At 40.9% G+C, this 72089-nt stretch overlaps 5 protein-coding genes and 1 pseudogene across 5 annotated transcripts; 3 read left to right on the forward strand and 3 right to left on the reverse strand.

Moving 5' to 3' along the window:
- Window positions 1–19781: 19781 nt before the first annotated feature.
- Window positions 19782–21360, reverse strand: LOC122641442 (ammonium transporter 1 member 1-like). Its single transcript, XM_043834677.1, has one exon. The coding sequence runs from the start codon at window positions 21323–21325 to the stop codon at window positions 19820–19822; it is 1506 nt and encodes a 501-aa protein (XP_043690612.1). The 5' UTR covers window positions 21326–21360; the 3' UTR covers window positions 19782–19819.
- A 1289-nt stretch (window positions 21361–22649) lies between these two features.
- LOC122643379 lies at window positions 22650–23261 on the reverse strand (annotated as a pseudogene).
- Window positions 23262–25604: 2343 nt separating this feature from the next.
- Window positions 25605–25823, forward strand: LOC122643380. Its single transcript, XM_043837004.1, is given in 1 exon segment — window positions 25605–25823. A coding segment is annotated over 1 exon segment (219 nt).
- A 13488-nt stretch (window positions 25824–39311) lies between these two features.
- LOC122644165 lies at window positions 39312–43218 on the reverse strand. Its single transcript, XM_043837779.1, has 3 exons — window positions 42781–43218; window positions 40730–40816; window positions 39312–40596 (listed from the first exon to the last, which is right to left on the reverse strand). Exons 1-3 carry the CDS (start codon window positions 43093–43095, stop codon window positions 39424–39426), a joined length of 1575 nt encoding a protein of 524 aa, XP_043693714.1. The 5' UTR covers window positions 43096–43218; the 3' UTR covers window positions 39312–39423.
- Window positions 43219–53644: 10426 nt separating this feature from the next.
- LOC122643381 lies at window positions 53645–54034 on the forward strand. The gene has a single exon (XM_043837005.1). It carries the CDS (start codon window positions 53645–53647, stop codon window positions 54032–54034), a length of 390 nt encoding a protein of 129 aa, XP_043692940.1.
- A 5941-nt stretch (window positions 54035–59975) lies between these two features.
- Window positions 59976–60550, forward strand: LOC122643382 (probable calcium-binding protein CML45). Its single transcript, XM_043837006.1, has one exon. It carries the CDS (start codon window positions 59976–59978, stop codon window positions 60528–60530), a length of 555 nt encoding a protein of 184 aa, XP_043692941.1. The 3' UTR covers window positions 60531–60550.
- Window positions 60551–72089: the final 11539 nt, after the last annotated feature.

A 72089-nucleotide genomic window follows, 5' to 3' on the forward strand; every position in this document is an offset into this window, starting at 1 on the left:
CTAAGATGATAGAAAAATGATGAAAATTATCACCTCTGAATGCATTATCGACTAGCATGCATACCAAACACAGCCCTAGTTTGTCACTTCCCCCACTCATTCTTTCATTCACGATTTCTCTTCGCTGCATTGGTAGAGTTCAAAGACAAACCCCACTCGCCGATTGAGGATTTTCAACTGAATTTAGCAGAGGTTCTTGGAGGAACCATGCAATCGCTTTTGATTAGATTATTTTGTGACAATTAGTGCTCCTACTTACCCTTGTATCTCCCCCCCCCCCCCCCCCCACACATCAAGGCCACTGTCTTCATGACCCGTGGTTATGGCTTCGACATTGAATGTCTCTTCTTGAAGACCTGTATCAACTATTCAACTTGGGACTGTCATCTTCACCACTGATCTCTGCCCATGGCTGCTCTGAGGACCTCTACCGTAGCAACATGGAGAAGATCAATGCCACCTCCCTCTACTGCTTCCTCTCTGTCCACTGCAGCGACAACTACCTCTAAGGGAAGGGAGTAATATTGAGAGAGGAGAGAAAACATGCTAGAGGGCATACATCAGGTGTCGTGTATACATCATTTTCCGTGATTGCTTCTCACATCTAGGTCGAGCATAGTTAGTAAGTTTGAGAATAGTAATAAAATGGGTACGGATATGTACGAAAATAATACTCTTCAAAAAATCCAGCATAATAAAATACGCATGGCAATGATACGATACATGTTTAATATGGCTGTTCTGCAAGCAAAAATACAAGTCTATGGATTATACTATGATTTTATCAAAAGTAAGTCTCACAACTAAAATAAACACAATATAATATCCCCTCTTACATCTCATAGGATTATCATTGAACACACTTTTCCTTCCTTATACTAACATGTAGTGAGTTTTCATATACTATACAATATAAGATAAAAATGTAGAAGGTTTCTGGTTTCAAATGGCATCTTGAAAATTAAATATTATTTCTGCCTTTTGTTTATAAGTACATGACGAGAATTACTGGCAAATCTAGTTTTTAAGATGGTATCCAGAAATTTTTTTTTTTTTTTTTTAAATATGGTAAGTCTCAAAATTAGTGGCAAATCTGTTCAGATTAGTATTAGAAATCATCTCAATTATTTTTAGAATTATATGATTTAAAACATGGAATTTGAGTCCGATGAATCTTCATATAAGTGAAGTGAGAGGGCCCATTCACTTACACCCTTTAGACCAACACGTGGATTCCACTCATTCTCTCTCCAATCGCGTTAACCGAGTACCTTTAGATGAGCATCTAAAACCTTTGGAATCCAATGTTCTCAGTGAAATCAACTTCTTCTTAATGTCTGGCATATGCCTCATCCCAGTCAAAATTCACACAATCCCATCAAACATGCGAATCCATACAGACCCAATCCCGACAATTTTGCTTTCCACATTATTTGTCATTTTGACAGTACCATTACCATATGTCTGATATGTAGTAAACTGATCCCTGACTGAACACATATGAACTGAACAATTAGAATCTAAAATCCAATTTGAAATATTCTTACTTAATGAAGTATTGAAATAAGCATCTCCATCATCATACAAAAACCCTTCCACGATGCCAGCAGTGGATGATTTACCTTCCTTCTCATCTTTCTCTTTTCTATCTTCTTTACGCCTTGCATCGGGGGATTAGTCGAATTCTCTGATCCACAACCAACTTATTGAGCAGAGCAGTAATACCTTCCATCGCTAAGATAAAAAGATACGGAGACATTGGATCCCCTTGTCTGACGCCCTTTCCACCAGCAAAGCAACAATAACCTCTTCAAGTTTGAGAGTATCTTTACCAAACAGTAGTGTAGTCACAATGTAATCAATTGAATTAGGTAGTGACGCCAACAGGAGAAATATCTTGTGTGAGGACAATGACATGGCAGGGGATCGCCACATGCTATCCACCTCAACCTTCTTCGGGATAAGGGAGGTGAATTAAATTTTGGAATCGCCACACAGATTTTTAGGGTCTAGGACCTACAAAAGAAAAGTTAATTCCTTGACAGCCCATTGGGGACTAATCAGTCCATCGGTCTGGGTACGGGTCATATTACATTCTACGGAAGGTATTAGGCACCCTAGTCTATCTAGTTAAATCGATCTTCCTGTTACTTGGCTAAATTAATGACGTAACATGCATAGGAATAAAACTAAAGCACAACAAAGAATGAAGTACAAGGAAAATGGGTTTAGAACGCACATACCCGGAGGTTTGTCTGTAAGACAACGGTTAGTATACATAAAAGTAAAATAAAAGACTTTACCAAGAAAAAGTAAAATAAAAAGGAAGTTGAAAAAAACATACCTGAAATGTTTGGCTATATAGTTAGTATACATAATGTAAACAAGCAATATACAAAATAGAAATAAGAGTAAACATCTTGTTCACCCCCTGAGGTTTGTTGACCTGTCATGTAGCCCCTAAGATTTTTAAAATCTTACTTAAAGACCCATAAACCTCACGGTATTAGAAAGGTGTTAGTGTAACAATGTAAAAGACCAAAATAACCTTTGTACATCTTTTATAAAGTAGCCAAAATTAAAATTACATTTACACCCTTATTGCATCTCCAACCTTGAAATAAGTACTTGAAGATGCCCATCTCCGACACCACATCCAATCACCATATCCACCGCCCCTATGAGCACCAAAACCATCAAATTGAAGGTTCCAGATGGAACTAATGCGATTCTTTTGAAGAATCTCTGCTTATCTTGTGATCCATACATGAGAATTTGTATGACGAAGCTGGATATGCCAATTTCCTTCACACTTGGCTCTGTAAGACATTAGATTCCACCTTCTTTAATGTTCCTTTTATCTTTTTGTGGATTTAATTGTTTAAAGGGAAAATTTCCTAGATCTACTAGACCAAAAAAAGATTTACAAAACCAGTAGTTGTAAATTATGTTTTACATTTATAAGTTACTTGATTTAAAAAAATTTACCAAACCCCCCATGTGAGTTAAAGAAGTTAAATGAATAACCCAAAATGCCCCCAAATCCTTCTCTCTCCTTCTTCTTCTCCAGTTGAACCAACCACTCTCTCTGCAACCACTCCCTTGATCCCCCTCCCCTGCAATCCCGGCCCACCCTTCGTGCAAACCCGCCCTGTACCACCACCTCCACTGCCAGACTTCAATGGATGCTGGAAAGATTTTGTACCATTAAGTTGTAGAGGGTGAAATCTTGGCTTAGGAACTGAGTTTAATGTAGGCGTGAATGGCGAGGACAAGTTCTGCGAGGGCTTATCTTGCCCAGATATCTGTTTCATAGTCCGTGTTAATTTTATAGAATGTGAAACTCAAAACAGAATACAGAGGCCTTATGTATATATATATCACCGAAAATGAGAATCCTAACACAACCAGGAAACAAAAACCATTTCTTCACTAACCCTTTAGTTTGAAATCACTCTTTTGCCAAGTTGCAGGAAAAAAAAAATAATAATAATTTATAAATTTGAAGCAACAAGAACGCACCGCAAATTTCAGTGTCCTGTTGTAGAGAGTGGCAAGGCCAGAGAAAAGCCGGACAGCATAATCTGCTACCTCCTCAGTTTCATAATCTGCAAATGCATAGCCTTTGGGTCGATTGGTTTCATTGTCTCGAGGTATGTACAAATCGACTACCCACCGCACTTTAATAAGGATCTCATACAAGACCTTGTCAGAAACCTTCTCATCCAGGTTACCTATTAAAGATTCCACGTCAATGAAGCCAAATAGATGTCTATAGTGAATGAATGTCAATAAGCCAAACCTATGTATCGCAACTACAGTTGGAACAAAATGTGTATTAAAACAAAAGGGGCGAGAGAGAGGCAATTAGAGAATTCAAAGTAAAACACGAAGATGAAATCTTAGGGGTGGCTGGCGGTGGAGGTGGTGGTACAGGGCGGGTTTGCAAGGAGAAGGGTGGGGCGGGATTGCAGGAGAGGTGGATCAAGGGAGTGGTTGCAGGAGAGAGTAGTTGGTTCCATCCGAGAAGAAGAAGAAGGAGAGAGAGAAGGATGTTGGAGGCATTTTGGGTTATTCATTTAACTTCTTTTACTCACATGGGAGTTTGGTAAATCTTTTTAAATCAAGTAACTTATAAATGTAAAATATAATTTACAGTACAGATTTTGTAAATCTTTTTTTAATCTAGTAGATCTAGGAAATTCCCCCAAAATTCCCTTTGTTTAAATATTTCACCCTCCTTCCTTCTCTCTCCTCCTCTATTCCAACACCGTCATATAAAAAAAACAATAAAACCTAAGTCCTTCTATCTTTAATTTTTAGGGTTTTGATCAATTCCGATACGATTTAAATCTTTATTGTTCCATTTTTTCCTTTTCACTTCAGATTTGAAAGAGAATGCACGATTACAATAGTCATGGCAGGACTTAGGAGGGATGAGGCCCATTTTAAGCAGTGTTATTATTTTCTTGCTAATGGCTCTCTCTCTCTCTCTCTCTCTCTCTCTGTGTGTGTGTGTGTGAGTAAGCAATGGTTGACATAGAGAAGCTGATATGACGATGCAAATACCAATTAACACAACAGAGTTAGTTGTGAATGCTCAAGATCCAGTTGTTAATAAACAGGGCCAGTTGGAACCAAGCCAGCAGAAGAGGGAGAGAAGTGTAAGAACCAAACGACCTCCAGCCTGGACCAAGGACCACGTGTTGCTGTAAGAGATTGAAGGACCACGTGTTGCTGTAAGAAATTGGTTAAAGACCACGTGTGTTGTAAGAGATTTGGTTAGAAATTCTGTTAGATTAGTTGTGTGGTTAAGAACTCTGTTACTTAGTTGCAAGAGGGACTGTATTCTTGAACTACGGTCTTGTTTGGCTTTAAATATACCTGATTACAGAGGAATAAAACAAGAAAAGATTCAACTTCTGTTCTTCCACTTTCTTCTTCGTTCTTCTTCCTTTCTCTCTTCATAACAAAATTGGTGCTTTCATTTCTTGCCTTCATGGCTACTTGACAGAAAACTGCCGGTCTTAATGACGCTTTCTTGCAATTTCAGAGGGATTCTGAGACATTCTGCCATGAAATTGATGCTCGAATGGATGGAGTTACTCAGACCATACTGGATCTCCAGGCTGCAATTGGGGCATTAACAACTACTGTTAAAGGTTTACCTGGATCTTCTGCGAGCACCATCTCTCCTTCACGCTTTGATGGACCAGTTCTTCCCACGCCAAGGTTTTTGAAGCTCGATGTGCCTCAGTTTGATGGCAGTGATGTGCAGAGCTGGATCTTTAAGATTCAACAATATTTTGATTTTCACCAAACCTCGGAGGAACAGAGATTACCAATTGCTTCTTTCCATCTCGATGGCACTGCCTCAACTTGGTTCCAATGGATGAAGAACAGTGGCTTGATCTAGGGTTGGCAAGGGTTTTTGCAGGTGATCGCAATGCGATTTGGTCCTTCTTTGTATGAGGATCATAAGGGGGCTCTGGTTCGTCTTCAACAGACCTCTACAGTGACTGCGTATCAGGATCAATTCGAAGCTCTCTCCAACAAAGTTACTGGCATTGCAGAACCCCTGCTCATCAGCATATTTACTTCGGGTTTGAAACCTGAATTAAAGAGGGATATACTCATTGCTCAACCTGTGTCATTGTTGCAGGCAATGAGTTTGGCAAAATTATATGAACAAAAATATCTGGAGGTCAGGTCTTGGTCTGCACCTGCCTCTTCCTTTACTGCTGGTATTCTTGGACCCTCTCCTACATCTACAGCCGCTAAGCCTCATCAGGTAACCCCTAATACCACTAACCCTTTTAGAATCGTGAGCTCTCGTCTACTGAAATGAATGCACGGAGGGTAAAAGGTCTCTGTTATAACTGTGATGAAAAGTATGTTAGGGGGCATAAATGCAAGACCAGGTTCTTGCCTTTAATTAGTGACCCACAGGACATGGAGGAAGTAGACTTTACAGATCCCATTGAAGATACCCAGTTGGAGTCTACTGTGTTACATGAGATTAGTATGCATGCCTTAGCTAGTCACCTCAATCCTCGCACTATTCGCTTGAAAGGTACTTTGGTTGAGCATCACCTTCAACTTCTAATCGACAGTGGCAGCACTCATAATTTCATCAAGGAGAGTGTGGCTAATGAACTGAGATTGACCATTACCCCTTGTAAACAGTTCAAGGTGTTTGTAGGGAATGGGAAATTTTTGGTCTGTAAACAACAATGTAAGGTTGTTTCACTACAGCTACAGGGGCATAACTTCCAGTTTGACCTTTTTGTCTTACCCATTGATGGCACAGATATTGTTCTAGGTATTCAATGGTTAGAACTCCTGGGCCCTGTCCTCACTGATTACAAACTACTGACTATGGATTTCGAGTATGAAGGAGTAAAAGTGCATTTGGTAGGGGAACCCTTCCTGAATGCAGAACCCCTACAGTTGAAGGCATTAAGGAGATTAGCTTCTTATGATGGCATTGCTATTGTTTTTCAATTAACTGTAATCATTGATGATAAAGATATGCAACCTGCTGTCCACCCTTCTATACAATCAGTTTTACTTGAGTATGATCAAGTTTTTCAAAATCCCGAAGGTCTTCCCCCTTGTCGGCCTACTGACCACCACATTCCCATTCGAAATGGCGCTCAACCAGTGAATGTCAGACCCTACAAATATCCCCACTTTCAGAAAAGTGAAATTGAAAAATTGGTTACCGAGATGTTAGACCAAGGCATTATCAAAACCAGCACAAGTCCTTATTCTTCTCCGGTTCTTCTTGTAGAAAAAAAAGATGGGAGCTGGAGGTTTTGCATTGACTACAGAGCCTTAAATACAATCACCATTCGGGATAGGTTCCCTATTCCAACAGTAGAAGAACTAATGGATGAGTTATATGGGGCATCTATAGTTTCCAAGCTAGATCTACGGTCCGGTTACCACCAAATTAGGGTGCATGAGCCGGATATTCACAAGACAGCTTTCCAAACTCACGAGGGGCACTATGAGTTTGTCGTCATGCCTTTTGGGTTGACCAACGCTTCCTCTACTTTTCAAGCAGTCATGAATCAAATTTTCAGACCCTTTCTAAGGCGATTTGTGATAGTGTTTTTTGATGACATCTTAGTTTATAGCCGCAGTATATCGGAGCATGTGCATCACTTACAATTGGTATTACAATGCCTTCAGTCCAATCACTTAAATGCTAAGCTCAACAAATGCGTATTCAGTCAGTCCTCTGTTGATTACCTCGGACACATTGTGTCACGACAAGGAGTACAGGTTGATGACAGAAAAATCCAAGCCATGATTGTGTGGCCTCGTCCCCACAATCTGAAACAGTTGCGAGGATTTTTAGGCCTCACGGGTTACTACCGAAAATTTGTTAAGCAATATGCTTCAATTGCTGCCCCTTTGACAAACCTGCTCAAGAAAGATACCTTTACTTGGTCTGAGCAAGCCCAATAAGCCTTTGAAGCACTGAAACAAGCCATGACTTCAGCTCCGGTGCTAGCCTTACCCAACTTTTCGAAGGATTTTGTGGTTGAAACTAATGCATCCGGCGTGGGAGTGGGGGCTGTACTTAGTCAAGAAGGTCACCCTCTTGCATATTATAGCAAGAAAATGTCCTCACAAATGCAAGGTTCTTCCACATATTTTAGAGAGTTGTTTGCTATTACTGCAGTAGTAGGCAAGTGGAGACATTACCTATTGGGCAAAAGGTTCATTATCTTGACCGATCATAGAAGCCTCAAAGACTTAATGACTCAAGTGGTACAAACACCAGAACAGCATCACTATCTCAGTAAGCTCATGGGATATTGCTACCAAATTGTGTACAGGCCAGGGAAAGAGAACGATGCAGCTGATGCCCTGTCCAAAGTACCTATAGCACAATCCAACACTCAAACTAGTGATGCAAAACGGGTGGAGTTTTTCCTTACTCTATCGACTACACAGTTTGATATTACACGAGAATTAGTAGCTGAGAACTCACAGAGTCCTGAGTTACAACACTTACACTCCCTATGGAACCAGGGTTTCCTTCGACCTGAAGGATATCATGTCAGGGGCGGCTTACTCTACTATAAGGACAGAATAGTCATCAGCTCCAATTCTGTCCTTAAGGGGTTGATATTGACTGAATTCCACTCTAGTCCTTTGGGGGGGCATGCAGGCATCTTGAGGACCTTTAAGAGAGTTGTTGGAAGCTTCTATTGGAAGGCTATGAGAAAGGATATCACCATTTTTGTGCAGCAGTGTACTGTTTGTCAAGTGACTAAGGCATTGACAACAAAACCAGCTGGTCTACTTCAACCTTTACCTATTCCCCAACAGGTTTGGGAAGACATCTCCCTTGATTTCATAACTAGGTTGCCCGAATCACATGGTTACTCTGTGATTCTGGTCGTAGTGGATCGCCTCACTAAATCTGCTCATTTTGGATCCTTATCTGCTTCATATACAGCTACTAAGGTGGCTAATCTCTTTGTCAGCATGGTAGTTAAATTACATGGGTTTCCTAAATCAATGGTGTCTGACAGGGATGCAATTTTTCTAAGTCAGTTTTGGCAACAGTTGTTTAAGTTGAGTGGTACTACTCTCCACAGAAGCACTGCATATCACCCACAATCAGATGGGCAGACTGAAGCTCTTAGCAAATGCTTGGAGCAATACCTTAGATGTTTTGTGCATGAGAAACCTGTGCAATGGTTCAAGTATTTGAGTTGGGCAGAACTTTGGTATAACACTTCCTTTCATACAGCAATTGGTATGACCCCATTCCAAGCCCTATATGGCCGACTTCCTCCTGCACTACATGATTATATTTCCGGCTCTAGTAGGCTTGAGGCTTTGGACCATGACTTGACTGATAGGACTGCCATTCTTCAAGAGCTGAAGCAGAACTTACTAAAAGCGCAAGCAACCATGAAGAAAGCTGCTGATACACATTGTAGGGACCTGACATTTAAAGAGGGGGATTTGGTGTTACTCAAATTACAACCCTATAGACAGTTATCGCTGGCTTTGAGGAGCAACCATAAGCTTGGTAGACGATTCTATGGGCCATTTCAAGTACTTAAGAGAATTGGAACCGTGGCTTATCAATTAGAACTGCCTACCTATAGTAAAATACATCCTGTATTTCACATTTCCATGCTCAAACCCTTTCTGGGAACTATGCCTAAAGAGGGTACCAGCTCCCTACCTAAGCTGAGTTTCAATCAACAACCAATTCACCTACCAATTGTTGTGTTGGCTACCTGACAAGTCATCCGCAGTGGCAGATTGATTCCCCAGGTTCTGGTCCAGTGGGAGGATTTGCCTTTGGAAGATGCATCCTGGGAGGACTATGAGCATTTTCTTTCCAGGTTTCCTACTATCAACCTTGAGGGCAAGGTTGCTTTTGATGGGTTAGGGAATGATATGACGATGCAAATACCAATTAACACAACAGAGTTAGTTGTGAATGCTCAAGATCCAGTTGTTAATAAACAGGGCCAGTTGGAACCAAGCCAGTAGAAGAGGGAGAGAAGTGTAAGAACCAAACGAACTCCAGCCTGGACCAAGGACCACGTGTTGCTATAAGAGATTGAAGGACCACCTGTTGCTGTAAGAAATTGGTTAAAGACCACGTGTGTTGTAAGGGATTTGGTTAGAAATTCTGTTAGATTAGTTGTGTGGTTAGGAACTCTGTTACTTAGTTGCAAGAGGGACTGTATTCTTGAACTATGGTCTTGTTTGGCTTTAAATATACCTGATTACAGAGGAATAAAACAAGAAAAGATTCAACTTCTGTTCTTTCACTTTCTTCTTCGTTCTTCTTCCTTTCTCTCTTCATAACAGAAGTGCATGTAACAGTGGTGGAAGTGGTAGTGGCTAATAGTCTGTGTGGATGCCATGGACGCAAGAAGTGTTCGGTCACACTGAATTTCTGTCCAGTGGTGATTGCAGATTTGGGGCATGGAAGCATGATATCTGCAACTTTCATGGGTATACAAATACTGGAGATGGGTCCTTGTAATGCTACTAATACAAGCGAAATGAACCCTAAAAGCATCAGCTCTGCAACCACCCATCACAAACCATATCAGTATGAAAGAACCTTTTGTAATTTATGCAAAATCAAGAAATCATACCTGATTTAAGTTTCTCCACTGTTAATTTGAGTTGGCAGTTGGCGATGGGCAGGGTGTGTGATGTGCAGGGGCAAAGACGGTGCTGCCCAAGGCGATGAGGTGTCGGGGCTAGCGGGTTGGGGATAAAGGACAGAGGGGGTGGAGATTAAAATCCTCTGCAATAACCGCAAGATAAAGGCACTGTTTAGGAGTTTTTCCCAAGTGATGGTGGGTAGTCGAAGGATTAAGGAGTGATTCAGGGCAAAGGTTACCTTCGATTAAAGAAGGGTTAAACACATACCCTTAAAATGTACCCAATATTTCTCATGTACCCCTAAGGTTTGGATAAATTCACACGCATCCCTTGAAAATTTTACATACACCCCTTATTTTTCAACCTAAAACTATTTAAATCCACGCCGTTAAATTCAGGCGTTAAATACTAACGGATCTGAAATTGAAAAATATAATGTACAATTATACCCTTGCTGTGACATAATTACCACAATGCCCTTATGAGAAGATATATCCATTCTCGTCCATTTTTGCGCATAGGAAGAACGAGGAAGGACCAAATGCCGTCATCTTCTCCAAATAGAATTTGACAGTGAAGTTGGGTCTCCCAGAGCCGGAGAAGAACAATTGCTGCACCCATTTCATTCTTTTCTTCTTCTTCTTCACCGATCGAAACCGCCATCACCAGCTCCACCTTCCTTCCACTATAGCCCTAACCGCTACCCAAACCAGGAAAATAGCTTAGATTCAACAAAATCCATCTGCAATCCGACCAAAACCCATTTTCCCCATTTCTAATCTCCATCGCCCGGATTCCATACCTCTTCCTCTCTCTTTCTTCGTCCCATCTCCATCGCCATTAACCAAAAATTCCATCATCACTTTGATCTTACCACTTTCCAAAACCCACTTACCGAACCCTCTCTTCTTCTCCATTTCTATTCATCTATCATGTCTAGTTTCAGGTAGTTCTCTCACAATCCACGCAAGCAATGGACACCAGATTTCACATGTTGGGTCACCCTTGGGGTGGGTAATAGCACACCAAATCTGGAGATGAAAGAGATAGGGATGAGGGAGATGGATCAAATCTCTCTCAGTTCTGTTGGTTTGTTAGTAGAAGGGTAGGGATAGAAAACAGAAAAGAAAAAAAATAACAGGAAGGAAGAACAGAATAGCTAAAAGGAACAGGGAAGAAGAATAAGAGAATAGAGAAGGGAAGATTGCACCTGAGATGGGGACGAAACCAGAGGAGGATGGGTAGCAACCGTCAACCAACTCCGGCAAGCAGAACACGAAAGTAACCCAAACCGTGAGCAATCTCAATCCCCAGAAACGAAAAATGATTTTAGTTCATATTAATTTCAACTAAAACCCTAGATTTAGCATCAAATTTTAGAATGGAGAAGGGATTTCAGAGTTCCTGTTGCACTTTTTTTTTTTTCCTTGTTGATGATGATGATGCTCTTTCTAAATAGCATTGTTACTGTGGGTGATTGGATAATTTTAGGGTTTGATTGTAGAAGAAGAAGATGATTTGGAGAAGATGCGGGTTGGGAAAAAATGTCTTTTAAAATTACAACAGGGTGATTAGAAGAAAGGATGGTTTGGCCAATAAAAAAAATTAAAGTTTAACGTCTGATATTAACGTCGTGGATTTAAATGGCATTAGGTCGAAAAGTAAGGGGTGTACGTGGAATTCTCAAGGGGTGCGTGTAGAATTGTCATAACCTTAGTGGTGCATGAGGAATATTGGGTACATTTTAGGGGGTATGTGTATTTAACCCATTAAAGAATGAGATTTCAGCAATGGCGGTAATGGCTACCTTCACAAAGCAATGGCTACTGTAGTAGAGGATGAAGGAGACCAAAGGAGTAAAGAAGAGGATAGAGAAAAGAAGAGGATGGCTACTCAAACACGATTTAGGAGATAAGGGTATTTTGGCCATTTACAAATTTATGGCCTTCTGACATCATCACTTAACCTGTTTACTCTAACGGACTGGGTATTCCGCTAGTCCCAGGGGTTTGTAAGTAAGGTTTTAAAAAACTTGGGGGCTACATGATAGGTCAACAAACATCAGGGGGTGTACAAGATGTTTACTCTAGAAATAAACAACATATAAAGAAACAAATCCTAAATATGCAAGGCTTAAACTAGGATGCATTGATGAATGGTAAATCAAGGGGATACCTAATGCAAAGATGCCAAGACAACATGGCAAACCCTAAATAACATAGTTAAAATGGGGAAAAACATGCATGAGAATCTATACATGCTAGTAAGTCACCTTGCAAACCCTAAATATCAGTGTTAGGCCTTGCTTTGTCTTCTTCGTTCAAGGATAATCTCTAGTGACACACTAGTATGGCTTCGCCCTCTCTCTCTCTCTCTCTTGAGGGACTTTAATACCTTGGGGAATTTCCTTTTGCGACTTTAATTTCTTGGGAAGGTTTCTCTCCCTTATATGGCTTTAATGCCTTGGGAGGTTTCCTCACTGCCTTAGGGTACCGAGGGACTGCTCATGAAAGAAGGGGATTATACGAACGCAAGGAAAACACCAAGAATGGCCAATATCTCCAAAAAATGGGCTCTATTGGCCTAAAAACTCATGCTTGGAATGAGGAAGAGGGTCCCATATTTATAGGAGACCAAATGAGAGGCAAGGAGCAAAAGGAGTGATCCATAGATCCAAAATTGATCTATGGATTTGTTCAGCAGATCACTTTTGGGTCCGTGTACTTCCTCGGAAGTGATCCATGATCCCTGTTGCGTAATACTAAGTGCCTCACACCAAAATCTTCTGTTCGATCTGTTGGAGGTTATGATGGGTGAGTTTTAGTGGTCTTAGTATAGGATAAGTCCTTCTTGAGAGAGGTGCGAATGTCGGTCATCGTTTTGTTGTTGTCATCGTTGGGTATGACAAAATCCAGTGTCTACATCTATATACTACCCAAGTACATCATTCCTATTGGTCATAGTGGGTCATCAACCAAGTTGAGCATGGCGCAATATCATAGAAGGATAGAAAAACCTACAATCCGGGCTTTGTTGGCATATTGGAGTTGGAGAGGAGATTTATATTTGGCATAATAGGTGGGTTCCTACAGTTGTGGGTTTTAGAATCAAAACCCCACACCCTGAAGATGCTTCTATTACCAGAGTTACACAACTCATAAACAAAGGAAACCGAGTCTGGCGGTGTGATATCTTGGAAGATCTCTTTGATCCATATGATATTACGGAAATTCTAAAGATAAATCTATCGTTATTTGCACAAGAGGTTAGACTTGAAAGGAATGCAAAGAATGGAGTCTTCTCGGTCAAAAGTGCTTATCACATTCTCTCCAATCTACTAGTAGATAAGGAGTTATCAAAGGCATATCAAGAATTTCAAAATGCAAACTAAAAAGGGCATACCCAGTGCACGAGGCTCCTATCACTACGTGGTCTGAGGAGGGTCACAATGTATGCAGCCTTGCCCCTGCTTTCACAGAGAGACTGTTTCTGGAGATAAGAAATCTGAAATGTCTCTAGTGATAACCAAGGGATGACCACAACCCCTGGCTGGAGTGTGCCATCATCAGAGTTCGTCAAAATCAATTGTGATGCAAGTTTGATTCTTAGTACAAATAGAGGTGGTCTTTGGTTCATTTGTCGTGATCATTTTGGTCATCCACTTTTTGCAATTTCTAGTCTAGCCACTTTCAACAATCCAACAGTGGGTGAAAATCTGATCGGCATTGCTAGCATTGATCTCTGAGGGCTATGAGAAACTGATAGTTGAATCTGATAACAAGGATATGATTTTTTATCTTTAGTGGGGTTCTACATCTTCTTCTTTGCAGATTAGATCCATCTTGGGGGATATTATTAGGGAGATTAACAGCTTTGCTGACTCCCAAACTAAGAGGGCACTGTTGGTGACATGTAAGGCGATGTGTTCTACTCATTCCATGAATGACTCGCGTTAATAATGAATAAAGACTACTTCTACCCAAAAAAAAAAAAAAGTATCGGATAAAAATCAAATAAAGACTATTCTAAATTTATTCCATGTGAGATGACAGTGAATTGAGATGGGCTTTAACCCAAAAAATAATATTTGAGATGGGCTACATTGAGGATTGATCATTCCATATGAAAATTTTGAATCAATTCTTTTCTATTGGATTGGGACAGGCTCAAAATGTTAAATGGGAAGGAGACTAGCTCAAATTGTTGAATTTCTATGAATTAAAAAAAAAATCTCGCTTTCCTTTTGTGGCACAGCAATGAGCAGTCTATGTGAATGAAAAGATGGACTATATTGGATAGGAACTGAATAAACATTATTTGATTTGAACTGGTTCAAAATGAGACTTCCTTATATCTCAGAAAAATTAGTGCTATGATATATCATACCGCTTCTACAAGATTGAGAAAACAAACAGAACAGTAGAATCCCCTTGGGAACTCACATCTATAAGATAAATCAAATGATATAATAAAGATTAGAAGATAGCATGTAGATAGAGCAACCTGTTTCTTACGATTGCCCCCCCCCATTGCAACTCATGCAAGGTCTTCGGCCATAATGCAAACTATTGCCCTACATCCGTCTCCATCTCTAATCCTGAAGCTCCTATTCCCCCTACGGGAGGTGTTACCAGTGGCGATGGCTGGAAAGCGAATGCACGTCGTCGGAATCGAGCCTCAAGGGAGGTGCCACCATCTCCTACCCGAGAGCAGTTGCACCACCCTCTTGCGATGGTTATGGAAGATTCTCCTACTTTGGAAGGTGGGGAAAATCACGTCCCTATTGGTATAGGATCTACGGGCTTGGCTAGGCCCCACCAACCTGGTTTGGAAGGAGAGAATATGGCTACTACCCCTATTATGGAAGCTTTGGATTCGCCTAAGATTTTGGGTTGTGACATAATGGAGATCCCCCTCCCTATGGATTCTCTTGGTGATGGCTCATACATAAATGCAAATCATGCTAGTCTCCATGCAAAAGGGGTTGGCACTGTTTCTATTTCGACTAGCACTACAAAGAGCACGGATGACGTGGCGCATAATGGTAACTCTCGTGGGTCGAACGCTGGAGCTAAGAGGGGGAAGCAGAAGGCTTTGGCACCTACTGGAGGGGGCAATCGATTCGCCATACTCACTAATCCCACTTTTGCAGAAGGGAATGGTGACACAGAAGTTGTGCATGATGGCAGAATTAGAGAACGTAGCTTGGTTAGGGGGAGACCGCTGCAGAACTCCTTCTCCCTAGCATTCAAATGATATGGCTAGGTGCGTGGAATGCCAGGGGAATAAACGACCCCAAAAAAAGAAGGGTGGTGATGGATTGGGCGGCTTTTCACAAGCTCGATCTTTTTGGTTTAATGGAAATGCGCGTGAAGCCTAAGAATTTTGAGCTTTCCTATCGTATGTTTAGTTCTCGTTGGAAGTGCACGCACAATTACTCTTGCTCTGAGGCCGGTTGCATTTGGATTCTCTGGAATGAAGATGTGGTTGAGATTACCCCCGTGGACATCCTCCCTCAAATCATCCATGTTTGAGTGTTTGTCAAGGTGACTCAGATCTCTTTCTTATCCTCCTTCGTCTATGGTGGAAATTTCGCAGGTGATCATGAGGACCTTTGGTTGTCTATTCGCAATATGAGGTCCTCTACAAACATCCCTTGGATTCTGCTAGGGGATTTTAGCTCTATAAAGGACCCTTCTGAGAAGTAGGGTGGCAGACCCGTCACAGCTCGAATGGTTCAGCCTTTCAAAGAGTGTATAAAGGACTGCGACCTCTCTGATCTCAGGAGTTCTAGTTGTAGACTGACTTGGAGTAACAAGGGCTTCGGTGATGACCTTATTTCCTACAAAATTGACCATGTTCTAATCAACTATGACTGGGTCAGTGTGTTCCCTGATGCTGCAACTCGCTTCCTCCTTCCAGGTGTCTCGGATCACAGTTCCATGATCGTGACAGTGGCCAGTAGGTCTGGGAATCGAGGTAGGCAATTTTATTTCTATAACCAGTGGACTGACCATTCTGATTTCCTTCCTTTGATCCAACAGGTCTGGTCTGAGCCTGTATCAGGTTCCCCCATTTTTGCCCTCATGGCAAAACTAAAGAAAGTCAGACAGGCGTTAAAAGGCTGGAGTAGGTCGTTGTTTCACAAGCTGGATCATTGGATTGGCTCCTTATCTCAAGAGCTGGATAGGGTTCAATCCTTATTTATTGATTCCGCCCCTGATCAGGCTTTGGTTCAGGAAGAGCAGCGTGTTTCCCTTGAGCTTCGTCGCCTCATGGCGATTTGTGAAGCTAAGCTCCGTCAGCGTGCCCGAGTCCTATGGCTTGAGCTTGGGGATGGAAATACGGATTTCTTTCATCATTCCTTGAAGACTAGAAGAGCCAGGAATAGAATTACTTCCATTCAAGATTCGGTTGGTAACACTCTCACTGATGAGAATAATATCCGCATTGAAGCTGCTCGGTTTTTTGAAAAAAATTTCATGGGAACCCCCCCCCCCCCACGGTTTGCTCCCCCTTTGATCTCCCGATTGATCGAGCCTTAGATCATGGTGATTGTAGTCTCCTCATCAAGCCCTTTACCAGAGAAGAGGTTAAAGATGTGGTCTTTGCTGGCGATGATGACAGCGCGCCTAGGGTTGATGGCTTTGGAGCCCTCTTTTTTAAGCACCCCTGGGACATCACAGGGAATGAGGTTCATGATGCCATTTCTGATTTTTTTTATTAACCTTCATCTCCCTGACCAGGTGAGGCTCTCTAGAATCACTTTGGTTCCAAAAGGGGTAGTCCAAAACTCCTTCAGTGACTACCGTCCAATCGCAGTTTGCTCTCTGATCTACAGGTTTTTAGCTAAGTTATTGGGTAATTGCCTGAAGTTAGTCATGCCCAAGCTGGTGGGGTTGAATCAATTGGCTTTCATGGAAGGGCGCCAAATTACCGATAACGTGCTGCTTTGTCAGGAATTGCTTCATGGTTACCATTCCAAGAAAGGGAGGCCCTACTTCACGGCCAAGGTGGATCTTCGCAAAGCTTATGACTCCGTCCAATGGAGTTTCTTGTTCTCTTTGTTGCTTCGCCTGAGATTCCCCCTGTTTTTATTAATTGGGTGTCCCAATGCATTGTGAAGCCAAGATATACCATTTTTGTCAACGGGGCTCAATCCCCTTGCTTCTCGGCTAATAGAGGGCTGCGACAAGGATGCCCCATGTCCCCGTTTCTCATCAATATTGTGTTGCAGTTCTTCTCGAATACCCTAGCAGCGACGGTAGAGTCTGGGGTTTTTTATTACCATCAGTACTGTGATAAAGCCAAGGTCACTACTGTTTGCTTTGCCGACGATCTCTTCATTTTTGGTAAAGTGACTCGGGCCAATGCCACTTTGTTACACAAGGAGTTTGAAGTCTTCTCTGGCTTGTCCGAGCTTTCTATAAATCAAGGCAAGTCAAATATTTTTTTCTCCAACTGCCCATTTGAGATCATGGAGTTCTTCTGTGCTACTACCGGGTTCTCTTGTGGTCTTATACCCATAAAGTACTTGGGGGTTCCTTTCGCTTCCAAGTCCCTGTCTCCTTGTGACTTCGATCCCCTCCTCTCTAAGATCGACAGTCGCCTCTGTGCTTGGAAGGCTAAGTCCCTCTCCTATGCAGGAAGACTCACTCTCATCTCTTCCATCCTGGGCAGCATTATTTCTTACTGGTTAAATTTCTTTCCTTTCCCCGCCTCGGTGATCACCTCCCTTGAGAGAAGGCTAGCCCATTTCCTGTGGTGGGGTAATGCTGATAAGGGTATTTTTAAGGTGGCCTGGGACACTGTCTGCAGTCCCAAGAAAGAGGCCGGGTGGGCTTGGATTGCGCAGGCTGGGTGAGTGGAATACTGCGGCTTTCATGCGCCAGGTGTGGCACATTGCAACAAATCATGATACTGCTTGGGTGCATTTCGTCAAACATCGTTGGCTCAAACGACATAGTTTTTGGTCAACCCCAGCCCCGACACAATGTTCGCGATCCCTAAGTGCAATCTTTCAGCTTCGCAGCGCCACCATGCCAAATATCAGGTACTTGCTCAAGTCTGGCCAGGATATCAATTTGTGGTTCGACCCTTGGCTTACAAGTGGTCCCATTTACAAGCCTGGCATGCTGCTTTCCGAAGCCTTGGGGAGAAGCATTTACTCGACTGTTGATAGCCTCATTGTGGATGGGGCTTATTGGCCTACAAACATCTCTGATCCAGCTATTCATGATAGGTGGCTCGAAATTTCCTCTACTAGGATTTTCACAAAGCTCCCCTCTGACACTGCTGTGTGGTGTGCTACTTCGAGGGGAACTTTCTCGCTTAGAACGGCCTGGGACTCAATCAGGACTCACAAGGAGCCTGTGGCGTGGTCCAACTTGGTGTGATTCCCTTCCTCCCAAACCCGTTTCTCCTTTGTTGTTTGGCTCGCCATCCTTGGACGGCTCACAACCAGGTGCAAGCTCGCCAGCTAGGGCGTGACTACAGACACTACTTGTTCGCTGTGTAATACAGGCATTGAGGATCTTTCGCATCTATTCTTCCGATGCTCGTTCTCCAACTTTATTTGGTAGTGGATTCTCCATCTCATCGGGTTCACCAACCCCTCTCACCAATCTTGGCCTGAAGTGGTCCATTGGTTAGTTGACCATTTCATCGGTGATTCTTTCATTAGCAGAGTCAGATGTTTCAGTTTTGGAGCCACAGTTTATCGCATTTGGTGCGAGAGAAACCGCAGGATCTTCACGCAGCAGAAGTCTTCTTGCGAGAGCGTTTTACGTCGGATCATTGGGGACACTAGAGGCCGTTTCTCTGGCTTCACTCCTACTGTGCCAGACAACAACTCCACTCGGGGTCTTCTTCCATCGGTGGAAACTCAAAGTGTACTTCTCTGTTCAGCAACCTTCCCTCTTTTCCTGGTTGCGCCCTCCTTCCAGCTGCCTCGCCATTAACTGTGATGGCTCAGTGTCGAATGGTAGGGGAGGATATGGTGCTATGGCGCGAGATCGTATGGGAAGAGTCATCTTCACCATCGTAGGTGGTTCTAGTGACAATAACATTTTACGTATGGAACTGGAGGTTGTGCGGTATGGGCTTCGCAGAGCTAGGGACATGGGCTTTCAGAGGGTTCATGTTCGATCTGATTCCATGTGTGCCATCCAGATGATAAATGGATCTTATAGCGCTCTGTGGTACTGCCTAGGGCTGCTGGAGGATATCCTTGACGTGAGGACGGAGTTTGATTATTGCACTTTTACGCATGTCTTTAGAGAAGCCAACGCTTGCGCTGATTTCCTTGCGAGCTTTGTAGACTCAGACCAAGAGATCCCTCTTTACTTGAATAGCCTTCCTCAGGCCCTCACTCACCTAGTTGGGGAGGACGCAAGAGGAAGAAGATACCAAAGACTGTAAATTTTGTATTATTCCTTTCTATTTAATGAAACTCCTTTTTCCCAAAAAAAAGAAAGATACTTTAACTCCATCACTATAAGAACAAATTACCTTACAAAATGATTAAAGACCACCAAATTTTTTCCCTTAAAATTACTCTTAGAAAACCAGAGAAGCCCAAAGGAGTTCTAATGGAGCTGATTTTAAAAAAAAAAAAAAAAAAAAAAAATAGAAAATATTAAATGCTTTAACGATCATATCATACAACAGCTGATGATCCATTGTTAATGGTGGGTTCCACTTTTCTAAACATATTCCCCTGCTTCATCGTCCAATCATCCTCTTCATTATACACATAAGCTAAACCGCCGTGCCGTGTCTGATCCATCCCTGCCATCTCGTCCTCTGCAGATATCCTCAACAGCTTCAACCGATGAAGAACATAAAACAGAGGACCCATGGTGACACTCACCCAACCAACAGTCACCAGAATCTGAATAATGTGAGCAACCAAAAGCTTTCCACCACCACCCATTAACAACCCATAAGGTCTCCCTTCCGCATAAACCTCATTAACATAAGCTTCCCTTGCGAACAGAGCTGTAAATATAATCCCCCATGCCCCACAACCTCCGTGCAGCTGCGCCGCCTCAAGTGGGTCATCGTACTTAAACTTCTCTGCAAGCTTATTACAACCAATCAAGACCCAAGCGGCCACGAACCCACAAATTATTGCCGCCCATGGCTCTACAACAGAGCAACCGGCGGTGATTGCTGCAAATCCACCCAAAAGCCCATTACAGACATCGGTGACGTTCCAGTGACCAGACATCAATCGTTTCCCAAACAAGGTAGTGAGCGCCGCCGTACAACCTGCCAATGTCGTCGTCACTGCCGTCCGTCCCACAGCGCTCCATTGACCGTAAAATGTTCCGGTACTGTAAGGCTTTAGGATTTGCAGAAACGAACCTGGGTTGAATCCATACCAACCGAACCAGAGCATGAAAGTACCCAGAACGACTAAAGAAGCACTGTGTCCCCGCATGGCCACAGATCTGCCGGCATGGTCGAACCTGCCGATACGTGGACCTTCGATTAGTGCTCCCCAGAGACCAGCAACCCCTCCGACCAAGTGAACGACGCCGGAGCCGGCGAAATCGATGACCCCAGAACCGAGTAATAAGTTATCAGCTTTAAAAGCACTGGCCCAACCATTAGTGGACCAGATCCAGTGAGAGACAACAGGATAAACGAAACCCGTGAGGAAACCGGAGTATATAAGATAAGAGACGAATTGGGTTCGCTCTGCTATGGAACCACTGGTAATGCCGGCGGCAGCGATGGCGAATGCCCATTGGTACAAGAAGTGACTAAAGTCATAACCTTTGGTGGGGAAGTTATTCAGGCCGAAGAAGTGACGGCCGATGAAACCATTGGAAGGTTCTCCAAAGGCGAAGGCATAACCGAAGAGGTAGTAGAATAGGCCACCGGCGGCGGCGTCAAGGACATTGGTGAGCATAATGTTCATGGTGTTTTTGGCACGGACTGAACCAGCGCAGAGCATGGCGAAACCGAGTTGCATGGAGAAGACAAGGTAGGCGGAGAAGAGGAGGTATGTGGAGTCGATAGCATAACTTGTGTCAGTAAATTTGTTCTGTACTTCACCAAAGAGACCGCAGATGTAATCGGCCGCGGCGGTTGAATTGGTGGCTCCGACGAGTTGTTGGCCTAGTTCGGCGGCTGAGCAGCTCAGGGCTGTTGCCATTGTAGAAGAGAGAGTAGAGAGTTGGGAAAGGTAATTCTTTCTCTACGTACCTTTGGGAGTCCGATTCCTATTTAACCATCTTTCAAGTTTGCTGACTTCCGTCGTAGGGTATTAATTAGTTGTAAGTAGTAGTTTTGCCGGCCCGGGGGGAGGTGTGGTGAAAGGGTAATTTGGTAAGGTAAAATCTCTAGTTTGTTTGAGTTTCCCTCATTGGGAATTAGTTAGTTGTTTAGGTAGTAGTTTTGGAAATACACGGAAGGGTAATTTGGTAAGGATAGACACAGTTTTCCTTCAGCCACAATCCTTTGACAGAGGTGCTTCGATGGTTGTGAGAGTGTATCTCCCAACAGTGGAGGGGTAACTTCGACCATTTCAATATAGGGAAATGTTTTAAGATCCTAGGTAGGATAGTGGTTGAATCCTTCCAGAATCTTCGCAGAATCCTGCTTAGTGCAAGTTTGAGAACTCTGTGAGTGACGTTTATGGTCCGTATTGTTCTAGCTTTGCTTTTCCAAAGTTTCCGGTCCACCCCGCCCCGTGTGAGGGAGAAGCCCTGAGATAGAGCTCTAACTGAAAGGTCCGCCGGTCGTACGGTTTGGTGAACCAACTGATGGTCGCTTCTCTAGTTGAAGTATCGTGCCGCTTTTTCATTGCCTAGGTTACACCTTCGGAATACTCCACAAAGGGATTTCGTTGTTTAAAGGCTCCTTTGTTTTCGAGTAAAATTTTTCATTGTTTCAACTTTCAAGAAGTAAAATGTGAAATAAAATATTAAAGGTAAACTATACATCACCCTTAGTTTTCAATTGAAACTCAAATCACCCCTATACAGTAACGGTGTTAATCTGCTGTTATTTATTGGTGTGAAAGAACTATTTTCTCTTGTACTAAAACATTAGAATTAAGGGTTTTCTATAATTATCATCTCAAAATCTTTATTATCTACTATTACCCTCCCAAAAACTTTCAAATAACTGTTACCCCTCTCTGTTGCATACTAATAACTAACTGACCCTTACCGTTACATTTTCGTAATGGAGAGGGTTAATCGTGACAATTTGCCTTTGTCACAGATTTTTTAAGACCAAAATACCCTTTTGGGGTGGTAATTGTTAAACAAAAAAAAAAAAAAACCCATCACCGTCCCTTCTCCTCCTCCTTCTCCTTCTTCTTCTTCTTCCTCCTCTTCCTCCTCTGCAACCCCAACCCCAAAATGTGGCTGCCATCAAACCAAAATCAAAAACCTTGGACCGATAGAAAATTCAGGTTTTTTTCAGGCCCATTTGAAAAACCCAATTAAATTCTCACCCACTATAAGTGGCGTCTAGAGTACCCTGATGTGGGTATTCCAATAGTTCTTGATTTCATTGTCCCGTTCTTCCGGGTAATCTACCAGCAATTAGAGACCATCTAAATATTTGAAAAAAGTCCCAAATGAGTTCATACTGGAAGTGCTTTCAGATTCTCAATTAAATGTGTAATCGAAAAGAATTGATGAGAAGGAAAGAGAAGGGGGCTTACTTGTTTCCAAGTAAACTATGGAGTTTGATGATGAGCTCATCTTCTTCTTCAGTAAAATTGCCTCTTTTGAGATCAGGCCTCAGGTAATTTATCCATCTTAATCTGCAACTCTTTCCACAACGCAGCAAACCTGAAACACACACATAAATGGAGAGAAAGAGAGTAAGAGAGGAAGTAACGACATGGGTTTTCTCTAGCTTGGCTGATTTGGGTTAGGTTAATCCTAAATGGGTTACCTGCGGCTCTGGGGAGAGATCTCCAGCAGCCCTCGCCATGGGCTCTGTTGTAGTTGATGAGGCGCTGATCTTCTTCTTTGGTCCATGCACCTTTGTTGGTGTGGGCTTTCTCACAGCAAGGAGAACGACCCATCTGTCTATCTCTCTTCTATGTGTTCTGCTGCTGCTTCTTTTATGTGTTTTGTACCCTTTTAATTAGAGAGAGAGAGGATTTATGGAAAGAAGTACTAGAACAAAGGAACGAGAGGATTTATATGAGGAAGAAACTCTTGAGTACCAATTGAGTCGAACCCTTTCGTGGGCATTTGACCGACTTAGTGAGGAAGACGAGTAGTTACAAGATAGGATCAGAAAAGAGATGCTCAATGCTGAATGGGATTTGGTAGCTAGGTCTACTTTTTCATGAGAGTTAAAAGAAATTAAACGAAATCTCATCATTTAAACGAGAGGGAGAGGGAGAGAGATTTCTCTTTCCATATTTTTGTTATTTGATTTCTGTAAAGGTTGTTCTAGAAAGAATTTGATCCAGTGAAACTGGTTTTATGCAGAGGAGGAAGAAGGAGGAGAAGGGACGGTGATGGGTTTTTTTTTTTTTTTTTTTTTTACAATTACCACCCCCAAAACCCCAAAAGGGTATTTTGGTCCTAAAAAATCCGTGACAACGGCACACTGTCACGACTAACCCTCTCCGTTACAAAAATATAACGGTGGGGTCAGTTAGTTATTAGTATGTAACAGAGGGGGGTAACAGTTGTTTGAAAGTTTTTTGGGAGGTAATAGTAGATAGTAAAGATTTTGGGGGTGATAATTGTAAAAAACCCTAGAATTAAATTTATAATACTACCCTTCCTTCATCTTCAACTTAAAATACTCCACCCCTTTCCTGCAACTCCGCTGGCAGCACCAGCACTGCCACCGCTGCTTCGCCCTAGCCCTAGCCCTATGGTCCATTCGTATCTCCCGTAGAAATCCCGCGGGGAGGGACTAAAAAGAAAATGGTGCAAAGTACTGGCTCTTGTGTCTTAAGCAACATTAAAACTCTTTACGAAATGCTCAGAGGAATCCGCTTCCTCTTAACCATGAGAGGGGCAAAGATCGAAAGCTCTCACGTTTTAATCAGAGAATTAGAATGGAGAACCTCAGAAGTCAGAACCCCATCACTGCATCATCATCCCAATTAATTTCTTGGTTCAACTTATTCCTTCCAGCCTGCGATCATCTTCAGCGGCGGAATCATGTTTTGCATCATCATCTCTCAAAAAGGTTTCCTAATCCATTAATGATGGCAGCAGCTCCCTCACTTTAAACCAACTCTTCTCAACTTCTTAATCTCACCTCCCTCCCTCAACCTTCTCAACTTTCATAGGCGCCAATCTGTGTCACCCACCCACCATAGTCCGTAACCAAGAAAATCGTTGGAATCCACTCCTTCACGAGTTCAAATTCCTTTACTTCCTCAATCCCCTTCAGGCTTTTTCGTCTTTTGAACCCCACAATCTCTTGCATCTTGCTTCACAAAGAACTGTTTGTTTTTTTCTTGCGAAAACTGAAGCATTCTCTACTTAAGGCCCCTCCACACCTACCATCCCAAATCTGCATGATTACCAGTTTTCTATTCAGTTTTTGTTAGTCAATTCACAACCGGTTTACATGCGGTTTGTATTGACGGTTTTAAGAAACAATAACGGTTTGTATGTATTCCCGTGTTTTCCCATTCTCTCCAAACTCCTCCCCACTCATCCTTTTCCCTCACCTATTTAATAAAAAATCATTCAATTTTCACCAATTCTTTTCCTTTCTTATTCCATGTTTCCTTTTTTTGTTCTTCTCTACTCTCATATGATATCAGGTAGGGTTTTTGTTAATCAATTTTAACTCCCCTCAGGAGTTTCAGAGGGGATGGGGCGGGAGTTGTAGAAGGGGGTGGGGAAACGCGCGCTATGGAGTTGCTTGGTTGTCTAAGGCCATTGCTTGTTTGCACTCTACCCTTTTTTCGCTGGTTTGACCATGGATAAAAAAAAAGGAGAGAACGCCTCAGAGTTGGAAGGGCAACGACTGCAGGAGGGGTCAAAAGTGGCCACAAGCAGCTGTGGCCGAACCCTTGTCAAATTCAAAGGTAACAACTTCTCTATATTAACCAAACTTGTATGACCGACTGAAAAGCAAGGAAAGTAATGTACTCTCGGCTCTAACCAAAGCGCTTATCTTTCATCAAAGGGGGAAGAAGCAGCTGCGTCGAATTTAAAAATAAGAGGACCAAATACTCATAACGTCCCAAAAAGCGTGACCATTAACACTGAATTTGACTAAATTAGTGTGTATATCATTAAGAAATGATATATTAGTATGAAAATAGGGAGTGGCATTTCAGTCAATATCCCCCGAAAGGCACTCTAGTCCAGCCGATCTGTATCTGAGAAGAGGAGTTGCATAAAGAAGGCGAGTGGAGTGCCACAACCCCATTCATCATTTTTTATCTACATAAGCCAAAGCCCATAGCACTGGCAACGTCTCCAACATAAATGCGAGGAGGATATATAGCTAATATAGGATCTTGTGGATCAGAATTTGATTCTGCAAACGGTTCGGTACGAATGAAGAAATCTCGAACAAAAGGATCGGAACTCGCTGATAGGAAAGGAGAGAAAAACAAAGCAATGCCAAGAGCTCCATCAATCCGATGCTAATCGATAGACGAAGCTCTCTATTTTTCATCTCGTGCCAGATGCAACAAAAGATGAGTCCTTTTTCCTTCTCACAAACCACGGGAGGGCCTAGCGCCCAGAGGAGCAAAGTTCATTTTCCTTCAAGGGTAAAGCAGCGCATAAAAAGGGGCTGGCCCTTCAAAAGTCCGGTTCCTTTGCGAACGAAGTTCAGAATCAACAAGGGTTCGTAGAACGAAGGGAGTGTACAACTGAGGCGCAGCCCCACTTTTTTGTTCGTAATGAAGGAGAGATAGAGTGGAGTTCTTCACGAAGTTAGAGACAAAGGAACAGAAAAGAGTTTCTCTATGGCCTCCTCGTTTTGAGACATTATGGCTTTGGGGTCGACCCCGTTAACAAAGAAGGAATCCATAAAAACTTCGGATCCGACACCATGATAAAATACTACCCTCATGATTAGACCATGTCCCTGAGATTTGACAAAAGAAAGTGCATTAGCGGTTAATACGTTGTAATTGGATAAGTTATTAGGAATATGACGGAACAAAAGACCAAGGAAAGGAAGAAGAATGCACCAAAATGCAGGTGTTGCACCAAATGCTAGTGGTTGTTTCTTGTTGTAAGTGAATGCAGCGAAAAGACGCGGAAATAACGAATAATGAGACAATTCATTTATTGACATTTCATGCTCATTTAAAAATTTCTGCTTTGTTATTCCCATCATCAGGTAATCATAGGATGATCCACAAGAAAGTCGCAGTCCAGCGTGGCTACCAACGAGTCATCATTGAGAGCGACTCTCTTTTAGTGGTTAATCTTCTCAATGGCTCAATTGAAGCACTTGAACAAGCCCAAAACTTGAGGTATTAGACAAATTTCGTTAGCAAGCGGTACTTTGATGATCCACTTGCTTGCCCTTTGTTGTGTAATCTCCTTAGGCTTGACCAAGTAGTCTTTGCCACTGATACCCCCGAGAGCTGGAGGGGCTTTAAAGCCAGCTGAAAAATGGATGCGTGCGTCACGCGCGCAATGGTTTTCTCTGATAGGCTCACTTCGCTTTTCAAGCAGAGCTCGCTGCCTTCCCACCCTTGCAATGCGTACCACTTGTGATCCTAGATGCTAGAGCAGAGTAGAAAACGGAAGTGCGCGGATGCGCACTCCTGCGAAGAAAACTACAGGGGTGGTCGTAGACCAGCTCGACCGTAGGCTGGTTGTAAATCAAGGGTGGTCTTAGACCAACTCGACCGTATGCTGGTTACAAATCCGGCTGATTGTAAATCATGGCGTAGGAGATGAAATCCGGCCTTACTCGTTTAGGGCGACCCCCTTTACTAAACCAAATAAAGGCGCTAGCTTTAGCTAGTGTGCCCTGTAGTTTTTCATCCGGGCGAGACCCTTCTCTTCTTTATTATGTCAATATGGTATGTTGAATCACTTGTGAAGTCGACTTCACTTGACCGTGTCTACTTCAACTTCACCCGTCACTCGTGCAGTGTAGTGTAGTAAGACTAACAAGTGGTAGAGTGAATTGATGAACGAGCTTTTATTAGAAGCAATACCTGTAGCATATTTGTGGATTCTTCCTCCACTCACCTCCACGGGCGAATGGAGTCTACTACACTCTTTCTTGGCTCGTGTAGTATACTACACTATAGTCATTTGGAAGGGCTTCGTATAGTTCTATTTGGGGTGTAACATTGTGGTTGTTCCCTTGACTGACCGAGAAAAACAAGTTCCAGAGGCATCTTCCATTCATATCGACTTGGGTTTTTCCGCACCATATTTAGATCTACCCCTTCTTCGATCCGGAATTCCCAGCAAATCCTTGACTCCTCGAATACAATGGGATTTCACACCTGGCGAATCTTTCACTCTACCTCCTCTTATTAACACCATAGGATGTTCCTGGGAGACCTTCGAGAACAAATATTAGACTGGGAAGAAAAAAGGGGAAAAAGTCTAAGCACATATGGCACGAAAAGGAAATCCGATTTCGATAAGACTTGATCTGCAAACAGAAAGTAGAAAGCATTTTTCATGCAAAGGGGGTGAAGCCTGAAGCATTTTATCGAATCGACACAAGATTCGGGGATATGTTTTACCCCGACGGCTCCCTTATGAACATAAAAACGTTGAATTGTTATTTAAATCAACTAAAACATTATCCTCTCGTGAGCACTCCAACTAAAAGAATAAAAACTGCCAGCCATGGAAATGAGAGTAAGTGCCCTATCTATAGAAGTCAAAGCTGACCTGGCTTGGGAGTGCTGGGTAAAAGCTTTATCTTGAGACCAACTCCTAGTTCTATAACTATAATAAGAGAGTCTATTCACGCTTGAGAGAGATATTCAAGCTAATCTTCTTGTTCCTTAACTATTCTCAGGTAGCTTTTTGTTAAAGCAGCCTGTTCTCTTTCGCTAGCTAGAAAGATCTCTGTCTTTTATTAAAGCAATTTGGTCATCTCACTCAATCTTATATCTACACAAGCTCGATCAAGAGATAGGGAGGATCCGATAAAAGTACGAAATTCCAATTGTTCAGAGAATCAGATCAGTTCTATTAAGGACGTCGGGGACGATGTTTCAAAGCTGTCAAGCAAAGAGCTGGAAGACATGATGGGAGTTCGGAACCTTCTTCAGTATCAGGCTTGGTGCCTTGGTGAAGGCTAGAGAGAGAGAGATAGAAAGGATTTTTGAGTTTTAAATTAAAACTACAATTTTGCACAAACATGAAGTTTTTAATACGAGCACCCCTATAATGCACCCAATATTCCTCATGCCCCCTAAGGTTCTGACAAGTCCACACGCACCCCTTCAAAATTCCACGTACCACCCCTACTTTTCAGTCCACGCCGTTAATTTCAGGCATTAAATGCTAAAAAAAAATTATGGCTAAAAGTTTCATGCACGGTCGTGTATAAGAGGAATCTTTTACACTGGATTTTAGTAACCGTCAGATCGATTTGTTTTAATCTGAACCGTCCAAGAATAAAGTAATAATATATACTTCTCCTATATGGTTACTTTTCGGTTACTCTTTCAAATACGTCTATATAAGACTTTGTATTTATCAACAAATAAATAAAAATAAGGGAACAAGGACGATTAGAGAAAAAAAAAGGAATACAATTCGATCTCTTTCTCTTCTCTGTCCCCCTGCTCTTTCTCTTCGGCCTTCTGTCTTCCCATTGTTCGATTTCTGCAAATTATCCCCACATCGAAAAATAATAGGAAAGAATCGTTGAAGCTGAAGGAGTTTTGAAGTCTGAAGGAGTTTCATATCAACAATCTTTTCGCATTCGCTATCACTCGATTCAGATGAAGAACTAGAAGATGATTCATTGTCATCTCTGGCTTTCATTAATGTAGCTTTCAGTTTAGCTTTCTCTTCTTTCCTCCTCCTTTTTAGTTCTTTTTATTGAAGCTCTTCAGAGGTTCTTAAAATTCGTCAATTCCTAAGGAAAAAATTTACTAGACTGTCTGAAAAGATACCTTCAAACACAGATGAATATTGACAATTTGACATGCGTTGAGTTGAATCTGCTATTTATCTCAACTTTTCGTAGGGATGCTTGTCTATTAGCCTACTTGTATCTCAATTGCAGAAGGGAAAAAATCTCAAATTAGTTGGGCCATGACTACTGAAGTACATTGTTTTGAAGTCTGAAGGAGTTTCATATCAACAATCTTTTCGCATTCGCTATCACTCGATTCAGATGAAGAACTAGAAGATGATTCATTGTCATCTCTGGCTTTCATTAATGTAGCTTTCAGTTTAGCTTTCTCTTCTTTCCTCCTCCTTTTTAGTTCTTTTTATTGAAGCTCTTCAGAGGTTCTTAAAATTCGTCAATTCCTAAGGAAAAAATTTACTAGACTGTCTGAAAAGATACCTTCAAACACAGATGAATATTGACAATTTGACATGCTTTGAGTTGAATCTGCTATTTATCTCAACTTTTTGTAGGGATGCTTGTCTATTACCCTACTTGTATCTCAATTGCAGAAGGGAAAAAATCTCAAATTAGTTGGGCCATGACTACTGAAGTTCATTGTTGGATGCTTGTCTATTTGAAATCAAATAAGCAATAGAGACTGCTTGGTTTAAGAGATTGGCCCATTCTGTGCTTCTATTTTTTGTTAAAAATTTTATATCTACAAGCTTCCAATCCCAATCCTGTTTGTTCTTTAGGTAGACTGAGAAGAAGATTAAATTTTGTTTGTAAATCACAGAGACAAACCACACAAAGACAGTCAACATGTTGTAAGACATTTCATGATTATCAAAAGAATACATATTCAGCCTGAGACTATTTAAAGAGATTCAATTGTTTTGCTTTGGATGTGCAACATAGAGAGTGCATAACCTGGCCTTTTTTGTTCTCAGATTAACTGTAAAAAAATTGATGTTGATGCTAGGTACCTTTTGATCACACACACAGAGACAGAGGGACACACAACCCCCTCACCCCCCCCCCCCCAACACACACACACACACACACACACACACACAGTGATGTGGATCAAAGGTTCCGGCAGAAGTATTTCCACAAGAATAAGAAGGGCCAGGACTAGGTCCAGATAGTTAGTCCATGCATGGAAGGAGGTTTCTAGAAGATACATCAAGATACAGCAAGAAGATATTTCGGGCTTGGAGATAAAGTTTCTAGTTTGTATTGCAATCCTATAGATTTATTTTCTGTTGTAGTTCTATTTCTATTCACTTAGCTATTATGTTAAAGTTTCTATTTTCTTTACATCTCTGTTTTAGTAACTCTCCATTAGCAATAGAGAGTTACTAATAATGTAATGATGCTACATTCTTATAAATAAAGTGGAGGACTCTATCTTGCCCAACGAATATTACAGCTAAAAAACATTGCTATGTGCATGTGTGTGAGTGTGAGATGCCTCATGTTATGAGGGACAGCAGCTCTTGGTGAGATTCCAAGGAGGAGATCGGTAGGAGGCCATCTTTTAGTTGGTGAGAGACCAACAAATCCTCTTTTCCTACCCAACTCTTCATCTTTAAGTTCAGTCTTCAATCCAGCCTTGGTCCAGTCAATCTATGTTTAGAGAATAAGTAATTTATGCGTGTTCCACTGTCTGGAGCAATACCAACAAAGTTCCAAGCAATTAGTTTTGTTCCAAGCCTTGTATCTCCTATTGTTAATGCTTGTGCTGGCAAGTCAAAGAAAGATGATACTAGCTACTACAGGTCCCAAGGGCTACTACACATGGAAGTGGTGGGCTACTCCTCCATATGGGACTTAATGGATTCTTGCGGGTTGCACCCCACCTTTAGGAGTCCATCATACTCAACACCTTGCAATTGTTATTCTTCCTCGTTGGAATAAATGTTTGGTTCAGAGTCCGCTTGGTGGCTGTGAATGCATATTACTGGTAGTGCTGAGTGAACGTCTCCTCCTTTTCCTATTGTTGTGGCCATTTTCTTTCAAAAATTCAGAGTGCTAAAGATGGTACTTTAGAAGGAAATAAAAGATCTTAGGAAGAAACTCTGAACCTCCCTTCCAATGGAACACTCTTCCACCATGACACTTCACCAGTTCAGTTACTCTTGGATAAATTTCAATGCCAAAGTGACTGATTTTGGGGCTTCAAGGTTAAATTCATTCTAATAAGGTATTGATTATAATAAACCCAAAAAGGTCTAAAAATACAAGGTATGCATCTGACTTCTGACCCCATGATGTGAGCCCCGTTTCATTTATATGGGGATGAAACACTACAGAAAACTTGTCATTGTGAAGTACATATTGAGGCAATGTCATCTACCCAAAAATCCATAGAGAATTCTGAGTTGTAACTAAAACTCACAACAACCAGACATGAACTTGAATGGAATTCCAGATTAAGGGAGAACAATTGAGAAAAAAAACAAAAAACATTACTGGTGCAGGTTGTTTAGACAATTTCCTATTTCAATAAAAAAAAAAATCATATTCCTGAATCCAGTTGCATTATTAGATGGTGGCATTGCAACTGAAAAATCTTTGGCTCAACCATTCCCTTTTTGCAGTGGACCATATTGAATCAGAGCATTCTTTCTTCAATCCTGAGACATCAGAAAGGAGAGAAACCCACAGATAGGAGGCCTGTGCATCTTCAATCAAAGCTACTGAGTATCATCACCATCAGAATGACAGCTCACTTAAGTGTATACCTGAAATACAAGAATTGGGGGAGAGGGGGTTTGATTAAATCAATCAGTAACAGAAAATGAGCATTTAAGGATGAAGAGAACATTAACTAGAGAAGCTTCAATTTGGTCTCCAATGAAAAATAAGCTGGAATTGTTCCCAGAAAGAATCCAGAATTAAGTCTTCTTGAAATGTATTTGCAGAAAATACAGAAGAAGAAAGGGTCAATTGGAAAACAGAGTATTGCAGGACGAAAAATTAAATAATAAATGCTTTTCCTGCAAACCCATTTCATGGACAACTTGATCAGTTGGTTAAGTTTCTGAGAAACCCTTGTATATTGTCTGGGGACTGAGGAGAGTTTTAAGTTAAAGCTATGAAACTTCTGAACACTTCGGATAAGTTTTGAAGGGTCTGGTGGTTTGGATTAGGTTGGATGGACACACCAACTTTTGTCATGTGGAGGGCTGATATGGCAATTTTGACTTTAGATATGTAAGGAATGCTTTGGATTGGCCACGTGCCAAATTTCAGTCCATGTATTGGCTCACTCTCCATGAACCATATTGGTAGTCCATACACTCTCTTTGTAGTCTTAGATTTTTTGAATGCTTTGTTTTGCCAGTGTCAATTCTATTGGACTGAAACTTGAAAGTGAACAGGGGGCTTGAGGTCTACCTATTCACAACTCACCATGTGGCAGAACTAAATGCCCATCCATAGATTCCACATGGGTGTGCTGTCCATAAAACCTGCTCTCCATAAAAATTGGTCTAATACACAAGAAGTTTTCCTTCCCCTGGAGAAGAGAAAATCTCCTCTCTACTAGTAATATGACCTTGTGATTGGACTCATTTGTCATCATTAACTCCCACCCCATACTGTACATAATCAAAAATATCCTTTCCCATGCTAATCAAAGGGTTCAGATCTCCTTGATGAGGAAATTCTCTCTTTACCATGAATGAAGAGAAACTGGGTCAGCATAAATATATGACTCTCCCCTTGGTGCCACAGAGGCTGGCCATTGCCTTGGCTTGCTTTAGTACCAGGCAGTAATGGTTAGATTGCTCTTAACTTATTTGATGAAATGGATTAGAGAGTAGAAGCTGGATGCCATGGGAAGACAGGAGAACTATTGGAGATTTTTTGCCCTTCTATACTTTATATTGGGATATTTTGGAAGGAGAATAGTGAAGTTCCATTTGGGGAAAATGGCACATTTAGCTTTAAGCCTTTAACCAGAGACTGGGTTACCCATCTCTGCTGGATATTGGGCGGCATTCTCAAATAAACTTGTCGATCTCTTTTGTATTAGGCAATGGTTGAACTCCAAGGGCTGATGGGTGAGGTTTGGGAAAGACAATGGTCATAATTGTAAGAGTCATTTTAAGTGCAAATTATATCCCACGTAATCACTTCACAGCCTTTATCTAACGGACTGTTAATTTTGTGTTTTTTTATAAATCGAGGGAGTGTACAAGGTGGATATTGGAAACCTCGGAGTTATTAATGTTTTAGGCAAAGTACAGGGGGTGAAGGTATAATTTTCCCAAAACATTATGACCATCTGGAAATGGTTTCAAGATATTACAGAAAACCAAAATTGATATTCAGCATCACACAAGGCGTATCCAATTATGACCAATATGTTCACCATGCTTTTGACATAGGATAAGCATGAATACCAAGACAAAAAAAAATCAAGATTAAAAAATCTAAATACTAACAATTTGCAAAAAATTAAGATTCAACCCCCACCCCTGGAAATGGTTTCAAGATATTACAGAAAACCAGAATTGATATTCAGCATCACACAAGGCGTATCCAACATATGTTCACCATGCTTTTGACATAGGATAAGCATGAATACCAAGACAAAAAATAATCAAGATTAAAAAATCTAAATACTAACAATTTGCAGAAAATTAAGATTCAACCCCTACCCCTGGAATGCAATTCAAGATTATTAAATGACAACCAAATGCGGCGAAATATTGATCTCCTACAAAGTTGTAAATGAATCTAATGAACTAAGGATTACTCAAATTGGTCAAGATCTGATATCCTTTCTTGGCCAGTTGACCAGAGGATTCTGTGGATGAGAAAAACCATTCAGAATGAAGAACACCTCCAAAAAAAGAAACATGGGAGTGATTGGAGTCCAATAAGCCTCCCAAAGATCTCTTCTTTTTTTTTTTCAAGTTTCCTGCTACTCTTTTCTACGAAGAAGGGAGTGATTTTTTACGATTCAGATAGATCAAAGATCAATATGCAGTGGAAAACGATAGCTTACCTGTACCGTGAGAAAACCCCTAAGCAATGGATCCAAGTAGCTTTCGTGTGGTCGATTGAGAGTTGAGATCGAGATGAAAGAAACCAGTGTTTGAAGAAGAGTTGCAGAGAACGAAAAGGGAGTTGCAGGCCAAAAATAAAGTATTTGAAAAAAAAGAGTTTCGGAGAATGAAACAATTTCCTTGTTTCGTTTTCCTTTTTTTTCCTCTAATGGTTCTAATTCCCTTTTTTTTAATCATTATTGATAAGTACAAAAGTCTTTTTCAAGTATTTGAAAAGGTATTGAAAGGTAATCGTATAGGAGTTATCTACAATTACTTTATTCTTGGACGGTTCAGATTAGAACACTTTAATCTGACGGTTACTAAAATTCAGTGTAAATGATTTCTCTTATACACGACCGTGCATGAAAACCGCCCCCAGAACAATCTACTCTTATTTCTAACAACTTTTAAAATTTGAAAAAACCAAAATGCCCTCATCTTCCCTAAAACAATGTAGATACCCAATACCACCACCACAAACCCCACCTCCAACGCCACCTCCAACTCCTCCACCTTTACCAATTCCACCACCGAGTCCCCCTCCCTTGCCTATTCCTCCACCAACACCGCCACCCTTACCAAATCTACCCCAGCTCCACCACCCTTTCCAAACCCACCTCCAGCGCTGCCAACCTTGCTGATTCCACCATCATCTGCGCGCAACTTAGTTGAGCTGGAAACGGTGCGCAACCAAGTACTAATTTGAGATCTTAACCTGAACGATCCTTTGCTGCTCTCTCGTACGCATCCGACGTTGCCCTGCATCGGAACCGCTTCGATTCCCTACTTCCTGCCCACCACCACCACCAATAAATCATTCTTTTCGATTTAATCCACACTCCCCAACAAATAACATCTCAGAATAAACATTCGATTTGCATAAATACATTATTTTAGTAAAAAATTAGTATTAATTTGATATAACCTCTGTGCATTTTGTCATTGTTAAGGTTTCTTCCTTAATTTTGATTTTGGACGTGAGAGCTCTAAGCAGATAAACGATTAAAGAAGTTTAATCACTTCTCATAACCAGATTCCTCCGGCAGATCTCAACAGTCTCTCGGAAGACCGGTCTGTAACTGTAGTCTTCGAAGTGGACGGCGACGGCGAAGACTAGGCCGATCGGGTTCTGCCAAATCGAGAGGAAGTTCAGGTTCGTTGACCGAGTCGCCAGAACCCGTTGTGAGGAGTGGGGGCGCTGAGGGAATGTTCTACCCTGTTCTCCGATCGCGAAAGGGAATGTGAGTAAGAGAAAGGGAGGAAGGGCAAAGGAGAAGGGAGGGCGATTTGGGTATTTTACTTTTTTACCTTTTTTAACCACTTAAGGGTTTTTTCATAATTACGCCTTAGAAAAGGTATAATTGCACATTACCCTAAAACAACAGTGTGGAATTAAATGACTTTAGATTGAAAAGTAACATTGATACGTGGAATTTTGAAGGGTACGTGTATTTTACCCAAAATTTATCCAAAATAGGCTGAAGCTATTTCAAGATTTCTATTCAAGCTTGTTTTATTTTATCTGACATTGAGTACAAAAATTATACCAAACAGCCTCAGAAATTGAAATAAAAATTATACCAAAGAGGGCTTTATAGTTTCTAGTGTCTTAGTAATCGAATTTTTATCCTCTCCTATTATTGCATGGTGCAATACTGCATCATGCGATGCTGCAGAAGCCATGTGGTACAGCGGACCTCACATGATGCACATGGCCTCTGCAGGCACCATACGATGCATTACTACACCATGCAGCAACGGGAGAGGATAACGATTCCTCAATAATCACAAACTATACTGAGATTTTCCCATGAACTATAAGTCGCAGAAGAAAATAAGTGAACGCTTCAAAAAAATTGGGAAAATTACATCTCTCTCCCCTATACTTTGCCCTAATTATACGTTCCTCCCCTTGATTTTCCCACCTTATATTTTGACCCCCTCCAGTTTACGGTGTTAGTCTGCTGTTAGATATTATTTGAAAAAGACTACTTAACCCTTGAACTAAAACAACAGAAATTAAATTACAATGGTACCCTTTCCTTCATCTTCAACCTAAAACACCCATAACAGAGGAAACGAATCACCGGTCTTCATATCCACTGAGCTCTAAGGTACCTCCGACGAAAACGAAGGTCCAGAGATTTTCTGAAAGTGGTTTTCTTGAATGTAGGGCATGTTGACTGGTTAAGTTCAATCCACACACCACTCCATCACGTCCGGTGGTTGCCTTCAATATCGAATGAAAATGCATCAGATCGCTCATTGAAGAGCTGAGGACTCCGAACCCACCAAGGAATGAAGGGTTGGGGTTGTTGCCGTCGCAATCTTGTTTTGGGTTTTAATAGAAGGGGTTAGGGTCTTTTGGAATCGCGGATGGAGGTTGAAGATGAATTCTAAAATATTCAAGATTCTTTGCTTAAGAAAAAGGGTTTTCTTCCTTGATCTGTGATACGATTCTTGGTCATCCGTAGGCTATCCAAGGCGTTTGATGGCAGCCTTCTGGTCGTCGGTAATTCGTCGTCGTTCGCCGTCAATTTTGGGAGCCGGTGATCACTTGGTCTGGCCACCTCAAGCGATTTCAATTTAAAGCAGAACCCTAAACTGGATTTTCTGTTTTGGTGAATAAAGTCTGGTTGGACACCATTGAAATTTCTCGTGAAGGTCTGTGACCTCCTTGTACTCTTTTGCGCTTAGTTGGGCAAATGTTGCTAAAGAGTTCAACTCTCATGAAAGTTGGAAATTGTCCGCTTAGGAGGGATTCTCTATAATCTTTTTCTAGGAGCCCTATGTTATTTGTTTTGACTTGAACAAAAATGCTAGGCTGTCTAGAATCATTTGGATATATCATCACATGGTGATAGTCGACGCCCAATAACAGAGCACCCATGGCACCAGGGAGACTCGAACTTGCAACCACCTACTTTGATATCAATTGTAGGACCAAACGTTTGCCAATCCCCCAAAAGACGCCTTGTGAGAGAAGGTGCAACTTTAATTCCTTATTGCACACTAGCCAGCGCGCATCACTCCGTCCGAACCAAGATCTGGGTAGGATATTTTGAATACATTCTACCCTCAACAGTTATTGGATTTTTCCTCTGTCTTGGTCCCCTATCCCCTTCATCTGGTCTCTGTGCTCTCATTTGCCCATCTGCGTCTCCTCCTCTTCCTCTGCTGCCAAACCCATGAGGCACTGCCGAAGACACCGCCTTGGCCTATGATCGCAAGGCCTTCAGGCTAAGAGGAGAGAATGTGCGTCTCAACTCCTTCTCAGTCAATGGCAGCTGGTTTCATCTCGGCAATATCCAAGTACAGAGGAGGAAGACAAAGTGGGGAAGAAGAAAAAGAGAAAGAAACCCCCTTCTCTTCGCTTTTAATCAAAAGGGTGTAATTGTATTCTTACAAGGTCTCAAGGTTAGTTTTGGTATTAATCAAAAGGGTATAATGGTATTCTCACAAGGTCTCAAGGTTAATTTTGGTATTAAAACAAATATAAATACACCACGTCACGACTTAATAGATAGAGGCTAACGACAGGGGAGGTCTTAGTAATTTTTCGGAAACTACAGGAGAATCATATGTAAGTTGGGAAAACCAAGGGGAGGAACGTGTAACTAGGGCAAAGTATAGGGAAGGGGATCTAATTTCCCAAAAAAAATTGATGTAATCCAATACCAAAATAAAGTTTTGGGCTCATGTTCTCTGTGCCGCAGCGCAAGCTGTGCCCAGACACATGGGCCTGCCACTTAGGAGGGCATGATGATCATTGTGCCCACCCCCATGTGTCTGGGTGCAGCCTGCGCCCCCGGCACAGAGAACATTCTCCCTAAAGTTTTTTATAGTGTCCTTTCCAGAATGAAAACCTTTGAAAATGATCTGCATAAAGAAGCATATTTCGATCTATCACTTGGAGATATTAATGCAGAAGCTCTAGCAGTGCTTGAGGTTTCCACTTCTATGAACGTAAACCTCCCCAAAGCTCTTATCAGATCTAAGGGAGTGGGGGCCTCTGATAGCATAAAATGGACTGCCCAATGAGGATGCAACACGTGGTTCGCAAGAAGCCTAGGGGAGATCGGTAAGCGGCACTGCCTTGTAATATAACTACTCATCAAATAGAGATCTACTCCAAATCGGGCTCCTACCATCCCGATCCCATTTTTTAATAGGGAACCAACTCTGTTACGCTCTAACAGCCTAAAGAACCTGCCTTATCGGGACAGAACTCCCCAACTAGGCAAGGAAATCGCTAGGGATATAAATAGGCTTGTAAGTTGTAACCAAACAGGCAAGGATCGAACTCTTAGCTATGTGATTTGATCTGCAATCCTTCATTGTTACTTAGATAACTGACCAAAGCATCGGAGCACACCCCACCCCCAACCCCCCTCCAACAAAAAAAAAAGAAAAAAAAGAAAAAAAAAAAGAGTCAGCTCAGGCCACCTTCATTGTTCCATCCTTGAATGTTGCAAATCTGCCGTTGTCTGCAAGTTGAGACGTCGTACGAACAATTTTCTGCCACAACAATATCCAGAACCTGCAATGTTACCTAAACATTCATGGAAAGGAAAGGCTAACAATGTGAAGAGGGTAATTTTTAACCTTTCTCAGGCCAATAACAAGATTGTGAATGTCTAATTTTTAACCTTTCTCAGGCCAATAACAAGAATGTGAATGTCTAGACAAGTTGTTAATAAGCTGGGGTTAAAAAGCACCTCCTCATACAAGAAGCCCATTTTAACTCTAAATCTCCATGCACAAAGGCTTCTTAGTGCAATAGTAGTCACGGTATGAAATGCACACCCTGTTCTATTGCCATACATCAGAACATGTAACAATTCTTATGCCCATACACCAGAACCTTTAACAATCTTCTTACTTTTCTGAAGATAAAGTGGTATTCAGCACTGCTGACAGGTAACATAACATCATCTCAAAATTTTGTGAACATTAAGGCTATAACAATACAATAATACTTATTGGAAGGTCACCAAGTCCGGTACAAACTATATTGAACTGTCGAGGTGATTGGGGTACACTTGCCCCCCCCCCCCCCCTCCCCTCCCCTCCCCTCCCCCCTCTTTTCAGCTGCTACAACTGTACATAAGAACTGACTGTAAAAGCAAGGTTGACACTTCACCGTATTCCCAGTCTAGCAACAAAAGAATAGATTAATTTGCTAGACAGGTGCAAGAGCATTCCAAGAGCTTTCAATATCATAATACGGCAAGGCTGTCTCTAAAGAGTCGTGCTGAGGAGGCACAAAATCTAATTCTGAAAGTACAATCTCTTTTGCAATCTCTGAAGTGGACTCATGTTCTAGAGAACAAATCCAATTCTCCAAATGGAGCCGCGATGAATCTGGATTTGGGCTCCCAGTATACAGGGGATTTGCAGCACTAACAGGTGGACTTTCATTCTGGAACAAACTTTGGACAGGTTGCAGATCAGATGTCAGTTGTACACCTTGAATTTGGGAACCTTCTGCTGGGGAATGTTGAGCAGCCTGGGTTGAACTATCTATCCAACCTGAGTTGAAGTCCAATGCACTAGGATTTGCAGAAGCTGGAGTTGGATTCTCATGTCGGTACAAATTTTGGTTCTCACCTGATTGAGGAATTGGCTGACTATATACTTGGGGTTGAGCATATAAATGAAATTCTGAGAAGCTGCTGCCAGTATCTGGTTGGGAGGAACTCTGACAAGAATCAAAGTTTGGCTCACTTCCCGCTTGAATGTTCTGCCACCTCATATTAATCTCATCATTTTCCATTACCACTGGATGTTGGTTTGTTAGTGGCTGTGATGTGTATCCGTTTCTGCAATTAGATGAACCATATCCATGTCGGTTCATTGGGAAAACTGTTGGCACAAACGCTACCTTTTTAAACAGTTGTGTGCTAAATTGAGGCCCCAAAGTACCACCAATATGGTTTCTCTCTCTTCGAATGAGGTCATTTGTACTAAGCATCGACGGTGATCTGCTTAAATTCTGTGGGCATCTGCTTCTGCTCAGAATGACCCCTGGTCGCTGATTACTTCTAGGCACACCAAAACTGGTCATTGATGGGCAAGCACGGAGTGGGGGTGAGGAGACTGAATGTGTTACACAACCACTATTGGGGAGTTGCATTGGATTGAATGCTAGAGCTTGGTTTGGCAAGGGAGGAATCATTGAAAGAGTAGTAACAGGAAGCTTCTGGGCTGGTGTCGGTGGTAATGTGCCTTGCTTTTTTTTCCTCTCTATCCGCCATATTTCCTCTTTATCATTGGAATGACAATGATCAGTAGTAGAAAGACCTGTGCCCCAGTAGATGCATGGTGCACGCGAGTCACAGACATAACAGTGGCACTGTATTTTTTCAGAGAAGAGCAAATAAAAAAATGGCAAAAATATCACATTTGAAACGCAAAGTGGGACTAACTATGAAACAGCATCGTTAACTAAAGGTCACTGTTTCACCTTAATGAGTGAAAGATCATACCACGTCACAGTACTTATCATGCGGAGTTGAACTGAAAGAAAATTTAGCACACAGGTGTCGTGGGTGAGGGTAGTCTCTGCATGCTAACTGCCAAAATAATAAAGGAAAGAGAAATTTGAGAATCAGTGCAACTTGCTAAGAGAGAGCGACGACACGGTCATTCAAATGGTAATAGCTTCAGAAGTTTCAAAACAGTCATAAACAAGGACAAAATGCTCACTAAAATACTTGAAACAGTAACAGTGATGCCAACTATGTTGCAATTCTCAAGAATCTTCTAGAATCAAACCAGCATCACAAGGAGCAAATATCCAGATAATCACTAATCAGTATGTTCTTGAAAGCCAGAACATGGAATCCTCGTGCACAAGAGATAATCAAGAGTTTTCAAATGTAGCTCACCAACTCTTATTATTTCAATATCTTATGCATCAACAGAAGCGCATAGTTACAAGAAAATGAGTGGATTAAGAGACACCATTGCAGATATACAACACGCTCATCCCTAGCAAGACAAACCGTTGGGCTAACTTAAGCATGTGATCATAAAACACATATTATGGGAAATATCTTTTGTGATATCTGAAACATAAGACGCTCATCCCTAGCAGGTCATACTGTTGGGCTAACTTAAGCATGTGATCATACAAAACACACATTATGCGAAATATCTTTTGTGATATCTGAAACATTAGTAAGACATCAAGAAGCTCTCTTTGCACATTGCATATTGCTCATTGCCCATGAAATAAAAGAAATACTCCACTTCAGTTATAATATGACTGGTGAAAAATGCTGGTTAGAAATTTCGAGCAAGCACTCAGTTATATCGAGTTTCTTGATGCCAATCCAACTATAAAATAGAACTTCTCTAAAAAAAATTAAATGGAAAGGGGGGGGGGGGGGGCACCAGGTTTTTTCCTGTCCCAGATGACATCTTAACTACCATTAGAAATTAAAAACAGAACAGTTGGGCTCACCACCGGGCACTCCAAGCATCCTTGATGCACCCCAGATGTCCCTTTCAACCAGTGCAAAATACCAAGGATCACATACCAATCATGATCTAAGTCAACAAGTCTAATACCATGAAACTCTTTTAACAATGAGACCCAACTGATAACAGATCAGTATAGACTCAAATAAGCTGGGAAACCACACTGGAATTGTATTGCAAAATCCACCTATTGTGCTCAAGAAAGAAAGGAGCACCAAATAACAAGGAAACTTCGTAGAGTTCCAAAGAACAAGCACTGAGGTCAGAATTTCATCGACTTACAAAAAATTTAAAATTTAATTGAGCGTTTGAGAAACTTGGGCCAGAGATCCCTAGCAACAATCCAGTGAACAAAGCAGTATGTAGGATTGTGGCTTCTCAGTGAAATACTTCTTGTGCTCAAGACAGAAAGGAGCAAATAAACAAGACCATTGGGAACCAGAAGTCAGGATGCACCGCAATTTAAAGCAAAGGAAGACTAAAATCAAGATAAACAACCTGAGAGCATGAAGGTTTTTGCTATCAAGATAAGTATAACAAACAATAAAAATATTTTCTGTTCTTTGTTCTTGGTTGTGGTACTTAATCTGGAGAGTTAGGGTTGAAAATAGTTCCATTAGACAGTTGGGTGTAGTAAATAAGGTTGGAGATTTGGAGCTTTAGGAGTTGGGTCAGGCTTTAAATTACCCCAAATCCATGCGCCACACCCCCCCAAAAAAAAAAAAAAAAAAGAAACCAAGAAAAAAAAACGCACTGTATTATTGTTCTTACCTGAGCAGGCGCATCTCTCTCTCTCTCTCTCTCTAGAGTGCGTAGCTTATGATATATCACTATAGTATAATAGGGTGTACAGCATTAATATTGGGTGTGGGGGACGACAAAAGAAGCACTTTGTCTTCTTCATTTCGTTTCCCCACCCCAAAGAAACACTCTTTTCCACTGGTTTGAAACTAAAGTTCATCACCAAATAAAAAAAATTCAGAATCCATTCAAAAACAGAGAAAACAAAAAGAAAAAAAAGAAAGAAGAAACTCAGAAATACAAAATGCGATACCTGTCCCTTCTCACCGACAATGAGCAACTCATCCGATCCATCCGCTGAGTCATTTACAGCTGCAACTGGGTTCTCAGGGTCACCATCCAATATAGTGCAATCATCGTCCGAATCATCCCCAGAGGTCAATTTCGGTCTGTTTGCAGGCTTGGAACTCTGCCTCTCGCTCACAAATACCACATCATCAGAATCTTCAGTTTCACAACCACCGGTATCAAGCAAGTCGGAGATCCAATCAAGATTATCGAAGCTGCGCTCGTCCCAAGCGCCGTCTTCATCAGAACTAATTTCAAGGATATCGGAATTAAGATCCATAATAACACTAAAAAACAGGAAAGGGTCGGCGAAAATTTGGATTTCCTCTCATGGGTTCCCAGAACAACTAAAGGGTTCGGCGTAATAAACCCTCTTGAACAGAATTGATGGGGTTACCCGTTGCAGTTAAATTTCACTATTTGATTTCCCCAAAAAAACACACTAGGTTTGGGGCTACCAATGGATTCCTCTCAGGGTGGGAAACTGGAAGGATCCACTGTTGTTAACATCAATATAAGATTCAGGGGCTTTGGGTTGAAAGGAAACCATAACTTGAAAAGGAAAATTCTTGGGTGGTTGCCTTTCACAGATGATAGATTCGGAGAAATATAAGAGCAGAACAAAAAGAGAAATAGAAAATTAAAGTGACTTAAAAGTATCTGATCAACAGATGGGTTTGATCACTTTGTTTCCTTTACCCTCTTCTTCTTCCTCTAGGAAATCCCCAATAATTAAAAACCAAAATGTATAGCTCTCTGCGTCCCGCAAGACTGATTTCTGAAAACAGAACTGGAAAGGTTGCCAAGTCTGTGACTCGGAATGAGAAAATGAGTTGCCGCTACTTGAGCTGGTCACCTTTTAGGGATTCTCACAATTTGGCCCAGTTTCTACCTTCAATGAACCCCAAAAGTGAAAGTGGCTGTGGCTGTGGCTGTGGCTGTGGCTGGGGCTGTGGCAGGGTTAATTAGGCTTAGAATTTTAGTTTAAAACTTGGAATCGGAAACGAAATTGGTCAAAGAGGATTTCAATCCAAATCGAATCAGAATCAGCCTAAATCGGTTCAGGAATTTAAGCTATTTTATGGTGAAAATCAAATTGGTTTAAGAATTGAAATCGACCCATGAATCGGTTCGATTCAAAATGATTTATAAAGAAAATGATTAAGAATGGGCCGATTCAAATCGGCCTATCCTCCGATCCGATCCCTTTTCTTAAAACCATGCTTATAATCAGTGTGAAAGGTTAACGGAAGTTTTGGTCAGTATCTCCTCGTGTGGACCATGGAGTGAATACTCCATGTCACACGGCATTAGATTTTCTTATCAAAAAAAAAAACACGGCATTAGATTTGGGTGTGAAATGTGAGTCAAAATGAGTTATGAAACTGTTTCTCTGTAACAGAATATCATTAATAAATGACCATGCAACTCAGAGTTCATCATTTATTAGAGATATTTTTTCTGATAAATAATTTATTAGAGATATTAGATGTTATATTTTTGCCATAATAGAAGAGAAGGTGGAGGGTTTTCGGTAATGGGTTTAGCCTCAGCCAATTTAAGGCTGTGAGCCCACTCCAGCATTGCTCCGGACAAACCAGGCCCTACGGCCCCTTCTTGGACGGCTCCTTCTCCACCTTTTATCAAAGCCAACTGTGATGCTTCGATTCATCTTGATCAACCCTCCAAGTGCGGCACTGGAATTATCTTCAGAGACCATAACGGCAAACCTCTTTATGCCTCCTCTGAGCACCACTTCTTCCAGTCTGTCCTTCAAGGCGAGGCTTACCCTCTAAGAAGTACTCTTTTGAAGGCTCTAGAGAAGGGTTTCCTGCTCCTTGAAGTTGAGTCCGACAACCAAGAGCTGATTCGTTGCTTGACTCACAACGCTCACCAGTGCTCTGTCGTAGCGGTCTCCCCCCTAATAGAGGACATTAGGCATATAGCAACTTCTTTTCAACATCTCTTTCTCTCATATTCCAAGGTTTACTAACCGCGTAGCGGACACCCTGGCCAGGAAAGCCATCTCATCCCAGAGCTTGATAGAATGGCGCATTTCCATTCCTTGGCTTCAGATACTGTGTTCCACTGAAGCCTCGGCTTGTAATAGTTCTTTTCAATAAGATTTTCCCTTACCAAAAAAAAAAATAAAAATTTACGGCTGTATATTCTCATAAAAAAATATATAAAAAATTTAGGACTGTGTTTGGAATGTATTGTTGGAATGCATTTTAGGTCGATTTTGCATTTTTAAATTATATTTTTTTGGTAAAACATTCTCAAACCATAAAAACAATTATTTTTAGGGAAAATTTCTTAGATCTACTAGATTGAAAAAAGAATTACAAAATAAGTATACTTTAAATTTGTTTTACATCTATAAAATTAAATTTTAAAAAGATTTACCCAATCCCCAAATCAGTTAGTTACCATCCCGCCCAAACTATAAACTTCCTAATATACCCTTTGACTCAATTTTTTTCCTTAAAAAAAACACTAAAGATAATGCTTTAACCGTTTGCATTACCAAAAGAAAACAAAAAAAAGTGTAACCGTTTGTACTTTAAAAAAAAAAAAGAAAAAAAAAAAACCACCGTTTGCACAACTTATTGAATTTCCTTTTCTATAGAAAAACTTGCAAGATTAATAGAAGTCAGTTAGGTGCTTCCCTTTATCTCTATCTCGTTATCCCTCTTCCACTCGTTAATCATCATCACTTATCTCTATCTCGTTATCCCTCTTTCACTTGTTAATCATCTTCATTAGTCCCGGTGAGTATTGGCTCTCTCTCACTTTCTTTGTTCCTGTTGCAAATTTTTTTTTTTCTGCACCTAGCGAACACCACTTTGCTAGTTTCTGCAAGTTTCCCGCCAAATAGAAACAAGAGAGAACTCAATGAGTTGTGCAAAGTGCAAACGGTTACATTATTTTTTTTTTTTTTTTTGGGGTAATGCAAACGGTTAAAGCATTATCTTTAATGTTTTTTTAAGGAAAAAATTGAGTCAAAGGGTATATTAGGAAGGATATAGTTTGGGCGGGACGATAACTAACTGATTTGGGAATTGGGTAAATCTTTTCAAAATATAACTTTGTGGATGTAAAACAAATTAAAAATATACTTAGTTTGTAATTCTTTTTTTAGTCTAGTAGATCTAGGAAGTTTTCCCTTATTTTTATCAACCGAGAATGCGAAATCGACCTGGAATGCATACCAAGCACAACCTAAAGAACCAAACATGGTTTTAAGAATCGAGAATCAGATTGGATCGGTCGATTCTTAATCATTTTCTTTATAAACCATCTTGAATTGGACCGATTCCCGATTCTTAAACCAATTCGATTTTCACTATAAAATAGCTTAAATTCCCAATTCTTGAACCCATTCAGGCTGATTCTGATTCGATTTGGATCAAAATCCTCTCTAACCAATTTCGTTTCTGATTCCAAGTTTTAAAACCTTGGTAACAGATGACTTTCGTCTCTTATTCTTATCTATGGCAATGGAGAAAAAATGGCTTAGAAAGACTTCTTATAATGATGGGAAGAGGTTCTATCAGCCGTTAGGGGAGGGTATGTTAGCATCCTCTCTCTCTCTCCAATCTCCCTCTTCCTTATATGAAATGATTTCTTGTTTTTTTATTAAAACCATTATGTTGTATCCAAAATTGAAAATGTGAATCAAATTGGTTTTTGCCAATTCCGATCTGAAATGGAATCAACCAAAAATTAGAGTAGAATCAACGGGAATTGTTTGGTATCAGCCACAACCAATTCTTGAATTTTAAAATGTTGTGTATCTCATTGGTGTGCTTCTTTATTCCATTTGCTCTGAAAACCCTCTCCCTATAATGTTTTACAAAAGAGGTTTTAACTTTTTTTAGGGGTGGGGGTGGGGGTGGGGGTGGGGGAGGGAAACAAACATTAGAAATTTACAAAGTAAAATTTGTCACATAAAAATTTTCAGGTAGAATTTGACACCAAAATAAACGGAGCCTTAGTCACAATAGAATAAAACGAAAAAAAATACAGCAATACGACGATACTAAGATGGACTAAACAAACAAGACTTGGGGAAAAAAATGACCTAGACTCAGACACCCACTCCCTGACTTGACACGAATCGTTATCCTCTCTTGTTACAGCATGGTGTTGTACTGCATTGTGCGGTGCTGCAGAGGCCATGTGGCACAGCGGGCCCCACATGATGCACATGACCTCTACACCCGTCGAACGATGCAGTACAACACCGTCATATAACAGGAGAAGATAAAAATTCGACTTTACACATTCCTAGTGGTCCAGCTAGCAATACGATGTGCTTCTCAGATTGGTTCTTGGGACACATAAAAACTTTCCATCTATAAAATCAGATAAGAAATCTTTTATTTCAAGGAGAGCAGATAAAACCACCCATTGCTAGTCCTTCAAGCCTTCCAGTTCAAGCAAACCCGGCAACTGTTAGAAGAAATTTACCACAATGATCTCTAAAAACTCATGCAGATGCAGAGGACTTGGTTCTTGATTTTAATCAAAAACATGTTACACAATTACAATTTATCCTCAGTTGGTGGTAGCCATGAATGGGGTTCTAAGATCTTCTTATTATTAAATGCAATGCTCCTCATAAAAAAGACTAAAATGTCTGAATCCACAAATGGTCAATATGAGTGTATCTATGAGTACACTATCAATCTCATTGGTCAAATTTTCTACTCAGGCTCTATTTGCTTTGGACTATCCTATCTATCTACCCAATGGGACTTTAGCTACCGGCTCCAAGAGAACTACCATTACTGGAGAGGGGGGAGGTGGGAGAATCAAGAACTACCAACAAAGGGGCCATATTTGCCCAATAATGCAACCAGGAGAAGTCAATATCTTGACCTCCTGGGGGGTGATGCACTCAACTGGCATACCACCAACCAACCGAGCTAATGGTTGTTTGCACTCTGAGGCTCTGTTTGTTTCGTTATAAAATTTTACATAGTAAATTTTACTTCGTAAATGAAAAATTTTACATGTTGAAAAAATAAACACTTTTTTTTTTTTTGGGTAAAAAAAAATGAACACTTTTCAACATTTAAAAGTTTACACCTCCAAAATTTTTGAACTGAAATTTTCTAGTAAAATTATCCAGGTAAAATTTTATGTCAAAATAAACAGAACCTCAAAAACAGACGAGTGTGTTAAAATCGAATTCAAAGTGACAGTTAAATTACAAAATGCCACTAAATTCCTTTGTAGTGAAAAGTAGGGATGTAAACGGATCGGATTCGGCTCGAATAGTGCTATATCCGCATCCGCATCCGATTAGCTTTCGGACAGATTCAGATAGTGTTAAACGGTAATGAATATGGATACGGATCGGATATTTTATCCGTTTATATGTAAATATAGCTTTTCGGATAGCTATAGCCTATCCGCACCCATTTAGTGTTAAACGGATATGTACACGACTACGAAAACGGATTTCGACTATTCATTTATATCCCTATGAAATGGTATTCTTATATACTTTATGTTACTTTTTAACTCCTTCCTTTATTTATTTGAGACTGAAGTTCAACGAATGAGGAGGACCATCTATCGCATGGATCCAATTTGGTGCATTCAAATTATGCCATACGGCAAGAAAATGTGACCTTATATTATAGTCGTATAACCGGCCCGCTTTGCATTGGCATGGGATCCATTTTTGTATTGATTTATATGCCTCCTCACTCATGGTTTTAAAAACTGGAATCGGTCTCGGAATCCATGTAATAAGGTTGAATCGGGTCGATTCACCAAGATCAATTCACTTTTTGGGAGTAACTAGCATCGGCCAAAAAATAATAAAAAAACATATCCTCAAAAGATGTGTCTTCTACAATCTTCTATTCATCTCATCTTGAGGAGGCGTTGCATTCCAAAAGGAAATACATGGCTGGGAGAATTCTTATCACACTTAGCTTTGGAGATGATTTAATTCTATTTGACAAAGCTAATGCTACTGAAGCGAGAGCTTCCATCTCTATCCTTGATACATACAACAAGTATTCGGGTCAATGCCTAAACAATGCCAAAACCCGGGCAAATTATAGTCCTAATGTTCCTCCATCGGTCACAGGGAAACTCCAGAAATCCCAATGATAGACAGAGTAAATAATAAGCTTCAGGATTAGAAAGCCAAGTTTTTAAGTGTTGCAGGGATGCAAACCTTGATCCAGTCTTTCCTTTATGCGATTCCATTACACTATATGTCATGCTTTTCAGTTACCAGCTGCAGTCCATAGGGAACTGGATTCCTTCTGCCGAAATTTTTTTTTGACTTAAGGTGAGAAATCCTTGATGCCCACGGTGAGTTGGAACAACATTTGTCAACCCAAACGCAATGGAGGCCTCAACATCAAGCGCTCGGATCTTGTGCTTGTTAAAAAGGCATGGAAACTGCTTACACCATACAAGTCCTTGTGGGGGCGTGTTATGAAACAATCTTATTTTCCTAGAAAGGAGTTCCTACAAGCTTCCAGCCCTGTGTTTGCTTCTTGGGCCTGGAAATCTATTCGTCCGTTCATTGAACAAAGGCATGTTTATCCAAGTCGGAGATGGTGTACGTCTCTCTATTAATCCGTGGAATGACTTCTGGATCCCTAATAGGCCTCTTTCGATGACCCCTTTCCCTCTTCAACCTGAAGCTCCAACATCAGTAGCTCCACTTATTGATCCGACTATAAGGATGTGGAAGACGGAAATCATATTTCATTGGTGGAATTTTGAGGCGGCTTTGGATAGTATCACGATCCCCCTTCCTCTCTTTCCAGTTGATGATCATTTCATTTGGGTTCCTATAATGACTATCTTTCCGATGCGTAGTACATGCATATATCACCCAACTGGGTTGGTAAATTTGCTGTCAAATTATGCAGTATTTCCCTTATATTTCCAAGTAGTTTGGAGTTACCAAAAAATCCAAATCAAACTGAAAAAGCCCATTAGGTCATCATGCTTTTTGAACCATGCCAGCATAAGCAATACCTTTCCTGGTTGCTTTGAGTAGGTTAGCCATGACTGTTGATGTGCCATTGGAAGAGAATTCCAGACTTTTTCTCATAGATTTATCTTATTTGTTCCTATTACAGTGTTCTCATTTGAATATATTTATTTCCATTATCACTAAAGAGATCCTTTCAAGCAGCTGGCAAACACTGAAGAATATATTGATGGACACAATTCACAGGAAATCTGGGGGAGATTCTGATTATCAGCCGAATATAGCACAACCACACATGGCAAGCTATATTCGGTCCAGCCTTGTATATCTTCCTTTTCAAGAGCTTCCTTTGGTGGAGAGCACAAATGCAGCAACCTAATCTCCAGCCTTATTTTCCTATTATTTCTTTTATCCTTGTATAGCAAGACAATAACTGAGAATCCTTCTCAATCACTCATGTATAAATACCACTGTAAATCACTGGTAAATCTCGGTGAATATCAATACAATACACAATTATTCTCTCAGTCTAATATGGTATCACAGCCATCCTAAACTCCAACGAGCTGAGCCTGTCTTTTTTTTTCCCTCTTCTTTCTCTTCCTCAGCCATTCGACCATGGGGGACCCAAACACTTCAACGCCAACTTCTTCAAGCACTACTGATCTGTTGCATGCTGCTGCCTCCATCAGCTCCACGGTTACTTCCCCTCTACCAGTGTTGAATAACCCACCTATGTTCACTGATCCTACTCTCAGCCTTCAACTGAGCTTATCACCATCTGTTCCAAATGCTCACCATAATATATCTATTAAATTATCTCCTAAATTTTTATACTGGGGAACACAGATTGAGGCCTTTCTTCAAGGCCAGAACCTCTTTGGGTTCCTCGATGGTTCCAATCCCTGCCCCACTGAACCATTAGCCGCAGCAACATGGCTTCAACAGGATGCCGTTCTTCGCAGTCTTCTTCTCTCCTCTTTCACAGAGGAGGTGTTCCCACTCATTATTGGGAAAGCCACAAGCAGGGATATCTGGGAAACCCTGACAACAACCTATGCATCTACTTCCGCTACACGCATTCTCTCCTTACATCTTGCTCTGCAAGACCTTGTTCACAAGCCTGAAGAATCTGTTGCTTCCTTTTTGCAACGTGCTAAGGCAATCGTCGATGACCTTGCCGCTGCCGGAGCGCCGATCTCCACCACTGATTTCAACATCCACATATTCCGGTCCTTAAGATCGGATCTTCGAGACATCATTCCTACACTTGCGGGGCATATGACCCCTATCTCTTATGATCAATTACACTCATAGCTCGTGACTCATGAATTTTTGCACATGTCTTCATTGAAGAAATGATCACTCATTGATGCCAGTAGCAGCCCACCGACTCCCACCGCCAATGTTGCAACTTGTGATGCTTCTTCATCAAATCAGTCCACCCGTGCACAATCTGACCGTGGTGTTTCCAGGGGAGGGAGAGGTGGGCGTGGTAGTTGCAGTGGTCGTGGCCGTGGCTATCGCTCCAATCAGCAGGGTCGGTTGTGGTGCTCTTTTTGCAACCACAACACTCATAATACTGCCAATTGTTTTTCTAAACCTCAACACACAGCCACACATCCATCCGCATACCACACTTACCACCCACCACCACCATATGCATATCAGTCCCCACAGCCTTGGCCCCCAACATCCAAGGGTAATTTTCTTTCATTCTTTTCTTTTCTTTTTCCAGTACCCAAACTAGATAAAGGGGAAAAGAGAAGTGGAGAAGGGGAATTCACAGATTATATTTACTGATGTGATTAAAATGGGAGATACATAGCTGCATTAAGCATGTTAAAAGAGGGTGATGCCTTCTACATGAGAGTGTGGGATGAGTATAAACATTTTTTCAATGTCTGGTTGTCTAAAACTCCAAATATTAGCTCTAGATCACACCAAGTTGGGTGGTAGTTTTTGTTCTTTGACAATTCCAAATGGTCCCATTCAGATATATATGACGTAGAAGTTGGTTCTACCTAGTTTTATGATGACCCCTGCAGACTGCAGTACCATGCCATTTCCTGAACAAAATTATTATCTAGATCTAGCCTTGAACATTTGCATCAGTAATGGTCTTTTTGTTTCCCTGCATTGCCCTCGCAGATGTAATAATGTTCTTTATCTTCGCGGTGTACCGGAGGATGAAGAGATTGAAGAGGCTGACCAAGATTGAGAAGATAATGCTGTGACTTTCGATGCCATCCTACTTGAGAGTTCCAAAATATGTTTTTGAAGTACTTCTTTGCTAACATTTAGAGTTATTGAGTTTGAAGCTTTTAGATTAGGATGGTCGATTTTACAAATGTGATCCTCAGCTTCTTGTTTATCTATTTAATTAGAAATACTGTGTAAAACGATCTTTGAGCGGCTTGCATTGGAATGCCTTACTGTGTGGCCCATCGTCTTTGTGCTATGTGGATGGATGATGTGATTATTCTGACCGTTGAATAGAGAAAAAATTGTTTGGATCAGCCATGAGTGTAATTTCAGAGTCTAATTCAATCAATTACCTTCTCATGTATTGACATGCATCCCCATATATGTCCATGCACATCTATAGAGCACGACTGTTGACTTTCCTGCTGTCTTAATTTCTCAAAGTTTTGTTTTACTAGTTGGAAAGTCTGTTTGGGTTGAAATTTGACGTGTAAGGACTTTAGGGCAATGCTTTGGCCTCTTAGCTAAGCTGCAAATTGGTAGATATCTGGATCACCTTGGAAAACCCTCCTATGTGCGCCTTGCAAGAGACATGGCCTAACTAACTAAACCAACATTTAGCTTGTCGTATGTGGGCCATGCAAGACTGCAAATGTCTTGGGATTTTGCCTTGGGAAATCTTCACTTTGTTATGGGATATTAGGAGTCACTCTAAACATTTCTCAAAAGTATGTTTTATAAAGCAGAGCAGGTATAGAATTTTGGTTACTCATAGAGCTAGAACTGAAAGGCTTAGACTTACTGTTACAAATACTGCTTCTTGGTTTCATAGATATTTGCTTTTCATCAAAAAAAAAAAAAAAAAAGCTTGAGTAAATGTTAACAAATTTAAGAGTTATTGGTTCTTGTCCACATAGGAAGGGCTTCTTGTGGGGCTTAAAAATATTTGCCACACGCTAGCTTGGTGTGGGGCATAAATTTTGTCAAGTATACCCCGGGAATCAGATTCATCTCTCTTGTGGGTAACCACCCAATCCAATCTCACAGTGTCCATGGGGTGTGGGGAAACCACCCCACCTCATCGCACACCAGCCATGGGGAGTGGTCCCCATACCCCATGGATGCTGTGAGATGAGTTCTATTACCCATGATCTACTGGGAGAGATCATATCCGTCTCCTATGGAGTGTTTTTCTCTAATCTTTATTTCTTTTTATTATTGCATGTGTTTATGGAAAGTTTATTGGTGAGATTTCTCCATTATCACATGTGAATATTTCTTGTAATTGTGCTATTTAAGTAGCACTATATCTTTGTAAATCAATCAAGCAAATCACGATTATTCTCTTCCAATTCTAACATGGTATCAACTTTGTAAGATCTTGGACCTTCTCCATTAGTCTCCCTTCTCCACCATTTTTTCAGTTTTTCAGTCCCTATTCAGCCTTCTTCTCCATTATGCCAAACTAGGATAACATTCCAGTCGATGCTTCTGGTGACTCTCAGATTGGCACGTCCCAGGCTCCACCGCTTTCCCCAGCCTTGATCCTTCTTCCCCATATCATCTCCGTCACTCTGACAACCCTGGCGCGTTGCTTGTTTCGACGCCACTCAATGGTGACAACTACCCAACTTGGCGGCGTGCTATGCGCATGGCCCTCTTTGCCAAGAATAAAATGATATTTGTGGATGGAACCCTCCCACGTCCTACTTCGCCAATCTCTGCGATTCAGACTTGGGATCGGTGTAATTTCATGGTTCTATCTTGGATTCTCAATGTTCTCACCAAGACCATTGCGGACAGCGTGATCTACGCTGAGACTGCCTCCTCTGTCTGGAAGGAACTTGAGGATTGTTTTTCACGTAGCAATGCTCCTTGGGTATTTCATTTGAAGCGTTCCATTGCCACCATCCAGCAAGGAACCGATTCACTCTCTGCATACTTCACACGATTGAAGGTTCTCTGGGATGAACTCGCCTCTTATGTGGCCGTTCCTTCTTGTTCTTGCGGTGCTCAAAGTGCTCTCCATTCGGCAGGGTAGCAAGAACGAGTGCACCAGTTTCTCATGGGATTATCTGACACCTATGCTCCGATCCGTTCACAGATTCTCACCATGGATCCGTTGCCAGATGTCAACTACACGTACCATCTCCTCCTTCAAGAGGAGCAGTAGCGTTCCCTTTCTGCACCACCCGTCTTTGACACAGCTGCCATGGCTGTGAATCGACCTGCGGCTTCCAAAAATTCCCGCAATTTTGGTGCTTCTAGGGGTGCTGATCCAAATAGAAACTGTCCCTTCTGTGACCATTGCAAGATTCATGGTCACACTAGGGAGACATGCTGGCCGTTACATGGATACCCTCCTGGACACTCGAAGCATCGACGATCATTCAATCAGTCTTCTAAGGCTGGTTCTTCGATTGCAAACCAAGCCAAGACCGATGCAGCCTCGTCGGCCCAGTCTCACACGGTTTCATCACCTGCCTCATCCACTGTGCCTAGCCTCATGACATCTCAGATTCAGCAGCTCCTATCGCTTCTGAATACTGATTCTTCTACTGCCACCACTAATCTTGCAGGTATGGATCATTGTTTCTCCATTTCAGGTTTGGAATCTCACCTTTGGCTCTTTGACAGTGGGGCTTCTGACCACATGATTTCAGATATTTCCCTCCTTATAGATGTTACTCCTCTTTCCAAACCCATTCAGGTTCGGTTACCCACTGGTGCCACCATGCCGGTAACCCATCATGGCACACACAATCTCACCCATGATATTGTTCTTCGTGATGTATTGTATGTGCCCTCATTCTCTTTTAATTTAATGTCTATTAGTAAACTCACTCATCAATTGTCCCGTGTTGTTCTTTTTTTTCCCTCTTTTTGTGCCATCCAGGACCTTCTGTCGAAGAAGTTGATTGAAACGGGAATGTTGCGTAATGGCCTCTACCACTTTGCCGCGGGCAGCCCTGTTTCATTATCCACTTTACTATTAGCTTCACATGCACTCTCTTCTACTATTTGGCATATGCGTATGGGTCACCCATCCCGTGACCGTTTATCTTCCTTATCAAATAAATTATCTGATGTTATTTCTGCACCAAAACATTGAGATATTTGTCATTTGGCTAAACAAACTTGCTCTCCATTTCCAATAAATAGTTCTCGATGCACTACCATTTTTCATCTCATTCACTGTGACATTTGGGGGGGGGGGGGTACCACACCCCGTCAAACATTGGTGCCCATTATTTTTTGACCATAGTTGATGACTTCTCTCGATGTGTTTGGGTTTACTTAATACACCAAAAATCTGAGGCTTATGCTCTTTTAATTTCTTTTTTTGCTTTAGTTAAAACCCAGTTTGGAACCACCATCAAACATATTCGGACTGATAATGGGAAAGAGTTTTTTTCTCGACCCTTTCAGGAATTTCTTTCTAAAGAGGGGGTTCACCATCAACATTCTTGTGTTGGCACACCCCAACAAAATGGGGTGGCAGAACGCAAGCATCGGCACCTTCTCGAGGTTGCCCGTGCATTGCGATTTCAGGCCCATTTACCGTTACCATTTTGGGGGGATTGCATTCTCACCGCCGCTTACTTCATCAATCGCATACCCACACCAAATCTAGGGGGCAAGACACCTCATGAGTTATTATTACATTCCCCACCGCCGTATGATCATTTGCGGGTATTTGGATCCCTATGTTATGCTCATGATCACCACCTGGGACGGACCAAAATTTGATCCCCGTGCGATTCGGTGTATTTTTGTTGGTTATCCATATGGTCAAAAAGGGTACCGGGTTTATGACATTGAGACACAGAAGTATTTTGTCTCTCGAGATGTGGTTTTTCACGAGCACATTTTTCCCTATAAAACAGCCCCACCAACTCCAAATCTTGAATCGGTCCTTCCCCTCCCTGCTCCTGATGCTGGTTCCTCCATTAATGGCATTCCATCACCACCATTATCTACCAGTTTGCAGCCATTAAACACTAAACCCACGGGTTCAACCCCTCCAACTGAACCCATTTCCGCTACTGAACCAGTGGATCCTCCACCCGTCCCTGCTCTACGACGGTCAGAACGCTCTCGCATCCCTTCCACTTGTCTGAAGGGTTATGTGTGTGGTGCTATTACGCAGGGGTCCTCACCCGTCACTTTGGGTACTACACCCTACCCACTTAGCAATTATTTATCTTATGGGGGTTTTAGAGATCAACATTTTGCTTTCCTTTCTGCAATTTCTTCCGATCATGAACCCACATCTTTCAAGGAAGCCATTAAACATCCCCACTGGTTTTTCACGAGCACAGAAGTATTTTGTCTCTCGAGATGTGGTTTTTCACGAGCACATTTTTCCCTATAAAACAGCCCCACCAACTCCAAATCTTGAATCAGTCCGTCCCCTCCCTGCTCCTGACACTGGTTCCTCCATTAATGGCATTCCATCCCCGCCATTGTCTACCAGTTTGCAGCCATTAAACACTAAACCCACGGGTTCAACCCCTCCAACTGAACCCATTTCCGCTACTGAAACCAGTGGATCCTCCACCCGTCCCTGCTCTACGACGGTCAAAACGCTCTCGCATCCCTTCCACTCGTCTGAAGGGTTATGTGTGTGGTGCTATTACGCAGGGGTCCTCACCCGTTACTTTGGGTACTACACCCTACCCACTTAGCAATTATTTATCTTATGGGGGTTTTAGAGATCAACATTTTGCTTTCCTTTCTGCATTTTCTTCCGATCATGAACCCACATCTTTCAAGGAAGCCATTAAACATCCCCACTGGTACCAGGCCATGCAAAATGAGATTTCAGCCCTGGAACAGAATAACACTTGGTCTTTGGAGTCTCTTCTTGTAGGGAAATGGGAGATAGGTTGCAAGTGGATTTCCAAGGTGAAACGTCGTGCAGATGGGTCCATAGAGCGCTATAAGGTGCATCTCGTTGCTAAGGGATATACACAATAGGAAGGGCTGGATTGTAATGAAACCTTTGCGCCAGTCTCTAAGCTTGTCACTGTGCATAGTTTGTTGGCTGTGGCTCCGATCCGTGGTTGGCATCTTCGCCAACTAGACGTCAACAATGCCTTCCTTCACAGTGCTCTTGACGAAGAAGTGTATATGCGTCTACCCCCTGGTTATGGCAAAGAGGAGGAGACACGCTTTTGTAAATTACAGAAATCTCTTTATGGCCTCAAACAGGCATCACGTAACTGGTTTGCCACTCTCACAAAGGCCCTGCTCAATGCCGAATTTCATCAATCGAAGTCCGATTATTCCCTGTTTGTGAAGGCCAGTTTATTGGTGTATTGGTGTATGTCGATGACGTAATCCTAGCAGGCAGTGACTTAATTGAAATCCAAGGGCTCATCACTTTCTTGGACAAGCGTTTCCACCTCAAAGATCTGGGCATTCTTAAATATTTTCCCAAGATTGAAGTGGCCCGAACCAATGATGGTCTATACATCAATCAGCGCAAATATGCTCTAGACATTATAGCTGAGATGGGTCTTCTTGGTGCTAAGCCCGCCGCGTTTACCATGGAACAGAATCACCATTTATCCGACGATGTAGGCCCTGTTTTAGCAGATCCATCGCCATACAGACGGCTTATAGGGCATCTCATTTATTTGACCATCACGAGGCCAGATATCACGTATGCTGTTAACACTCTAAGTCAATTCATGCATCAGCCCCGCCAACCTCACTGGGATGCGGCCCTCAAGTTGGTTCGCTACATCAAGTCCTCTCCGAGAACAGGTGTTTTTCTTTCGGCTGCTAGTTCTCTTATCTTCACTGCTTTTTCGGATTCGGACTGGGCTGCCTGCCCCTCCACACGTCGATCAGTTACTGGTTATATTACTTTTTTGGGTGCTAGTCCACTCTCTTGGAAACCCAAGAAACAGGTCACTGTCTCCAGATCATCGGCTGAGGCCGAATACCGTTCCATGGCGGCCGTCACATGCGAACTCTTATGGTTGCGGGCACTTCTTAAAGATTTGGGTGTCATGCTAGCCACGCCGATGCGTCTCTTTTGTGATAATCAGGCCGCTATCCACATCGCCGCCAATCCGATGTTTCATGAGCGCACCAAACACATAGAGCTCGATTGTCATTTGGTGCGCGAACGCGTACAATCAGGCTGTTTGAAGACCTTTCATGTCTCATCCAAATTGCAACTGGCGGACATTTTCACTAAGGCGCTTGGGCGAGATCAATTTCTCTTTCTCCTATCCAAGTTGGGCGTTCGTAATATACACGCTCCACCTTGAGGGGGAGTGTTAGCATGATCTACTGGGAGAGATCATATCCGTCTCCTATGGAATGTTTTTCTCTAATCTCTATTTCTTTTTATTATTGCATGTGTTTATGAAAAATTTATTGGTGAGATTTCTCCATTATCACATGTGAATATTTCTTGTAATTGTGCTATTTAAGTAGCACTATATCTTTGTAAATCAATCAAGCAAATCACGATTATTCTCTTCCAATTCTAACAAGTTCAAATCTGCTACCCACATGGGGACGGGTGGGGACAAATCTGAACCTTTCATGGAGATGTGAGACCCGCCTCTAGGGTGTGGGACCCATGCCCCATAGTTGTCAGATCTGTCCCCCTCGTCCCATGTGGGTAACTGATCCGAACTCCTGTGAGATGAGGTGAGGGTGGTTACTTGGGAGGGGATCCGTACTCGATCCCAAGATCTTTTGTTGACATGTCAAAAATTTTAACTCAAAGTTCACCAAATGGAAATACATGAGTCTTGAAAAAAATTTAAGACTATGAGAGACAATGGGCACCCTTCCATTTGTATATCTTACTTTTAATATTTGAGATGTGATTTTGTAGATCCAACCATCAAATAACCATATTAGCCTCCTACGTGGTACCATTATAAAGCAAGGGTTAGCTGATACTTGTAGTCCATACCTGGAGAGGGAAACTGACATTGTTTTCCACTTGCAATTTCCCAACCCTTTATCATCTGTCCCAGCCTTAGGGGACCAAAAGTCAATGGTTTCTCAATCTGTCCCATTTATTTTGATTCATTTACTTGCTGTGGAAATACATGAGTCTTGAAAAAATTTAAGACTATGAGAGACAATGGGCACCCTTCCATTTGTATATCTTACTTTTAATATTTGAGATGTGATTTTGTAGATCCAACCATCAAATAACCATATTAGCCTCTAGTGGTACCATTATAAAGCAAGGGTTAGCTGATACTTGTAGTCCATACCTGGAGAGGGAAACTGACATTGTTTTCCACTTGCAATTTCCCAACCCTTTATCATCTGTCCCAGCCTTAGGGGACCAAAAGTCAATGGTTTCTCAATCTGTCCCATTTATTTTGATTCATTTACTTGCTGTACCTCCTGATTGGAGCATTTTCTCAATGTTGGATTGGAAGCCAAATGTGAAAGAAGAATTATAAAACCAACCAATTAACCCATCCATCTTTCTCTCTCTCTCTCTCTCATGAATTATTGCAATTTTAAACAAATTCAGAATCCAGGTATGAAGCAGCTGGGGCTTATTCCTGGTTAGAGGCCCTGTCCTCCATTACGCTTCCACCCCCTAGGAAACTTCAGGTTCAGTTTGATGATCAAACCCATACATTCCTGGAAGCATCCATCCACCAAGACCCAACAGACACAGAAAAACAGTCCAGACTGGCCTTTCTCTCACACCTACATAGTACACTTAGGGGGCAGGAGAGAAACTTCCTTCAATTCTCAAATTTTGCATAAAAACTTGCTTCATCATTGACATTCACGTTGACATTCATGATTCAACTCCTTAAGTGAATTAAATAATTCGAAATGGGGTTTGATGCCATCATCATACATATATATATTACCACACCCACATCCATTTCTCACATCAACCATCCAGAGTTCCAAACCAGCTTCTCAGTTCCTATTTCCACTCTTGTCTGATCTCTCTCAGCAATCTATACCATCCAGTAATGGCGAAGGCCGTCTCTTCTTCTTTAGCATTAGCTAGATTTGTTGGGTTCCTAATATTTCAGAGAATTCTCATTTGGGTCTTTAGATTTCAGAGGTTCTACTCAACTTCTCTTTCCCTTCTCCAATCCAAACATGACCTTGTATTTGAACAATCGAAGGGTTCAAAGGTTTGGGCTGAAATGACAAACCAGAATCATGAACGGTCAGGAAGGTGGCTTTGTAGGGGAGAGGTGGAGATGGTAATGGAGAATTTGGGGTTTTTTGTTAACAAAGATGACGAAAAACTCCAGGTGGGATTGGGTTTGGAAGAGCTTTCAGCCATGTTTGAGGAGGAGCCCAGCATAGAGGAGGTGAAGGAAGCGTTTGATGTGTTTGATGAGAACAAAGATGGGTTCATAGATGCAAGGGAGTTGCAGAGAGTACTCTGTAGTTTGGGCTTTGCCGAAGGGTCAGGGGTGCAGGATTGCAGAAAGATGATTAGAGCTTTCGACATGAACGGAGATGGGAAGATAGATTTTGGTGAGTTTGTGAGGTTTATGGAAAATAGCTTCTAATGAACTTTTATTCTTTTGTACAGTATTGAATCAAAACTTTGATTCAGTTTATACTCTTTTACGATTCACTGATTTTGTGTTTTCCATGGAATATCCTCTGATGGATATTTTTTGATTTTTGATGGATATTAGTCCCTCCAATGAAGAGGAAATAAATTCAACATATATTCTAGCCCTATTTGTGTGCACAATACATAGATAAATGCATCAAAGTGAGGGAACTCACAAAATTGCTTCGACAAGGTGAGTTCATTGATTTGCTAAGAATTATCATTGTAATCCTTGAGTACATGGTTTTAGTGCACGATATCGGAATGGGTATCGGCTACCCGTAAAACCGATATGATACCGATATGGTATCGGCTTGGATCGGATAAAAATATCTCTGAATTCTTTTTAAAAAAATGAGTTTTCTAACCATTTTACCCCTTGTCCGTACCGTGCTATCAATACGGTATCGATACGATATCGGTATTGATGACTAGCAAAATTGATACATATCGCCCGATACAGACGATATGATACCGATTCTTAGAACCATGCTTGGGTAACCTACTAGCTATTCATTGATTTATGAAAGAATAACCATTTGTTATGATATTTTTACTTGGACAAAATTTTCCTCCACCCATAGAGGACGGTTCACCCACCTTCCTAGGGTTCACAAACCCCTCCTAGGGTTTTGATATGTTCCAAAATACCCTCCCGATACCCATTCCTCTCTTACGCCCCTCGATCATTTTTACTTTACATGTTATTTTGAATCTTTTTCAATGGGCAACAAATAAAATCTAAAAGGGAAAATAACCACTCCCTCCCTGTGTTTTTTAAAATTACATTCGGCCCCCTTTGGCTGTTGGTGTTAGTTATAGTTTAAGAAGACCATTTTACCCTTACACTCTTCTTCTTCTTCTTCCTCTAATAACCCCACCCGTGTTGTGGGTGCAACCCGGATCATTATCACCTACAATTCTGACACCCTCCAATTCCCTACAATCCCTCACATGGGAGTGAAATGACCACTTACCCATTGCCTTGGGAAGTGTGTCCAGGCAGTGGGTAAGTGGTCATTTCAGCTCCCATGTGAGGAATTGTAGGGGGATTGGAGGGTGTCAGAATTGTAGGAGATAAAAATTCGGTGCAACCCATCTCCCATCGATCATGTTTGGCCACATTGCACAGGTCACGTTTGACGCTAGAATAGGAGGACAAACGTGACTAACTCATGATATTTCTAAGCTTCAGGCCCATTCTAATGGAATCTTAAGTAAAAAATATTTCATTGCTTGGTGTAGTGATATGAGTCCGGATCCTCTCCAACGACATTGAAGAGGATTCCTCTCCAATGACCTTCTCCAAATGCCACGTTTGATGTCAATTAATCGAGAGTTAACTTTTATTCTCCTTTTTTTTTATTTTTTGTATTTTTCTTTTTTCCTCTCTCCCTCTTTTTTAGGAATTCATAAATCTTGATTGAGATGAAATAGGTAATTAAGATAGAGTCCTGGAATCTGAGTCAAGAATCCAATCTCAAATCTCTCTCTCTCTCTCTCTCTCTCCCACACACCTTATGCGAAAGAATACTGCAACTCACATTGGTTTCTCTTCATTATCTCTTTACATCTCTCGCCTGTGTCTGTGTTTTGCAAAATACGCTGCAAGTGCTGCATCAACCAATTTGGATCCTCTAACGCTACCCGTCCTGCACTTTGTTGCGCAGACACAGGGCCGCACACAATGATCGCCTTACCCCTGCTCGCAGCCCTGTGTCTGCGCAGCACAGCGTAGGACGGGTAGCGCACCTTAGAGGATCTGGATCGTGCATCAACTACCGTATGAATTGAGGCCAAAGCTGGAATCGGATCGGCCAAATCGTATCAGTATTGGTATCGGATCGGCCAATTCTTTCCAGTATCGATATTGGATCGTCTAATTTGCATCAATATCGGTTGAGACCAATACTGATTCCTGACCGATCCCGTCTCGGTGGATTAGTACTGACAAGGATAAAAATTTAAATTAAAAATCTAATTTTTTTAAAGGAAGTAGGGGTAAACCTAACCGGTTTGGATCGATAGAGATCGATATCGATTACCAAAACCCATGGGCGCATGGTATTGGATCAGGTATCGGTCACTTGCAAAACCAATATGATACCGCTATGGTATCGACAAGGATTGACCATATTTGACAAAATTGCTGTTGATTTCCCTTTAAAAGAAGTTATTTGACTATTTTACCCCTTGTTCATACTATGTCACTGATACGTTATCAACACAATATCTGGATCGACCACAATCGAAACCATTACATATCACCCCAATACGAGCGATATGATACCAATACATATCGTGGACGATGCGATAATACCTAATACCATGTTAAACACTTTAGTCAAAGCTTTCAAATTTAACTTTAACTTCAACAAAAAAAAAAAAAAAAAAAAAAAAACTTTAAAGATTTGCAGTTAAGATTTTAACATGGTTGGGACGTATCTTAATTACCTATTTCAACTCAATCATAATTTATGAATTCCTAAAATAAAGAGAGAGAGCAAAAAGAAAAATAGAAAAAAAAAACGGAGAATGAAAGTTAAGTCTCTGTTAATTGACATCAAACGTGGGATTAAGAGAAGGTCTTTGGAGAGGATCTGCGCTTGTAGTGATATTACCTTTTTTTTATTTTTTTGATCAAACATACATCAGCTCAACACTACAAGAAACTGGTGCAACCGCGGCACTTTGGGTTGAGCTATTGCGGCATTTTTTACAAATGTCGTCATATATGAAGATATACAGACATTTTTAACAAAAGCATATATAAAGGTATAATGGCGTATAGGTACAAACGTCGTCATATATGAATATATAACGGCATTTGTCCACAATCGCCGTTAAACTAATTAATTTTCGCGGTGTTTTTTTTAACAAATGCCACTGTAGTTTACCATATAATGATGATTTAATATTTTTATTAACGACGTTTTCAAAGAAATGCCGTTTTATGTTACGATACAATGAAGTTTATAAGTAAACGCCGTATAAAACAATAGATTTCCAAAACGAAAAAACCCAAATTGTTTTCACTTCCCCGCGCTTTCCATCTCTCTCTCAAAAACCTTTTCGTTTCTCCCCCTCTCGCCATATACGAACTTCTCCGTCTCTCTCGCCCTCAATATCTCAATGATTCCTATCACCCTCAATCTTTCACCAATCTCTCTTGCCTATGACTCCTCTCATATCTGTTGCCCTCTCTCTGATCTCTCTCGCCCTCAATTGATCTCTCTCATTGATCCCTATCGCTTACGAATTCCCCTCTCATCTCTCTCGCCCTCGTTCTTAATATCTCACGGATTTCTCTCGCCCTCACCCTGTCAATCTACCGCTGGTCAGTGTCTTGCTCTCAGTATCTCTATTATTTCAATCTTTCTGTTATCCTTCTCTCTTTGGTTGTGGGTTTTCAACAGCTTTTTGAGGATAATAGCTAATAGAAAACAAAAGAGGCTCTAGGAATTGCTTCATCGAGGACGACAATCCGCTACTTAGGGTATTGCTTTTGCAGGTAAAATTTCTTTTGCATACTGTTCATTGAGCAATATACTGTCATTCTCTTTCATTATTTGGGGGCTTTTGCATGTAAAACCCCAATGTATTGCCTTGGCTAGAACAGGTAGAGGGACTCCCTGAATCCCTCTTTGTTATGTTTTACCTGAATGAAGTGCTTTAATTTTGTGAGCTTTGTCCTTTTCAGTTGTTTTTCTATGGCGGTAATGATTATGTTTTAATTTCCACCCTCACTTCCCCTGCTTTATCACATTCTAGGTTGTCTCAAGTTTTGGGTTTCTGAATCAATACTTTGAGCCTTATTTATACTTTCATACTTTAGTAGTCTTATTTCTAAATTTCATTAGGATACATTGATTTTGATCCTGTGATTGGAAAGAAAGTGTTATGAATAGAATATTGGAATAATAGAATATGGGGTAGTAGCTACACTACGATATTACCAAAGACAATATTATTGAGGAATGTAGATGGTTCTTGGCTTATTGCCAATCTATTGGTTTTTATCTTCTTTCCAAGTCTGAGGGCCACCCAGTTCGTGATCATCCAGTCATTGCTTGCCTTGTAGAGATCAAGAGTTTGTAGGGGAAGGTCCTCATATTCTTCCTAATCTATGTTGTGAATAATTTTTTTTAAGTGAGAGTCAGCATCTTGTCCAAGATATTATTTATTAAGTAGCTTATCGTGTTAGGACTGAAAGTACAGTCAACCTTATCATTTTGGGTGTACCATCCATCATTTTATACTTTTATTTAACTCTGATTATTGATTTTTTTTTTCAACTTGAGCCATTATGCAGCCTCATTATGAAAAGGTTGCAAGGCTTTTCAATGGACCTGATGCAGCACATCCTGGAGTTGTATTCATGGCGAGGGTAGACTATGCATCAAAGGTATATGGCCATGGTTTCTTCAAGAGTTTTGTAACCATGTAGCTTTAAAACCACTTGTTCATGAAACAGATAAATTCATCTTTGAGCTTGTTCATAGTTTCTTATCTTCCTGCTTTTCTCTTTTTTTTTTCCCCCCATTCTAATAGTCCCTCTCTTTTTTGAATGTGTGGCAGCACAGATAAATACAAAGCTCTGTGATAGATTTTCAGTTGGCCATTATCCTATGCTCCTTTGGGGTCCTCCATCTAAATTTGCATCTAGTGGTTGGGAACCTAAACAAGACAAAAGCGAAATACGTCTCATTGATGATGGACGGACAGCTGATCGCCTTCTTAATTGGATTAATAAGCAATTGGGAAGGTATGTACACCGAAGTATGCTATTTGTATTCTTAGTCGGGCACCATACTGGAAGAGACATGTAGCAGCTGCAACCGAAGTAACTTATTTATTGATATCTGAAGTGTTTTTTTTAGTTTTTGTTTTGGTTTAGAATAGCTGTCTTAAGTGGTCTATGTGGAAAAAATAATTTTTTGGACATGTTGAAACTTACATTGAAGGTTTTTGCTTCATGTAGAACAAATATCTGAAATTTTTGTTGTTTCTTTCTTGATTTTTGTTCTATTTGATTGGCCAGGCTTCCTTAAAAGCATTTTCTGTTGGGAGAGCTATTGAACTTGATGAAGAGACTGTTCTGTAGCAATATAAAACCTTGTAGTTTTAGTAGCTCCATCAAAATTAACAAGATAGATACTGCTGATGTTGCACCAAGAGTCCAGGAAACTAAGAGTAATTTTGACCATGCTTCTAATTGCGTCTTGTTTTTGGTATTTGAAAAACTCATGCCTTTTGATCTCAACAGAGCCCATGGAGCTTCCAAGCCTCTTTTTCGGGTTCTTCACTTGAAGCTTGCTTATAAGGTCTTGAACCTTCACCATTTCTTCAAACTCTTTACTACTACTAACACCAATTCTTGGGAAGGTTAATGGCTGTTTAATGATATTGATGAGGGTCTTCTCATTGTTTTCACCTATAAAGGGTGTTTTCCCATACAAAAGCTCATACAATAACACCCCAAGAGTCCACCAATCCACAGCACTTCCATGGCCAGACCCTGAGATCACTTCTAGTGCCAAGTACTTATGAGTTTCAACAAAGAATTTGGATCTAGCATTAATAGGTTCTGCCACCAATTCTGTTTCAGTGTCTTGCAAATCAACTTGTGTCCTTTCCATGGTCACAATGCCCTCCTTGTTCTTCTTGCTAGGGGATGAGAAACAAGAAATTACAGGGTGTATGGGTGTTGCACATGAGGGGAGAGAACACTTCTCCTCCTTCACAGGGGCATGTGAGATGCTTCTTCAAGGCTGCACCTTTCCACATGAAGTGGAGCCATCACTCATCACTCATCTCTCTCTCTCTCTCAATTAGCACCAGCAATATATGTAAGAAGCTAAACCATGTTATAAGGAAATACCAGTATCATTCAGCTACAAAGTACAAAAGATTACAAGTGAAAAGGTCATAATATCTTTTAATAAAAAAAAAAAATGGTCATAATATCTGTAGTTTCTTGACTTTCTTCCAACAAAACAAAAAACAAAGGGAAAGACCCTTTGTTCATATTTCCTGCTCCATAGAGTAGCAGACTTTATTTATTTTTATTCACCCATTAATTCTCATTTTTCTTGAACTCTACTGATCAATCCCAGACATCTTCCTCATCTGCCCAAAGAAGTGGTACACCTTTTGTTGGTCAGCAAGGGAGTTGGACACACTCTCCTTCTCCAATCACCTATCAGCCCATGCAGTAAGCTTTGGACACTCAGCTTCCATGTTGAAGTTCCCAAATGTTTCATACGAGTAAAACCAAGTGTAGAAGGGAATGAGACTCAAATCCACAAAACCAAACTTCTCTCCCCCAAATGTGAAAATAAGATCTCTTAGCTAGCTAGACTGCCACTTTCAAGGCTTTGAATGTGAAGTTGTAATCTCATCACCTTCACAGCTAGCTTTTCTTGTTGACTAGTATGCAGAGCACTATATGCTAAATTTGACTTCAAGAATCGACATGTTCTACAGTCTACTAATTTGGTTAATCATTGGAGATGAATAAGGATGGTTTGAAGGGCCTCCCTATGTCAAACCTTGCTGTTTTTTTGAAGAAAATTCTTTACTTTATCCTGGTGTCTGGATTCACTCAGAAAGATCATTTTAGAAGAACTTACTGTCCCCTTTCAATGTTTATTTTTGAGACTTTCTGGATGTCTAGAAAAAGCCATTGCTTGAAAATTTAGCTGTGTTGCGTCTTGTTTTTGAGACTTTCAGAGATCAAGTTAATGCTTTTCATATTTGAATATTATCAGATGCTGAAGAATGTGGTGGAGAACTGTCAGTAGAACCAGAACATACACAGATTAAAAAAGAACAGTGTGGCACCTCCTTTGTCTCAAAGCAAGTCCTACAGGCATAGGTGGAGCTATTAGATTGTGCCTTGGTAAGGAAAGATAGATTGACGGGCTTGGCTGTTGAGGCAGCAAAGAAAGCTCTTCAAATGACTCAAGTCAATGCTGGTGATGTAGACTTTTACCCTGTTGTGCAGATCTACTCCGGACGATCTTTTTGGCAGTGCTCCTCAGGTACATCCACATGATTTAGGAATCTTGAAATGCTAAGGTTAAAGTAATTATCTTTGTAAGAAGAGGCAATTATAACTGTATTGTGGCTGCAAAACATGTTTTCATTTGATTATGAGTGAAGGGCTAAGTACTTTATAAGAGTAATATTTCATTGTTAGTATAAAGAAGTGTGATGCTAGGTGATAAGGATCCAATTAAAACTCTATTTCTTGTTAGTTCATAAATTTCATTTTCTCTGTGTTATGCCATGCTTAGCTTAATATTGTGTTTCATTTATCATTCTTTTAGACTTGATACAGCTAAAGAGGAACAAGTTAGTTTATATAGTTGAGACTAACTTTTCAAGAGACATATTCATTTCTAACCTATTCTTATACTTAGTTGACCATCCATACTTGTGATATTGTTTGTCTAATCATTAACAAGTATTTGTGTTGGATCTTATAATACCTAATGTGCTTCATGTTTCTGTACCAGAGCATTCATTGTAACTTACCATCTCATGACAGTTCTAGAGATATACCATCAATTATTAGATTACAATCCCCTCAAGTGTGTTAAGGCATCAGTTAGACCTAAGCATCTCAAACTCAGAATTCTTTTTAGATGATCTGTGATGAATTTTGAATTTGTGCATAAAAGTACACGCTGTTTCAGTCTATTGATTTGGATAATTACTTGCTCAAGTCCTTGTTTCTGCCTATTGCTTATAAATGGGTTAGATTTGAGTTTGATTTGGACTATTGATCGCTTATCTCTGTTTCAGTCCATTGTTTTTTAAATGTATCAGACTTTAACATGACTTGGATATATTTACTTAAATCTCTTATTTCATCCGATCTCTGTGGATGCACTTCGAATTTGAAATGAGTAGGGTATTTGGTGAGGTATATCTCTGTTTTATATATGAATTTGGTTTGGATATAAAAATAGGTGACATGATGAATCTATTATCTTTGAAACAGGTTAATGGATTGAATATAGAAATAATATTTTTTTAAAAAAAATACATTTAGCGGCGTTTTTTACAAATGCCGCTCAAAGTATAAACTCAACACCTATAACGGCACTTTTTAAATGCCGTTGTAAGACACTTTTCCCGGCGTTTATTGAAAAACGCCGCAAAAGAATAGAAACTCAATACCTATCACGACACTTATAAAACGCCATTGTAGTACATTTTTCCCGGCATTTATTAAAAAATACCGCGAAAAAGGTACATAACAGACGCACTAAAAAACGCCGGTACCTTTGCCGACATTTAAGCGGCACAAATTATAAACGCCGTTATATCCTATGACGGCATTTTCAGGACTTATAGTGGCATTTAAAAACGTCGTCGTAGGCCCAATTTCTTGTAGTGCAAAAGAGTTAACCAACCATAGAAACCACGAAGTGCTAATAAACATAAACACACACACACCCCACCCACCTGATGTGGGACTGAACCCCACCGCAGGGGGCAGTGTAGTGATATTCACTACCTTGGTATACTATGCCCTCGTTCTTAAAATAGCAGATTAGCAGGAATGGTTGTGTCCAGTGGGATGAAAAACAGAGAAAGCAAATGGTAGCTTCTTCCTAGCATCCTTCCACATGGGGCTGGTTTCATTCTTTAAAAGACTAGAGTCTATAGATGAAACAAGGGTAAACATGTCTTCTCTTCAAGTCTTCATCACAAGTACGTACCCTACGTTTTTTGTTTGAGTTCTTGAGCCTTCAAATTAAGTTCTAAATAAGAAAATGACAGCTCTCGTAGAAGGGGCTCTAAATACGATTAATTTAATTAAGGTGGAGTACATGGAACATACCACCACCATTAGGACCGAGATTCGCTATCCCTTCTCCAATCGATCTTGGCCAATTCTGTGAAGAAGCCAAATTTTGTTGCTTTGAACTTCTTCTGGTTTTCAAAAGTCTCTCACTTTTCCACACCCTCAGATGGATAGGTTGTGTGCTTTATATATATCTTTTAAAACCAGGGAGTCCAATCTCCTTAAGGCTCTCATTTCGATAATTCCTTCCATCAAAGACTTTATCTTAATGGAGCTTAATGAGGTGCATATTCCCACTACTAAGATGGTTAGAGTTTCTAAAAGGAATATGAAGAGATACTACTTCATCTTAATGGAGCTTAATGAAGTGCACATTCCCACTAAGATGGTTAGAGTTTCTAAATGGAATAGGAAGAGATATTATTTCTTTTTATCCTGTGCTGATGTGGTGTTTCTTATCCTGTGCTGTCGTGGCATAGAGGCCATATCGGCTTACATTCTCCCACTTGGCCTTTAGTGCCACGTGCAAATGCCAAGTTAATTGATATAAGTTCAATTCAATGCATGGCCATGCCGAATTTTATCCTAGGGAGCAACAAACGTTTGAAATGAGAATTTCAATCCACGAATCATGGCGGTGCATGTTCATACAAAGAACACTTCCTTCCATGTATTACTATGAATTGTCCTTCTTAGATCAAACCTTAATGTAGTATATCAAACTTTATGAATTAACCCAATGGTTAATTCTAAATGCATCAAAATTGCTCCTGTAAACTTAATGGGCATCAATCATTACTTCAATTTAGAGTGTACACTAATGAAACAGTAATGATGTTAATAAAAAATGGCAGAGAATTTTACTAATTTCAGAATCAGAGCTGTGGTCCACAAGTCATAACTTGAAAACTGAAATGTATACATTAACACAGTTTAAACTTGATTCATGACACTCAAGGAGCTATATAATCCCATACGATCCACATGGTCAATAAAAACTTTAGGTACAAGCCCTTTAGTCAAGGGATCAACAATCATGTCCTTAGTGCCAATATGATCAATTGCTACTCGTCGATCCCGAACATCTTCTTTGACAACAAAATACTTGATCTCAATATGTCGACAATGGCTTATTGAGCAAGTGTTGTTAGAAAACCTCACTGCCGTAGTGTTGTCACAATATACCCGAATAGGCCTTTCAATAGAGGGTACAACTTTCAAGTCTGTGACGAACTGCCTTAACCAAGATGCATGAGAGACTGCCTCATAGCACGCCATCACTTATGTTTCCATAGTGGAAGAAGCTGTCTTAGGTTGCTTGACGCTTCTCCATGAAACAGCACCAGAAGCTAGTAGAAAAATATATCCTGATGTAGATCTTCTTGTATCACCACATCCAGCATAATTTGAGTCCGAGTAGCCAACTAGTTCCAAATCATCAACTCGCTTATATGTAAGCATGTGATTTTTGGTTCCTTTCAAGTATCTTAATACCTTTTTAGCTGCTGTCTAATGTGGCATTCTTGGATTCTTTTGGAATCTTCCTAATACTCCCACTGCATAGGCTATGTCAGGTCTGGACCTGAGCATACATCAAACTGCCTACTACAGATGCATAGGGAATTTTTTGCATTTGTTGTTGCTCCAAGTCACTCATCGGATACTATTCCAGATTAAGTCAGTCACCTTTAACGATTGGTACTACACTTGGTTTAGAGTCCATCATTCTGAATCGATCTAAAACCTTATCGATATAGGCTCTCTGAGACAGTCCTAAAGTCTTATTGGACCTATCTCGGTTAATTTCTATGCCTAAGACATAGAAGGCTTCACCCATATCCTTCATTTCGAAGTTTCGAGTCAGAAACTCTTTTGTCTCATGTAGCAACCTAAGATCACTACTTGCTAATAAGATATCATCCACATACAACACTAATATGATGAAACGACTTCCCTTAAACTTTATGTAGATACATTGATTAGCACGATTTTCAACAAACTCGAATGAAGTAATTGTGTGATCAAACTTTAGGTACCATTGCCTGGAAGCTTGTTTCAAACCATATAAGGATCTGTTTAGTTTACATACAAGGTGATCTCCCTTATCCGATATAAATCCTTCAAGTTGTTTCATGTATACCTCTTCTATTAATTCTTCATTCAAGAACGCAGTCTTGACATTCATTTGGTGTAACTCTAGATCGTAATGAGCAAAAAAGGTCATGACAATACACATTGAATCCTTCCTTGATACAGGAGAAAAGGTTTCTTTATAATCAATATTTTCCTTTTGATTAAATCCTTTTGTCACAAGGTGAGCCTTATTTCGTTCTATGTTACCTTTAGAATCCCTTTTGGTTTTAAAAATCCATTTACAGCCAATAGCTATAGATCCCTTAGGCAACTCAACGAGCTCCTATACATGATTCTTTGTTATTGATTCCATCTCATCCTTCATGGCATTTCATCCTTCATGGCTTGTGAAAATGATATTGGATCCACATCAACTCCAAGGTCAAATTCACTTTCTTGTAGATATTCTTGATAATCTAAAGGAATTGCTGACTTCCTAGTTCTAGTGGATCTCCTCAAGTTTGGTTGTTCATCTAAATTTTCCTCATGATGAACATCTGGTTCACCAACAATCTGTTCTTCCTGTGGTATATCTACATGAGGAGCTTCTTTCTCAAC

The sequence above is a fragment of the Telopea speciosissima genome, chromosome 10 (genome assembly GCF_018873765.1).
Source record: "Telopea speciosissima isolate NSW1024214 ecotype Mountain lineage chromosome 10, Tspe_v1, whole genome shotgun sequence".
NCBI classification, from domain to species: domain Eukaryota; kingdom Viridiplantae; phylum Streptophyta; class Magnoliopsida; order Proteales; family Proteaceae; genus Telopea; species Telopea speciosissima.

Coding starts and splice junctions, on each gene's coding strand:
- LOC122641442 (XM_043834677.1), bottom strand. CDS start 21,325: ATGGCAACAGCCCTGAGCTGCTCAGCCGCCGAACTAGGCCAACAACTC.
- LOC122644165 (XM_043837779.1), bottom strand. CDS start 43,095: ATGGATCTTAATTCCGATATCCTTGAAATTAGTTCTGATGAAGACGGC. Junction 40,817..42,780: donor TTGTCGGTGAGAAGGGACAG/GTATCGCATTTT, acceptor TTATTTTGGCAG/TTAGCATGCAGAGACTACCC. Junction 40,597..40,729: donor ATGATAAGTACTGTGACGTG/GTATGATCTTTC, acceptor GAAAAAATACAG/TGCCACTGTTATGTCTGTGA.
- LOC122643381 (XM_043837005.1), top strand. CDS start 53,645: ATGGCCCTCTTTGCCAAGAATAAAATGATATTTGTGGATGGAACCCTC.
- LOC122643382 (XM_043837006.1), top strand. CDS start 59,976: ATGGCGAAGGCCGTCTCTTCTTCTTTAGCATTAGCTAGATTTGTTGGG.